The following is a 72,089-nucleotide window of genomic DNA, read 5'->3' as shown; positions in this document are numbered from 1 at the left end:
TGAACCCGGGTCTCTGGCGCTGCGAGGCAGCAGTGCCACCGTGCCGTGCTATTCCACCATCCAGCAGGTACTTTTTATTCTGAGAGTTATTGAAATCGGAGATGATTTTTCAGCAAAAGAAAGCATGTTAGAAGATGATTCCAGCATATTTGAAAGGCCACGTGCAGACACACAAGGAGCGAATTTAACAGGGACAGGGATTCTGAGCTGTCTGAATGGGGAGGCAAAATGGACGCTCTCACAAATTGTTCAGCGTTCATCGGAAAGAAATTGCTAAATAACTGCAACTGAACATGTTAAGTGTAAGAAGATCTAATGGTGTTGAAAGGTGTAGCAGCTGGTTCTCCGTGAACTACTACAGATTGTTAATGTGCTGAGCTGTTTGTTTTAGCTTTGCATTAAATGGATGCCGGTTAGCTCAGTCCGCTGGATAACTGGTTTATGGTATAGAGTGAGAATGACAACGTGTGATTAATTGTCGCACTGTCTCAGGTTACCAAAAGGATCATCATTTCCTCCGCTCACGGGATCTGTAATACAATGTGAGTCTAGTGAGTATGAATGGACCTGTCGATGTCAAGCATCATTATCATTGCCATCTGTTGCCTTGAACATTGGGTCACAACGACCAGGAACGGGACTGATTCCTTTTAATACTCCTCTGGCAGCAAGCCCATAGTGTCCCCCTCTGTTCTGCACAGCATCAAAACTATTTGTCATGACTTTACCAGATTCGGTGACAACATTCAATCTCCCCAAAGAAATAAATCTAATTCCTTTCGAACGGTTTAATGAGCTGTGTGAGTTTGCAGTAAACAGGATTATATGAAACGTGTTTAAGAGCCTTTTCAAGAATGTAATCTAGTGCAGTGATAGAGATTTGAAAAAGGTCATCAAGTTAAAATATCATCTCTGTTTCTCGATCCACAGATGGATAATTATTTGGGGAATATGTGCAGTTTTACGGTTAACAATTGAAATCTTTCCCAAATCAGAAACTGGAGTTTTAGTATAGATGTGGCTTTATTCGACATTATTCTTCAACGATGCTTCAGTCTGATGCTCCAATAATTCCTGATCAACGTCAGTAAAAGCAGCATTAGATAACGATTGGAATTACAACTGAGGCATTACACGCTGTTAAGTACCAAGCGCTGACCAGTTGCTCCACTGGAGCCGCCGGCAGCAAGCCCATAGCGTGCCCTAATCGTCCCTCTGGGACCTTCCACCCGCCTGTTCTACTTTTGCTGTGGTTCTGAAATTAAAGCTAAGGCAGAGGAGGAGTAACTGATATGGACCTGTGACTTCTCGAGCATCAGGTTCAGGAGATGGGACATAGATAAACGTTGTGCAAAATAGTCTTGATTGAAAACTGGGTTTTTGTGGGTCGCTGCGTTGTTTACAGACAATGTTATATTATCGCTGTCACAGGACTTCTCATTCGGTCGGCTTCAATTTGGCACAGAATTCGATTCAACGACACTTAACTATCTTCCTTCTGCATGTTCCTACAGACAGCAAGAAATATACTGCACTCATCATCAATATTCAACATGGTTAAATCCAAGGACATGTTGCACAGTTTTCATGAATACTGAAGATATCAGAATGTTATGCAAGAGTAAATTGAATTTCAGTTTAAATTATAAAATGATAAAAATCCTGAGTAAGATCCAGAATGCCCGAGATTCATGATTATTACTGTGGCCAGAACTCTTGCCCAGGAAAGGGGAAATCTGTCCCTGAATCCCCAATATCCACACGGCCGTTTGCTCCATGTGCCCAGTTGGAAACCTGTGTGAAGGAGCATGCAGTCTGATGAGCGCCTGGGAGAAACCCTCCACTGTCTGATCTAAAGCTGCAACAGGAGCTGTGTATTCCAGCTGTGAGAGCGGTGGGATAAAGGGGAGGACCTTGGTATTCCGTGGTGTAGATTCACAGGGTCCTCATCGTGTTATTGTTTAAAACCCTCTGTCAGAAACAGCACAGAGAGGAATAGAAGGGGGTCATTTCACCCGTAAGCGCTACTCCCCCATTTGATATCATCATGGCTGACCGAACACGTCAATGTCTTTTCCCAGCCCATCCACATAAACCTGTTGCCCAAAGGCGAAAAGACACTGAAAAAAACGAAACACTCTGTGCAACCGTGGGAGGGAAATGTGTTTAGAGACAGTGGGCTTCAGCAGTTGGTTTTGTGAATGAGCAGCGTATTCTGGACTGATCATATTTCAAATGATGCGATTCCCTCAAAACTCACCACAAAGAATGTGAGGAATCTTCTCTGGTCAGTAGCGGGGATGAGAACTCCAGACGATGGAAACTGACGACGAATCAGCAGAACAATCATTGATTCAGCTGAAATCTGAACGAATCTTCGATTCTGCTGGGATTCAAACCCACAAACATTGAATCACAATCTTAACAATGCAGTAGAAGTCCAACACGACTTTCATTGTGCCACAGAGGTGAGATAGCCTACATTTTACTGCACCCAACGTTACGGTGTTCAAGTCTTTCATCAAACATCTATTTATCCTCGTCCCACTTTCCAGTACCTGGTCCTTCTCCGTTCATGCTCCAACTCCTCAAGTGTTCAGCTAAATACTCCTGAAGTGTTCTGAGGACTCTTAGATTTACCACACGTTCACACAGTGAGTTCCAGACAAACAACACTCTCAGGAAGCAAACGTTCTTCCTAAATCTTCTCTGAACATCCTCTCTCTAGCGTCTCATCTATATCCCTGGTTATTAACCATTCCTATTAGAATTTTATTCCTGTCACACGTATCTATTCCCTTTCTGTGCACGTTAATCAATTCCTCTCTCAGATTTCTCCGGTCTCAGATTAAGAGCCCCAATGGGGCTCATCTATCTTTGCAGTGACGAGAGTGTACGGCTTTTAAAAAGCACAGCCGGCCAGGCAGCATCCGAGGAGCAGGAGAATCGATGTTTCGGGCATAAGCCATTCGTCCGGAATGAGACTTTTGTGTGGGGTTTGAGGGAGGGGAATGGGATTGGTGGTCAGGTAGCTGAGAAAGCGATAAGTGGATGAAGGTGAGGGAGAAAGTGGTAGTTCAGAGGGGGATTGATGCCTGGGTCCAGAGAGCAGTGCCGAGTTGGAGTCTTGGGACTGGGATAATGTGGGGGGACGTGAAATGAGGAAGCTATTGAAATACACATTTAGCCCGTGTGGTTGTAGGGTCCTAAGGTGGAATATGAGACGTTCTTCCTGCAGGCATCGGCTGGTAATGGAATGGCAGTGGCTTGTGCCCGAGGCATCGATTCTCCTGCTCCTCTGATGCTGTCTGACGTGCTGTGCTCTTCCAGTACTACACTTTCGACTCTGAGCTCCAGCACCTGCAGCCCTCACTATCGCTTATCTTCGCAGGGGGAATGGTCGAGCTCAGACACCACCTTGGTAAATCTCCTCTGACCACGTTCCCGTGCAATCACACGTTTCCTGAAGGCTGGCGATCAGAACAGAACAAATTATCCAAAGAAAAGCAGAAATAGCTGAACAAAACCAGCAGGTCTAGTGGATCAAGGAGAGATTTTCGAGCCAAATGATCCGCCTTTGGAACGAATGGTATGTGTGGGTGGAGCAGGGCCTGAAATGATTGAACTCAATGTTGGGTACTGAAGATTGACTGGTCTCTCAGTAGGAAATGACGTGCTGCTCTTCCAACTCGCGCTGTGCTATGCGGGAGCTCTGCAGCAGACCAAACTGACATGGAGGCATGGGAATACAGTGGGATGTTGCAGTGACAGGAACCTGGAAGCTCAGGGTCTTCGTTTGCTTGCCGACAGAATGTATGTGTACTTATGTTTGTCACCCGCTTTGTTTTTCTCTCCACAGTCTCGATGAGACCACATTCTGAGCAGGAAATGCAGTTTGCTAAATTGAGTGATGGGCAGATAAATCAGTGGAACCTTACACAGCAATGAGAGACATCGTAAACGAGCAGCATTACACCTTCTGGGATTTCGTGTAATGGTGCCAAATGGGGAAGAGCTAGGGGTCAAGGAGGATTGGACGGTGGTGTACAGAGAGCAATTGTCCTGCATAGTGCCGGTATTCAGTGGTGTGGGCCAGTGGGGAAAGGGCAGTAGAATGCATATCTTCCTGAGCTAACTGCTATAAGTAAACACCTCACTCCGGAGCAAAATTATCAAATGATTTTCATTTCAACAACAGCACCAGGTGCAGCTTGAGAAGTTACGTGTTTGTACTGTCACTGTCACCCTGTCTCCCCGGGAGCAGTAGTGCTCCCCCACGCTGATTCAGACAGCACAGTTCTTCCTGTGACATGTCCCTTCGAGAATGGAAGGACAGATATCAATAATCCATACTTGGAACGGAGTATCTGTATTGCTCAATAACAATTGCTTAACTATCCTAACTCCTTTTCAAATCACTTGACCCACATCCCAGTATGTCTTGGCATCATAAATTCACATTTGAATACTTCGGAAAGTTATGTGGATTTCTGCCTCTCCGACCCTTGCATACACTGTGTTCCCCATTTCAACCACCCACTGTTTGAAAACGTTTTTCCACGCATTCACTCTAATCTTTCCGCCTCTGACCTTAAATCGATGGCCTCCCGTGATTGAAATCTCCATCAAAGCGAAACATGTATTTCAGTCTACGCTATTCATATCCCTCAGTACTTTGTACATCTTAATCATGCCCCTCTAAATCTCCTCTTCTCTAAGAAAAACAACTCCAGTTTGTCCAATCTCTCTTCTTCAGCCAGACAATATCCTGGCAAATCTCCCCTGCATAACTACACACAGTAGTCTCGCTAGAGCCCAATGAACAAGTAAAATAAATGATGTGAAAGTCGACAGAAACTGGTGTTTTTTGAATAAAGTTTATTTTCCTCAATGCTTCCCTGTGCCCTTTTCCTGAGCCGAATGTTTGAATAATCGCTGGTCCATGTCAGTAAAAGCTGCGCCATGAGGATTGAGCTCACAACTGCGGTATCGAAATGGATCAAATAGTTTCAACGTCCCGATGGTAAGACTTGGGCATGGTCACCCTGTAACAGTGAGCACAGCAACACAGACTGAAGGAGGTGAATGTGAAAGTGATTGTAAGGGAAATGGGACGAGGAACTTAAAGGAGGTATGTGATTGCGGGAGGTAGGGAATTCTCCGAGAATGGTGAGTCTGGATCCTGATATATGACTCGCAGAGATGTGCGAGAGAGAGAGAGGGGTTTGATGGAAAAAAGACATAATCTCAGAGAATGCCTTCATGTAAAATCAACTGATTCCTTTCTGTGTTTCTTCAGCATTAATCACAAGGAATAAAATGCAGTGACTCGGATTCGAACGATCTTACTGCGGCCACAATGCAGAATGTTTTAACATTCAAACCACCACTGTGTCATGCAAAGACCCGCGTTTAAAAACAGCAATAATTACAGTGACAGAGGATGCGTTAGGAAAAGAAGCAGATACACAGCAGGTATATTACTTGAACGACTGCAGACATGTGGGAATTCAGAATTAGCTGAATCTTTAAATTCGATATCACCAGACGCTGTGGTGGTTTCATCGAATACTGCATGTTGAAGACTGAGTTTGATAGATTTCTAGAAAAAAAAGGTTCAGGGGATGGTGCGGGATATTGGTGCAATGTATGTTTCAATAACAATGTGTTATTAATTATGTGTTAATAACAGTTTCTTCACCAACTTCCACACACAAGGAAGTACACATTGCTGCAGTCAGGCACATCACTCCAGTTCCTGGAACCAGAATCAGACAAACTTTGTGGCACAGCCGCGAATACCAAAGTTGAAGTCGCGGTGGAGAAAGTGAGGATTGCAGATGCTGGAGATCAGAGCTTAAAAATGTGTTGCTTGAAAAGCGCAGCAGGTCAGGCAGCATCCAAGCAGCAGGAGAAACGACGTTTCGGGCATAAGCCCTTCTTCAGGAATGAGAAGGATGTGCCAAGCAGGCTAAGATAAAAGGTAGGGAGGAGGGACTTGGGGGAGAGGCGTTTGGGAATGCGATAGGTGGAAGGAGGTTAAGGTGAGGGTGATAGGCCTGAGTGTGTGTGGGGGCGGAAATGTCAGGAAGAAGATTGCAGGTCAAGAAGGTGGTGCTGAGTCTGAGGGTTGGGACTGAGAAAAGGTGGGGGGAGGGAAAATGAGGAATCTGGAGGAATCTGCATTCATCCCTTGTGGTTGGACGGTTCGTAGGCGGAAGGTGAGGCGCTCTTTTTCCAAGCATTCTGTTGCCATGGTCTGGCGATGGAGGCGGCCAAGGATCTGCATGTCCTTGGCGGAGTGGGAGGGGGAGTTAAAGTGTTCAGCCAGGGGGCGGTTGGGTTGGTTGGTGCGGGTCCCAGAGGTGTTCTCTGAACCGTTCTGCACGTAGGTGGCCTGTCTCCCCAATGTATAGGAGTCCACATCGGGTGCAGCGGATGCAGTAAATGATGTGTGTGGAGGTGCAGGTGAATTTCTGATGGATATAGAAGGATCCCTTCGGGCCTGAGGGAAATGAGGGGGAGGTGTAGGCGCAAGTTTTGCATTTCTTGCGGTTGCAGGGGAAGGTGCCGGGAGTGGAGGTTTGGTTGGTGGGGAGTGTGGAGCTGAAGAGGGAGTCGCGGAGGGAGTGGTCTTTTCGGAACGCTGATAGTGGTGGGGGGGAATATACCCTTGGTGGTGGTGTTTGGAGGTGGCAGAAATAACAAAGGATGATACGATGTATCTGGAGGTTGGTGGGGTGGTAGGTGAGGACCAGTGGGGTTCTGTCCTGGTGGCGATTGGAGGGGCGGGGTTCAAGTGTAGAGGAACGGGAAGCGGAGGAGATGCGGTGGAGAGCATCGTCAACCACGTCTGAGGGAAAATTGCAGTCTTTGAAGAAGGAGGCCATCTGGGTTGTTCTGTATTGGAATTGGTCCTCCTTGGAGCAGATGCGGCAAAGGCGAAGGAATTGGGAATATGAGATGGCGTTTTTACATGGGGCAGGGTGGGAGGAGATGTAATCTAGGTAGCTGTGGGAGTCAGTCGATTTATAGTAAACGTCCGTGTTGAGTCGGTCGTCCGAGATAGAAGTGGAGAGGTCTAGGAAGGGAAGGGAGGAGTCTGAGACGGTCCAGGTAAATTTGAGGTCGGGTGGAAGGTGTTAGTAAAGTGGATGAACTGTTCAACCTCCTTGTGGGAGCACGAGGCAGCGCTGATACAATCATCGATGTAGAGGAGGAAAAGGTGGGTGGTGGTGCCAGTGTAGCTGCGGAAGATGGACTGTTCCACTTATCCAACGAAGAGGCAGGCATAGCTGGGGCCCATGCGGGTGCCCATGGCTCCTGCTTTGGTTTCGAGGAAGTGGGAGGATTGGAAAGAGAAGTTGTTCACAGTGAGGACCAGTTCAGTCAGTCGAAGGAGGGTGTCAGTGGAAGGGTACTGGTTGGTTCGACGGGAAAGGAAGAAGCGGAGGGCTTTGAGGCCTTCGTGATGGGGGATGGGTGTGCATAGGGACTGGAAGTGGCGGTGGACATGAGCACGTGAAGCTATTCTGTGGCACTAGTGACATGATTGGTAAAGGCCCGGTCATAGACTCATAGAGTTATAGAGACGTACAGCATGGAAACAGACTCTTCAGTCCAACCCGTCCATGCCGACCAGATATCCCAACCCAATCTAGTTCCACCTGCCAGTACTCGGCCCATATCCCTCCAAACCACTCCTATTCATGTACCCATCCAAATGCCTTTGCAATGTTACAATTGTACTAGCCTCCACCACTTCCTCTGGCAGCTCATTCCATACATGCACCACCTTCTGTATGAAAACGTAGCCCCTAGGTCTCTTTTATATCTTTCCATTTTCAACCTAAACCTATGTCCTCTAGTTCTGGACTCTCCGACCCAAGGGAAAAGATTTTGTCTGTATATCCAAGCGCGTGAAATGCTGAGACTGTGAGTGCTTCTGTTCAAAGGCGGGGTGGAAGGAATATTGATCTCAATTTATAACATTATTAAGATTGAGCAGCAGCATTAACCCACACTGAGAATTATCTCAGAGGAAGCGCGCTGGAGCCTTAAGTGAGAGGTCGACGTATTGAAGGCATTCTAGGAGATTTTCCTTAACAAAGCGATATTTAGTTGCTTTGACAGTAAGAACTGCTTTTGCTCACATCGTCTCCACATCAGTCTCTCGCTCCAGTAAACACTCCAATCCAGCGTACATTGCTTCCATTCCACACAGAAACGCGACCTATTCTCTCTCCTTCTGGGATAATCTGAATTGACAATGTCATTCTTTGAATGGAGAAATGCAGCAGGGAGTTGTTAGTGCAGCGGCGATCTATTGGGCTAGTAATCTTTGGAGACTGAAACGTGACAGCTGCTGTTAGTTAAATTCGATCAATAAAATCTGAAAAACAAACTCAATCTCAGGAACAGAGACAATAATTTTATGTTACTGAAAACTCATTCATTCATGTCCCTTCGAAAGGGGAATCTGCCGACCGTAACGAGTCCTGTCAACATGTGACTCCAGACCCACAACCATGTGGTTCCCCCATGAATGCCCTCTGACTCAGTTCAAGGTGAATTGAGATTGAACAACAAATGGTCTTCAGACCAATTCCATGGGAGAATAAGGAATAATAAAAATACATGAACAACGGAGAAAATGGGAATCGTGTCTGTGTGGACTCGAATTCAACTGTTTATCCATCTAAATAGACAAAAGGATACCCGCAGTGCCAAGAAGTCAGGGCCATAGGGTGACTGTAAGAAGGGATTCAATTCCCTGCTGAGGTGTAAACTCACTTGCTCAGTCACAATGCGCACAGGTCATTCACCACTCCCATATGTGAGAAGTGATCACTCAGGAGACCAACTGACAGAGTCACCAGCAAGTTAACAAATGACAGCAGGAGTTCGATTCTGCCGTTATTGAATCTGTTAATCTTAACCAGCAATGAACCATGTTTGGATGCCTGTTTCCAGTGGAATTCCATTGTTTTCTGATGTAGACCAATGATTTAGACTTAGTTGTAGAAGCCATGATTTACAAGTTTGTTGATGATTCAACAATTGGTCGTGTAGTTGACTATGGTGAAGAATGCCAGGGACTGCAGGGATGCATCAATCAGGTGGAAAGGAAAAATGCTGAATGGAATTGAATCCAGACCAAAGAGTATTAATGGATTTTGGGAGAAGAAACAATAACAGTGAGTATTCTGTGTGGTGTAGACGTACACAGAGATCTTGGAGTGGACATTCACGATCGCTGAAGATCAATGGACAGGGGGGTCAGTTGGACGGAAGTGCGTAGTGTCGATCCTGGAGATCAGAATCAAGATTAGAGTGGTTCTGAAGAAGCACAGCAGGTCAGGCAGCATCCGAGTTGCAAAAAGAAATCATGTTTCGGGCAAAAGCCCTTCATCAGGACTATAATTGGGAGCCTCGAGGGTGGAGAGATAAACGGGACAGCTGGGTCTGGGAAGAATTTAGCTGACAGTGCTGCAGGTGGATGGAGGTGGGGTTAAAGATGATAGATCGGAGGTGAGGGTGGAGCAGATAGGTAGGAAGGAAGGTAGACAGGTGGGACATGTCAATAGGATGGTGCCAAGCTAGAAGGCTAGAACTCAGCGTAGGCGGGTGTGGGGAGATGCGTAATCTGGTGAATACCACATTGATGCCCTGGGGTTGAAGGTTACGATGTGGAAGGTGAGGCGTCGAATGATGAGGGAATGGCGGTGGAGGAGGCCCAGGACCTGCATGTTTTCGGGAGAGTGGGTGGGGGTGTAGTTGATGTGTTTCATCATGGGGCATTGGGGTTGAATGTTGCGAGTGTCCTGGAAATGTTCTCTGAAGCGCTCTGCGAGAAGGTGTCCAATGGCCCCAATGTAGAGGAGACTGCATTGGGAGGAAAGGATGAAATAAATGACGTGTGTGGAATTGCAGATGCACATTTGATGAATGTGGATGGCTCCATTGGAGCCTTGGAGGGGGAAGATGTGGATGCAGGTTTAGCAATTCCTGCGGTGGCGGGGAAGGTGCCAGGAGGGGAGGGTGGGTCATTGGAGGGCGAGGACTTGACAAGGTAGTCGTGGAGGAAACAGTCTTTGTGAAAAGTGGATAGTGGTGGGAAGGGAAATATATCCCTCGAGGTCAGTGTTGGTGACATTTGTTTACAACCCCACTGACTCCCACAGCTATCTGGATCCCACCCTACTTCTTGCGCAAGTGTTATCCTGTATTCCCAATTCCTCCACCTCAATCGCATCTGCTCCCAAAGGACCAGTTCCACGACAGAACACAGCAGATGTCCTTCTTATTTAAAGACCGGAACTTCCCCTCCTTTGTGGTTGAAGATGCCCTCCAACGCATCTCATCCATGTCCCGTCCCTCCGCCCACAAAGCCCACACCTCTAACCGCAACAAGGTTCTCATCTTCTATCCCACCAACCTCCACATAAATCACATCATCCGCTGACAGTTTCGCCACCTCAAAACGGACCGCACCACTATCCACTTTGTGCCAAGACCATTCGCTCCGTGACTGCCTAGTCAAGTCCACACCCTTCAATGACGAACCCTTTCCTCCTGGCACCGTCCCCTGTCATTGCAGGAACTGCAAAACCTGCGCCCACATGTACCCCCTCACCTCCGTCCAAGGCTCCAAAGGAGGCTTCCACATCCATAAAATGTTCACCTGCACTTCCACACATGTCATTTATTGTATCCGTTGCTCCCAATGTGGCCTCCTCTAAACAGGGGAGACTGGATATCTTCTCGCAGAGCACTTCAGAAAATATCTCCAAGAATCAACCCCAGTGCGCCTTGACCAAACATTTCAACTCCCCCTCCCACACTCCTGAGGAAATGCAGGTCCTGGGCCTCCGCCATCGCCTCTGCCTCACCACCCGAGGCCTGGAGGAAGAAAGCCTCATTTTCCGCCTTGCGACCCTTCAACGCCAAGGTATCAATTTAGACTTCAACAGTTTCCTCATTTCCCCTCCCTCTAACTTTCCCCAGTTGCAACTTCTAGCTCAACGCCGTCCTCCTGACCTGTCCCACCTATGCATTCTCATTCCCACCTATCCACTCCACCTTATTCTCTGACATATCACGTTCACCCCCCACCTCCATCCACTTACTGCGCTCTCAGCTACCTTCTCCCAAGCCCCAACCCCTCCCATTTATCTCTCCATCCCATATGCTCGCAGTCTCATTTCAGATAAAGGGCTTTTGCCCGAAACGTTCATTTTTCTGCTCCTCAGATGCTGCTGGACATGCTGTGCTTCTTCAACATCACTCTAGTCTTGAGGGGAATCAATTGATTGAGAGGGTATTCGGATATTTTCTATTATTGAACACAGGCTGTGGATGATAGTAAAACTTTAGCAACCAATAGTTTAGGGAACAGCTAAAGGACTCAGCACAAGTCTGGTCACCGCATAAAGCCATATTTTTTTTATATAAATTGTAAGATAAAAGATGAATGCCTGAAATATGCAATGTTGCCCATCAAGACCGTTTCACCAGTCAATGAGTTTATCACTGATTCCTTTCCAAATTAGGGTGCTATGTGCCTTCGAGGGGAACTTGCAAATGGTGACGTTTCGTTGCATCTTCCAACATTATCCTTATAGTCAGTGCAGCTGTCAACAGACGGCTGTGGCTTGCTTCTGTAGTGTAGTGGTCATCACATTCGCCTCATAAACAAAAAGTCCCCAGATCGGAACTGGGCCGAAACTGCTATGTTCGTCGACTGCAGCCTTTGACGTGGACAAGAACGGAGCTTTCTTGCTTGCTTTCCCATCTGCAAACCTGCCTTCGAATTTGCTTGAACAAATATGCTCTCATGATGAAATGTAATGCAACTCCATTTAATTATTGTGCAAAGTATTGTAAAGTTTTTCTCCAACCTGGTTCTGATCATATGCCATTCTGTTTGAGAGTGTAGTTATCGCGTTCTGATCCTTCCATAAAAAGCAGTACCGCATTTGTATTCTTTGCGCAGGCGGCTCGGTTCAAAGACAGGGAAGAAGCAGGTGCGCTGGTGTCACAGCGCACCACGGACTCCTGAACTCGTCTGTCTGTCAAATCTACCCCAAATTCGTCTCTGAAAGGTCTCATTTGGAAGCTGTCTGTCGTTATTCAACGTGCGAGAATTGGCACCAGAGGTCCTGAATCATGTTTTGCAGCAGTTCGCACGTTAGTGCTCATTCAATCAGCAACAGCAATGAAAGAAATTACACTCTCAGAGGAACCTCTGGACCTGTGCCTTCATAGCGTCGCTAGTATTAAGGGCGCCCCGAGATCTAAGCCACGTTGGAACTGAAACGGAGGAATCGACAGAGAGGCCACAGAATGACATCACGTCCATTTGGTTTTCTTTAAATCACTGACGAGCAGGAAAATGTAAACAGGGAGGGCAAGTGGGGAAGTGAGGCAGTTGCAGTCTGGTGAAACTCCTTCTTTGTGATTCACTCAGCAACCAGAGACGTGTGAAGGTGACTCAGGCGTGAGAGCTCTTCACATCGAGAACAAAAAGCACTCAAGGGCAGTTAGCACCTCTTCCGGAGTGGGGGTGGGGTGAGGTAATTACCTTTTGACTTCTGTTACTATGTTCACAAACTGGCTTTTAGATTGAGGTGAACAGAAACTGCATTTCTAAAAAGCACCATGGAATTTAGCAAAATTTATTGAGTCACTTCTCGTCGATTCCCACACAGGTTTCCAATTCAGTTGGTATCCATGTGGCTCATGTCCAGACGTGAACATCTCTGCAGCAAATTGCACGCTTAAGGTAAAAGGCAAGGAAAGTGGCACCTCGAACTGGCTCTGCGGTCAGAGCATCCTCACAATGTGATCTGTCGTTCTCGAATTGTAATGCTACCTCCGGTTTTAGGGTGGAGAACATTCTTTGGGACTCTTATTCTGCAAATCAGACACAGTGACTGAAACTATGCTGCACGGTATGATGTGGAACACGGCCTGTTCAGCTTTGTGCGTTTTCCCTGTAGTCCGGCGTGTTTCATATTCGGTGTAAACGTGAAAGTTGTCCTGTTTCGAGCAATGGGTGAAATCATTTTGCAAAGCCAGAATCGAAATTGCAGAAATGTCAAGCAGCTCATGGTTATTTGACCAAATCATAACCGATCATATGTTCTCACGCACTCACAGATACATTTGTAACTGAAAAGAGTCTCAGAAGATAGACTCAGTTTACCATTGATCGTTGTCTGGATTGATGGGCTATTATTATCTGCTGCGAAATTGATATTGTAGGCGGGCACACCCCAGCAGCTGTGCGAGTCGGAGAGGGATCATGGAAGCCTTTTCACGTGACTTTGCATCTGTTGTTATGCAGGAGCACAATTGGAAGTGCAAGAAAAAGAGCACCGCGGTAGCCTGGTTGTGTGGCTGAATGGACTAAGGCGCTGGCTGAAGGCTCCAACCCTTGACCGAAGCGTGTGTTCGAATCCACTGCCATCTCGGCTGATCAACTCCAACGCTGCCGCATTTTCAAATGCTGTTTCGGTCCCCGCAGCATTTTTGCTTAAAACAGAAGAAAACGGCTCTGCTGGTGCTTGATGTTCCAGGCAAGTTGAGTTTTCACTAGAACCGAATGGAGACTGTTATTTCATCGCTGTTGTGAAACAAAGTCCTACGGTGACTCGACTCGTCGTTATTTGGTTTTCTGGCCAATGAGAAAATCGTTCCAATGAATTGCGATGTCATATGTTATTGAATTTCTCCCATTTCCTTCATCTCCGTCCTGGAGACATCGGAAGGGAAAGGTAATCTAATCGAGACTGTGATTGGTGAAATTCACTTTTTATGGACAATTCTTATTATGTTCTTTCTTTCTCTCTTTTCAGCATTGTTTGGGAAGTGGTGGTGCACTAAGGCTCCAGTATGTTTGAACGAGTAGTTTGGAATTGTTAGTTGTGAGATGACTTTATGTCTCATGCCCCCGGACTTTCTCACATTTGGTATTCATGCTCGCTCTGTCAGTAAATGCATTTTTTTGCCAGTTTTGTTTGTCTTCCGTGTTAAATGCTTTCTGTTTTGCAGAAAGGTAACTTCCAGCTGCAAAAATCCTCAACTGAGAATCTGGGAAAATTTCCCTGAGTATGGTCAGTCGGAGCAAAGGGAAGGATGTCGTTCGTTTCTGCAGTGTTTCACAATACTGCCTTTCCCGTGAGCAGTCGAACAGACTAAATGATTGTGCCACAGACTGCGACGGCAACCTCCGCTACAAAAAATTCCTTTAAAGCCGGTGAAAGCAACACAACATTATTGGGGTACACCGCGTGGAAACAGATACTCACAGATACTCTCGTCCATGCTCACCACAAAGCCAAAATTAAACAAGTCCCATTAAACAACGAGCTAATGGAAACAGAAAGGTGAAAGGTCGAATGGCTTCAACTTTCAGTGCTGGATGCCACTGAGCCAGTGGAGAGCGGGCTGCGGCTTGTTTCTGTAGTGTAGTGGTCGTCACGTTCGCCTTGTACGCGAAAGGTCCCCAGTTCGAAAGTGGGCAGAAACCGCTTGGTTCTTCAACTGCAGGCTTTCACATGGACAAGAACGGAGCTTTCTTGCTTGCATTCCCATCCGCAAACCTGCCTTCGAATTTGTTTGAACAAATCTGCTCTCGTAGTTAAATGTAATGCAATTCCATTTAATTACTGTGCAAAGCATTGTAAAGTTTTTCTCCTACCTGGTTTTGATCATATGCCATTCTGTTTGAGAGTGTAGTTCCCGCTTCTGGTCCTTCCACGAAAAGCAGTACCGCATTTGCATTCCTTGCGCAGGCGGCTCGGTTCAAAGACAGGGAAGAAGCTGATGCGCTGGTGTCACAGCGCACCACGGATTACTGAACTAATCTGTCTGTCAAATGTACACCAAAGTCGTCTCTGAAAGATCTCATTTGGAATGGAAGCTGTCTGTCGTTATTCAACGTGCGTGAGTTGGCACCAGATGTCCTGAATCATGTTTTGGAGCAGTTCGCACGTTAGTGGCTCATTCTGGCGTGTTTCATGTTCCGTGCAAACGTGAAATCATTTAGCAAAGCAAGAATCGAAATTGCAGTAATATCAAGCAGTTCATGTTAATTTGAACAAATCATAACCGATCATATGTTCTCACGCACTCACAGATACATTTGTAGCTGAAAAGAGTCTCAGAAGATAGACTCAGTTTACCATTGATTTTTGTCTGGATTATCTGCTGCAAAATTGATATTGTAGACGGGCACATCCCAGCAGCTGTGCGAGTCGGAGAGGGGTCATTGAAGCCTTTTCACGTGACTTTGCATCTGTTGTTATGCAGGAGCACAATTGGAAGTGCAAGAAAATGGGCGGACAGGCCGGCAGTTTGTGTGGCCGAGCGGTCTTTGGCGCTAGATTTGGGTTCCAGTCTCTGTAGAAGCGTGGTCTCTGTAGAAACGTGGTCTCGAATCCCACCGCTGCCATCTCTGCTGATCATCTCCAATGGCTCTGCTTGCTAGAATGCTGTTTCGATGCCTGCTGCCTTTCTGTTTACAATCCAGCGCCTTGGACCGCTCGGCCACACTACCAGCGGGCAGCGCTCCCAATTTTCTTGCACTTCCAATTGTGCTCCTGCATAACAACAGATGCAAAGTCACGTGAAAAGGGTTCCATGATCCCTCTCCATTCGCACAGCTGCTGGGATGTGCCCATCCACAATATCAATTTCGCAGCAGATATTGATAGCCCATCAATCCAGACAAAAATCAATGGTAAACTGAGTCTATCTTCTCAGACTCTTTTCAGCTGCAAATTTATCTGTGAGTGAGTGAGAACATATGATCGCTTATGATTTGGTCAAATTACCATGAGCTGCTTGACATTTCTGCAATTTCGATTCTTGCTTTGCTAAATGATTTCACCCAATACTCGAAACAGGATAACTTTCACGTTTACACGGAACTGCCTTTCAGATTCACGTGAACAGAAACTGCATTTCTAAAAAGCACCATGGAATTTAGCAAGATTTATTGTGTCGCTGCTCGTCAATTCCCACACAGGTTTCCAATTCAGTTGGTATCCATATGGCTCATGTCCAGGTGTGAACATCTCTGTAGCAAATTGCACGGTTAAGGCAAAAGGCAAGGAAAGTGGCACCTCGAACTGGCCTGGAGGTCAGAGCATCCTCACAACGTGAGCTGTCGTTCTCGGATTGTAATGCTACCTCCGGTTTTAGGGTGGAGAACATTCTTTGGTACTGTTAATCTGCAAAACAGACGCTGTGACTGAAACTATGCTGCACGGTATGATGTGGAACACGGCCTGTTCAGCTTTGTGCATTTTCCCTGTCGTCCGGTATGTTTCTTGATCCGTGTAAACGTGAAACTTGTTCTCTTTCGAGCAATGGGCGAAATTATTTACCAAAGCAAGAATGGAAATTCCAGTAATGTCATGCAGCTTATGGTTAGTTTATCAAGTCATGACGGAACAGCATTCTAACACTCGCATAATCATTTGCAGCTGGAAATATTGTCAGAAGATATATTTCAGCTTTCCATTGAGTTTCGTGAGGTTTGATGAGCTATCATTATCTGCTGCGAAATTGATTTTATAGTCTGACATATCCCAGTTGCTATGTGAGGAAAACATGGTTCGCGGAATTCTTTCCCTGTGATTTTTCTTCTGTTGTTTTGCAGGACCACAATTTAAAATGTATGAAAGTGGCTACGCTCGCGCGTGCAATAGTAGCCGAGCGATCTACAGCGCTGGATCCAGCTTCCAGTCTCTAACGAGGCATCGTTTCCAATCCCACCACTGCCATTTCTGCGAGAAAACAACAAAGCTGCAGCGTGTTTAAGTGCCGTGTTCAAATAAAAAAAAAGACCTGGTAGGTTTGCTTCTTGAAGAATTAATGACGGTGTGAGAGAATGCAGACTCTCCCAAAAGGGTTCGCCTCCAACATGTAAAATCGCAAGCCGCTCTACTGCCGCTGTATTTTTTTCAAGTAAGTTGAGGTTTCACTGAAACCGAAGAGAGACTGTTACTACATCGCTGTTGTGAAACAAAGTCCTACCGTGACTCTACCCGCCGTTATTTGGTGTTCTGACTAATGGGAAAATGATTCCAATGAATTACGATGTCCTTAAATTTCTCCCCTTTTCTTCATTTCTGTCCTGGAGACAGCGAAAGGGAAATGCAATCTAATCGAGACTGGGATTGGTGAAATTCACTTTTTATGGCCCATTCTTTTTGTGTTCTTTCTTTCTCTCTTTTCAGCACTTTCTGGGATGTGGCGGTGCACTAAGGCTCCAGGATGTTTGAAAGAGTAGTTTGGAATTGCCCTGTTGTTAGTTGTGAGATTAGTATATGGCTCATGCGCCTGGTTGTGCCCGCCAGAACCTACCCTCACCCTTCCTGACCCTCTCCGCTCCCGGATATCAACTACCCCTTTATTCTTCACCCATTGTAGGTGGGTGGCCGTTTCGTCTGTCAATTTCACTCTCCATCTTCTGCCGCCTGCGAACGAGCATCAACATATCCTCCACTCAAGGACTCATATCTGGAGCTCATCTCCCCACTGGCAGATACTTTACCAGACCGCACGGTGTTGCAGCAGACGTGCAACTCAGCGCAAAGCAGGCTGCACTGGCTTGCAAAGACCTAACAGCAGTCCCGCACAATTCCTTTATAATTAAGAACACGCGGCACCCGAAAGATCTCACAACCATGATAGGGCATGTCACATACCCAACAATACATTTCACACTATTTAGGCAAGACAGACCCCTTCGTCGGGCATGCACCGATTGGGCAGGGCGTGTTTTGTGTGCGCTGTGGGCAAAATAATGGAACCATGCCAGCTGTTGTCCGCCCATTCAAATACAGTTACACTCAGACAGGGAGTAATCCTGCCATCAATACTATAATACCCATATCACCCGCAGCAGTATTGGGAATCAAACCAGTTAATGAATCGCCTCTGCAACAGGGAATCCTCGTGCCCACACTTCATGCAACGCTCCTTTCTTAACTATCCCGAAGCGTGGAAAATCATGAAAATGGTGCTTTGTGCAAGATCGTAGGGCTGTCAGTGCCACGGTTGTTCCCTGCTTCCCAGTAGTCCCGGACACAAATGCTATCCTGGTCAGTATCCTCGCCTCCCCCACCTGATATTCTTGTAATCGACCTTTGCTCAGCCTCATTCGCCATTAAGTTGGTCCCTGAAACTTTATGTTTTTACATATGGCGGCTGCCAAAATACATGGACCGGCTTTCCCCAAGGATATTCGGCGAGCCCCAAATTTATCCACCCTTCACGTACCATGCCACAGCACGTGTCTCCCAGTATGCGGATGGCTTGCTGTTGGCTGCCACCTCCGCTACTCCATGCAAGCAGTTTACGGCAACCTTTCTCTGCAGTCTGGCACAGGATGGGCAAAGGGTATCTATCAAGAACAGGGTGTCCTCAGAGCGCTGTCCAAGGAGCAATTGGGTGTCATCATCCAGCTTCCCCTAACTGCCACGAAAAGGCTGCTGCAAGTGTTTCTGGGGCTGGTAAACTCCTGCAGCCCGTTGATTCCTGTACATTGTGCTATTGATGCACGTCTGTGGGAGGCAGCTTCCCCTAAACAGCCAGCCAGAGTGAAGTGAACATCCGAAATGCAACGGGCATTCACTGAACTGAAGCAACAAATAATTTCCACCCCTGCTCTGACAGTCCCCGATTACTCACAGTGCTTCTATCTTTATGTAACCAAGCTAGACGGATTCGCGCCTTGCATTTTAACACAGCTTCACGGGGATCTCCATCGCCCTGTTGCATTTTATAATGTTTAGTTATCGCCTGTTATGAGCGGAATGCTGGCATGTTTGTGTGTCGTGGCAGCAGCCACACTAACAGTGGATAAGGCCACCCTCAGTGTGCTAGATCACTCGTGTACTGTTTTGGTCCCACTGTCGCTCTCCCTGCTGCTTCATTCAGCAGCAATCCAACATTTTACTGCAACTCTGAGAACTGGTCATGAAGTCACTTTGTGATCTCGGCAAATCTTTCCCTGCACCGCGCCCTAGCTTTGAACCCCGCCACCCTAATTCCGCACACCTAACATGATTCTGCAGACAACCACAACTGCTTGGACCTGGTTCAGCATTCCTGACAAAGGGCTTCTGCCAGAAACATTGATTTTCCTGCTTCTCGCATGCTGTCTGACCTGCTGTGCATTTCCAGCACCATTCTCATCTAGACTCTCATCTCCATCATCTGCAGTCTTAACTTTCTCAGTCCTGACCGGTCTGAGAAAACCCTGACCAGATTCTTTTCCACAGCGGCTCTTCCTTCCGGCCATCAGACCTATACACATTAGCAGGCCAAGCCATCTGCACCCCCTTAACCACTCTCGAATCAGCTGCTTTACCAGATGGGGTGTCCACACAGGCGGCAGAGCTCTTTGCTCTCATTAGAGCCTGCAACCTGGTACAGGGTTGCACAGGCAATATCTACACAGACTCCAGATGTGCCTTTGTAGTCGTCCAGGAGTTTGGCGTAATATGGAAACAGAGGAAGTTCATCAGCTCAGCAGTGAAACCACTCCAACGTGCAGCACTCATTGCCAACGAGAAGCAGTCCTGCTACCTGCCGCTGTCGCAATTATAAAATGTGACGCCCACAACTCTGCCACCGATCCCGTTACCCAAGCAAATACCTCAGCTGATGCAGCCACCCGGGAATCTACACTTTCATTGGCTACTTATGCCTTACAGACACCACATGGTGGCGAAACCTCAAGAGTCTCCTGACCCTCTCGATGCAGTCCGAGCAGCATAGCAAGCCGCCGCACCAGATGAGAGAGCCGCATGGGCCCGCATTGGTGCCTACAATCACCGTCCTTGCAGGTTCTTACCCACCCCTGCATCATCTACCTGAAAGCTCATCTGAACTTATTGGCACTGGCAGCACACGGAATCGGACACAGAAGCAAGATGCTGTCAGCCATTCCTGCTATGCAGCGGGATTCACTACAGCTGCCCAAGCCCTGCTGTCACAGTGCCTCATCTGTCCACCAAAAAATGCAGGGAAGTCGATGGCCAAACATGACTAAATAAAAGTTCCTGAGTGTCATTTCACCCACCTTCTAATTGACCTTGCCCACATGCCTCAGAGGGAGAAATACAAGTATATCCTAGTTAATGTCGACATGTTTTCAAAATGGGTCAAGTCATTACCCATCAAAAAAAAAATGCCCCCAGAGCAGTGATAAAGTGTATCCTACACGACGTTATTATAAGAGGTCAGGGCACATAGGGCACATGTCAGGGCACATAGAACCACACGGGGAATGGGGCCCATTTCAACGCGAAGGTCATTACTGCTAATTGGCACGCCCTCGGGATACCCTGAAGATACTACATTATGTACCATCCTCCAGTCATCAGGAATGGAGGAGTCAATAAATGGCAGCCTCAAAACCACCCTCCCTAAAATCATCAGGACACAGGACTGGCTTGGCCAGATGGTCGACCACTGGTGTTTTGCACAGTAAGAGAATAGGGAAACCAAACGACGGATTTTACACCATTTGAAGTACGAATGGAACGATCCATTCCCACAGCCGGACCCCCAAAACTAGCCAATAACAAAGCGCTGCTCTGAACACAGGAAACTCTCTTGGATTAGTTCAAGCCCTTAGCAGACGGATCACTTTAAACCATGATTTGCAAAAGCTGTAGTGTACTGAGCACTTGGGTGTTTCTTTTCTTCCTACTGATGGAAACTGAATAAAGATTTGTGCATCTTATGTTCTTCACTGTGTCTCAAACCTACACACACGCAAAAGGGTGCTGTGAAAAAATAAACACTACTGTAGTTCGGCAATAATGTAAACAAAAAAAACCAAAAATAATGCTGCGGTGTCCACACCACGGCTGGAACCACTTCACCCGTTTAAACTGGGCACTATGTAATGAGACAGTCCCTGCCGAAAGATTCTCTCTCCCCAAGATGGAAAGGACCACTCTTGGTCTGTCTCACGACCACGACAGCTGTCACGCTCTCAGGGAGACCAGAATGCGACCCAGTGAAAGAGGGTCCGCCTCCACAGAAGGACAACCAAGCAGAACAGGATACAGCTCCAGACACCACAGAGGGATCCAGCTGCTCAACGCAGCCATCGGCATCATCAGTCTTGGTCTGACTTGCACATCACCACTGATCGGTAACAGGACACACAGAACAGGGCACTTAATCCACCGTGAGCCGTGGGTGAACGTTTTCCTTGACATAACCAAACGGGTATGCCCAGAGGGTAAACCAGACCAGCTGCTGGGTTCCCTGAACATTCCTATGGAGGCATTCCCCACGGCGCAGTCCCTTTTACCACCGCAGAGATGGCAGAATTGTGGCTAAAACTGGACAGGTCCCTGGGGTCACAACGATCAGTTTGCTAATCAGACCGCCCATTCGTGTGGCTAATGGTGAGACTACTGGAAATCCGCAGGATACCATCTCGACAAATTCACGGGATGGTTCTACACAGCCCAGAACCTCTCACATGAACACCCAACCTTGACCATCACTGACACCACCGCATGGGGTTCACACAGAGGAACGATCTGCCTGACGAGAAGCCAGCCATCCGCATGGGTGGCTGGCTGGATCTGGTGCACTAAATCACTGCTCTTGACCTCTGCAGTACTCTGGTCTGTAGCAGAGTGCAGCGTCCTAGATATACTAGGCCACAATATGTCTGCCCACAATTCCATTTTCAATAATATTTGGACAGGATCCCAAACCCACCAGCTAAGAACATACGATGACGCTTATTTTGTCTCGGCCACAAGGCATAGCTTGGCTGGCGTTGTCATGGGCTGGCACGTGGTATGTGGTACCACTCCTTTACCACTCCCAGTCGTCTCCTTTCCAGAAGCTTATTCCCCACAGAAAATGCGCCCTCACTGCCCCAGAGGAGATACCCTCTCCCCCTTTTTGTTACAACTTACGAAACCCTGCACCTCGACATAGAAGCACATCATTTGGCCACCACTCTAGAGGAGATAACATGCCACAGTTGAAGAGCTTGCCCAGCTGAATGCAGAAGCTTTCGCCATTCGCACTGTGGCCCTACAAAACAGAATGGCCATGGACTACTGGCTGGACAAAAAAAGGGCACTTAGCGCCTTCATTCGCAAAGACTGCTGTACCTACATCCCTGAACCCAACGAATATATAACGGACCTATCACACCAATTTTCACAGGCTGCTTTTGCCCCACTGGGACCTGTGGACCTGTGCAACCTCCTGCCATGGCTCACGGGGCACTGAACTGCTAGAGGAACTGATATCCCCTATTGCGGTTGTGGGTATCATTATCCTGGCCATGGGCCTCCGTATGTGCTGCTGCCGGTTTTGTACAGCACTTTTACTCCTGCTCTCCTCACAAACCAGCTTGTACAAGTTCGCTGGAGTGAGATCCCTTACCCTGACACAAACTACACTCGGTCAGATTCAGACACTGAAACTACCTCTCTGACACCGATAGCCTTCCCTGTCTGGGCTACATTGCACCTTTCAACATGCTCTTCAGCAAAGGGCGAACTGTGATAGAAAATCTGGTACGCTTCCCACTCACAGCATAACCACATAAAAATAACACAGAAGCATGTTGGCGAAACACAGAAATCATGCCTGCCAACACACACAGAACACACCCACAATGCCTAAGTCGTGGCCAAACAGGCGAATATAGAATCCAGATATTCTAAGCTACTCCCAGACCAGATAATAACTTCTCAAACAGCGTTCCCAGTAAGCTCCTCGCCTCGGTCATCACTTCAGTCCTAATACCCTAAGCGCAGTCTCATTTCCCATATAAACTGATGGCGCATAAACAAAGAGGCAGACTGAGAGACCCCGGAAGACTTTTTTCCCAGGAAGAACACAATGGCCAGAACTGAATGACAAAAGAAGGAACATGTACACATACTCGTGCAGAGAGGAAGTACCGTTAAGAATCCTCGAAAAGACATTTTAATCATTCAAGGAAATGACTGGAATCTCCAATGACAATTACAAATGAATTGTTACTGCCAGACACTTGTTTAAATTCCATTTAGTTTATTCTTGTTTTAATCGCTTTACAATTTTCGCCACTATGCTGTTACAGCTTTAAAATTATCCTCTTTGTTTTGTACCCCTATGAAATCTGCCTGCACTCTCTGCTTGGGAGAGAACATTCTTGCCATCTGTGCAGAGAATCAGTTCTGGGTCAGCCTGGTATATGTCTTTACCGGGAGGTCAATTTGTTTAATCAAACTGCTTGCCAGCTTTGTACCTGATCGCTGATCCATTTGGCTGAATTTCTCTGACACCTCGTGATCGTGAATTATTTATGTTTTTACCCTGTTATCAGTCTCCCGTGGGGGATCTCGCTGAAACCCACATACACGACATCATTTTCACTCCCCTCATTTGAACATCTGATCACTTCCTCAAATCATGTAATCAGATCTGTTATGCATCACCTCCTTTGACAAAACCATGCTGACTCCTTGCTCAAACCTTGCCTACACAAGTCACAATTAATTCTCTCCTTCAGAGGCTTCTCCAAACGTTTCTCGACCACTCCTGTGAGACTCACTTGGCTGTATTTCCCTGGTTTGTTTCTACCTGCCTTGTAAAAAAGTAGAACCCCATTAGTAGTCCTGCAGTCCTCGACCAACTCACCTGTGGCCAAAGAGGAATGTTAACGTTGGTCAGAACCCCTTAAATTGTTCCTTTGTCTCACAAAGTTACGTGAGGTACAACTCCACTCTGAGCTGGGGATTTGTCCACGTTTAAGACTCTCAAAACCTCCAGTGTAGTCTCAGTTCCGATATGAAACTGATCAAGAACCTCGAAGTGCATCTTCCTGCATTCTATATAGAAGTCTTCCACAAAGGGACTGCTCGCCAGCTGAATGTGTAAAGTGATTGATCCATATATCTTTACAACTGTACACTACTGCACTCTCACACTGGACGGGCCGCATTCACCTATTTTAACGGGAAGATGCTGTTTTCAGCCATTGCGCCTACTAAACCTTTAGCTTTGATACCCAAAGGCACAGTGTTACAGTGAGGAAGCGTTTCAGTGTTTTCTATCCGAAAAAAGACCGCCACTTGATGACACGTCCTGCGTGGACTCCAATCCGTTCACATCTGACATGAGGGATTTTTTTCTCTCTGCTGTTCATCACATCCAGGATAGGATTGCGGTAGAAATGATTGCTGTCTTCATTGACCTAAGAAGTTGATGCCGATGGCTCACCTTGTAATGGGAACTATCCACAAGAGAACTTTTCAAGAGGAACACAGTTCTGTCATCTGAGCAGGGGATCATTGCACAAGCAGAGTAACAGGCTTCTACCAGGTCATGCGCAGTCATTCTTCTTCGAATATTCACAGCATCCGACTCCAAATAGAGCAAAACCAGATGGTGCGAGAAAAACCCAGCAGGTCTAGCAGCATCTCAAAAAAGAAATCAGAGTTAACATTTCGAGTCCAGTGACCAACCTCAGAATGACGATAGCTTGGAAAATGTTGGTTTATCTGCAGAGGATATAATGGGGTTTGGGCGAGGGTAAGGAATAAACGAAAGGGATGGATAGAGTTCAAATAGAGAGAAGAACAGTTGGACAAAGGAGTGGAAGATGATCTGGCTGGCAGGGTGAATAGCTGTTAATGGAAACTGTTAGTGGCGAACCATATGTAGTGTATTATGGCAGGCTATGTGACAACAGGACCTTTGTGTGTTTGATAGAGAGGTAGGATTGGGAGAGTTCAGGCCCTAAAAAAATGAAAATGATATGGGGTTTGGAAGGCTGCAGACACCCCAAATACAAACTGAGGTGGTATCCTTCCAGCATGCCCTGAGTTTCGATGGAACTCTTCTTGAAGACAGAACTTGAGTGGTCTGCAATGTGTTCAACGAATCCAAACTTCGTTTCCCAAGATAGTGGAAACTACATTGCATTAGATTGGATTGCGTGAAGTGCAGTTCATGTGTTGCTTCACCTGGAAGGTATGTTTGGGCCATTGGAAACAGAGGAGAGAAGACGCCAATAGACAGGTGAGTAGAGACAAGAAGCAAACGGAACTACTTTTAGAGAAATCATGAGGACAAGAAACCTAACAAAAGGCACTTCACCTGAATGCTGGTCGCATTTGTAACATGGTTGAAGACTTAATGGCACAAATCAACACAAATGAAAATGATTTAATAGCCGTTAGAGAGAAACGGCGAAGGACTGGACACAATTGGGAGTTAAATATCCAGGAGTAAGAGAGTATTTGGAAGTTTAGAGAGCAGTGTAAAGAAGTTGGTGTCTCTCTGTTATTCAAGGCCGACATCAGGGCAGTGTGGAGAGACAATATGTGTTCTATTGGGAATGAGTTTGAATTACTTTGCATGGAAAGTAGAAATTCTAAGAAGAAAAAGTCACTGATAAGTGCAGTCTGTAAGCCAGCAAATAATAACATCACACTGGTGAAGGTAATAAACAAACCAATAAGCAATGCCTGTAAAAATGGGTCAGCTATTATCATTAGGGATTTTAATTTACATGTAGCTTGGTCGAACCAGCTCAGTCACAGTATCTTTGAGGAGGAGGTAGATGAATGTACCCACGATGGTTTGCTTGAACAGTATGCAATGGAACCGACGAGGGAGAAAGCAATCCTTGATCTGGTCCAGTGTAATGGAACAGGAATAATTAATGATCTCATAGTTAGGGATCCTCTTGGAACGAGTGATCACAGTATGGCAGAACTTAGAATTCAGATGGGGAGTGTGAAGATAAAATCCTGTGAATGTACAGGGGGCACAACAATAGAACGAGAGCACACCTGTCTAATGTAGACTGGAAACAAAGGTCATTTGGTGGGACAGATATCGAGCAGCGGAAGACTTCCAAAAAAGATTTTTTTGTAGAAGTGCTCAGCAAAAGTATTTTCCAGTGAAAAGGAAAGGCTGCAAGAAAAGGGGTAATCTGCCTTGCGTGACTTTGGAAATAAGGGAGGCTACCAAAGTCAAAGCGAAAGCATACCATGTAGCCGAGAACAGCTTGAAACTGGATGATTGGGGAAACTTTAAAGATAAACATGACGAAGTACAGAATACAAAGACGGATAGTAAAAGTTTCTATAAAAATATAAAACGAAGGAAAAGTGGCTAAAGTAAAGGTTGGTCCTATCGAGGATGAGAAGGGACATTTAGTTACGCGATGTGATGAACTGGCCGAGGCATTGTATTTTGTCTCAGTATTCACGGTGGAGGATACTTATAACATGCCAGTAAGTTATAAAGAGACAAGTGTAGGTGAGGACCTGGAAACAAACATTATTATGGAAGAAGTAGTGTTAGGCAAGCTAATGGCGCTGAGGATCGACAAAACTCCCGGCCTTGAGGGAATGCACCTCAGGGTATTAAACAAGATTGCGGGAGAAACAGCAAGTACTCTAGTGGCAATTTTCAAATTCACTAGACTGCGTGGCCGTCTGTGCAAGTTGGAAAACAGCTAGTGTGACACCACTGCTGATAAAGGGAGATGGATAAAAGATTGGGAATTATTGATCAGTTAGCTTAATTTTTGCAGTGGGGAAGATGCTCGAGTCTATTATCAAGGAAGAAATAACAGGGCATCGAGGTAGAAATTGGAAAGACGCAACGTAGGATCATGAAGGTTCAAGCAGAGATGTTATGTTACAGCTCTACAAGGTGCTGGCGAGGCTATCCTTAGTGTACTGTGTGCACTTTTGGTTCCCTTCCTTGAGAATGAATGCACTGGCATTTGGGTGGGGAGGAGGGGTGCAGAGGAGGTTCGCTAAGTTGATTCCAGAGTTAAGGGAGTTGGCCTATAAAGAGAGACTGCGTAGATTAGGATTAGTTTCTTTGGAATTTCGAAAAATGAGGGGGCAATCTTACTGAAACATAAAACTTTGAACGGAATAGATGAGATAGAATTAGAAAGGATGCTTCCACATTCGGGTGAAACTCGAACAAGAGAGCATAGCCTCAGGATTAGAGGGAGCAAACTTAGACTGAGTTAAGAAGGACCTTCTTCACCCAGACGGATGTTAATATATGGAATACCTTGCCCAGCGAAGAAGTTGACGCTCGTTCAATAAAAGTTTTTAAAGCTATGAGCGATAGTTCTTTTGAATAATAAAGGTAATAAGGGATAGAGTGAGAGGGCGAGTAAGCGGATTTGAGTCTTTAGAAAGATCAGCAATTATATAATTGAAGGGCGGAGCAGGCTTGAAGGGCCTGACAGCCTAATCCTGCTCGGATTTTTACGTTCTGTGCATTTATGTTTCTGAAAAGCAGAGATGCAGGGGGAAGACTCCATGGGGCGACTTGGTTCAAGTGTTGGGAGTGAAGACAGATTGCAAAACGGTTTACTGTAGGGAATGGTCACTTTGGATGGCGGACAGGGACAGGAGAGGGATGTATGTCTGATGATGGCATCTCGCTAGTGATGGTGGAAATTTAAAAAAAAATCGATGATCACTTGAAGCACCACTGCGAATACATTTGCCGACTTTTATCGTAGCGTAATTGAGAGCATTCTGTCTGGATATATCACTACCTGGTATGGCACCTGTACCATTCAAGATTGGAGACGGTTACAGCGAGTGGTGAACTCGGCCCGGACAAATACAAAGGACAACCTATTATATGTTTGCATATTATTTATGCATCTATGCAACTTAACTCTGTGATATGATTGCATTGATCGCAAGACAAGCGTTTTCACTGTGCCTCAGTGCACGTGACAATGAATTCAATTCAATTCAATTGTGGAATGTCGACGACATGGATTTTTGGAGCAGCTTGTGATGCAGCCAAGTAGGGAACTGGCAATACTTGATTTAGCGTTGTGCAATGAGGCAGACGAGACAAGGGAGCTGAGGATGAAGGAACCCTTAGGAGGCGGTGATGATAATATGATTGAATTTACCCTGCAATTACCCTGAGAGGGAGAATATAAATCAGAGGTAACGGTATTAAAGTTGAATAAAGGCAAGTACAGAGGCATGAGGGAGGAGCTGGATGAAATTGGTGAGGAGCGGAGCCTAGCAAGAAAGCAGGAAAGTGGAAATGCAATGGCAGGAGTGTGTGACCATAATTCAGCAGACACATCAGAGACACATCCTGTGGAAAATGAGGCATAGTGCAGGGAGGATGAGGCAACCATGGCGGACTGAGGAAGTCATCGATAGCATAAAGGTAAAAGAGAAAATATATAATGTGGCGAAGGGCAGCGGGTAATCAGAAGATTGGGAAAATCACAAAGACCCACATAGGGCAACAACAAAACAAATGAGGAGGGAGAAGATTAAATATAAGATAACTACTAATATAAAGGAAGGCTGCAATTGTTTCTTTATTCATATAAACGCAAAAGAGAGGTAGAAGTTGACAATGGGCCATTGGAAAATGACAGTTGACAGAAAGTAGTGGGGAACAAGGAAATTGTTGAGGAACTGAAAAAATATTTTGTTCCAGTCTTCACAGTGGAAGACATGAGTTATACCCAAATATACAAGAGAATGGGGGGAACAGATGTGAGTCTAGTGGCCATCACTGTGAAGGTGCAAAATACACTGAAAGGCCTGAAGGTCGATACATCATCTGGATCAGATAGAGTACCCTCCAGAGTTCTAATTTAGACAACTGAAGATATAGTGGATACGTTAGTGGAGAGCTTTCAGGAATCGCTAGAATTAGAAAGGGTGCTATAGGACTGAAAAATCACAAACACCCCATTTTAAAAAGAAACAACACAAAAGCTGGCAAATTACAGACCAATCAGCCGAATCTTGGCTGTGGATAAGGTCCTGGAATCCATTCCGTTGGATGAAATTTCTGAATACTTGGAAGTGTATGTTAAAATAAGGCAAAGTCAGCAATGTTTCATCATGGAGAGGCCATACCTGACACATCTGCAAAAATTCCTCTTTGAGGAAGTAACGAGGAAGGTAGACCAAGGAGAGCCATTGGATGTTATGTGTCTGGACTTCATGAAGGCCTTTGATATTTGCCGCACAGGAGGCTACTGAATATGGTAAGGGCCCATGGTTTCAGAGGAAAGCTGCGCTCGCAGGACAGAAAGCAGTGATTGGGAGCAAAATGATCCTTCTCAGGATGACAGCTGGTGACAAGTGGCGTTCCTTCAGGCTGTGTTGGGACCACAACTTCTCATTTTCTCCATTAGCGATCTAAGTAAAGTACCTGAGGGCACTGTGTGTCAATTTGCAGACAATGCAATGGCAGAAGGACAGGTAGCATTGAGGAGGCGGGGATGCTGCAGAAGGATATGGACATGTAGGGAGCTTCGGAAAAAAAAGGCAGATGGAGCATAATGTGGGAAAGTGTGAGATGTTGCACTTTGGTAAGAAGAATAAAGACACGGACTGTTGTCTAAATGGGGCGAAGGTGCACATGTCTGTAGTGCAAGGATACTTGAGTATTTTAGCCCAGGATTCTCTTAAGATGAACTTGCAGATTGAAGCTGTAGTTTGAAAGACGGCTGCAATGCTGACATTTATTTTTGGAATATCTGAATATAAAAGCAGGGATGCACTTCCACGGCTCGATAACAGTCTGGTCAGACCACATCTGGATTACTGTGTGTACGTTTGGTCCTCAAATTTCAGGAAGGATGCACTGGTGCTGGGGTGTGTTCAGAGCTGATTCACCATTATGGTGACAGAAATGAAAAGCTTGTCACATGAGGAACGTTCGAGGACTCTGGGTCAATACTCGATGAAGTTTAGAAGAATAAGAGGAAATCTAATTGGTACTTACAGAATCGTGAATCGCATGGACAGAGTGGATGCTGGGAAGGTGTTTCCATTTTTAGTAGAGACTAGAACCCAAAGGCACAGCTTTGGAGAAAAGGGAAGACATTTGGGAGCAGTAATAAGAGACACTTATTCAGCCAAAGAGTGGTGAATGTATGGAATTCGTTGCCAGATAAGGCTGTCGAAGCCAGGGCTGTGATTATATGTAAGACTGAGGTATGTAGCAGCGTGGTTGTTAAGGAGATCAAGGTTTATGGGGCGAAAGCTGGAGAATTGGGTTTAGAAAGTTTCTGCCATGATTTAATGGCAGAGCAGACACACTGCGCTGAATGTTTTAAGTTCTGCTCTATTGTCTAATGGACTTATGCATCGAAGGACCTCCATCTGCAAGTTCTCCTCCAAGGAACGTGCCAGCCTGACTTGGAGCCTTGTCAGCGAAGATCTGATTGATTGCTGATCCAGACATGATGCGCCAAATGGTCTATTTCCGCCCTCCATCTTCTATTTTATCATTCTTCATAAAATAGATGAATGCAATGACCAGACTTCTGGCCAGTCCTCTGACTCATCTCTGAACAGGCAGTTGCTAAAGTTCCAGCGTCATTTCCCTGCTCTTATATTCCCACCTGAGATCAAGAACGGAAAGTATCTCCACCCCTCGAGACCACTTGATCCATTGTCCAATCACCTTCAAAAATTGGAGAATGCCTACTTCCAATTTCTCTTTTATTACTATAAACCACTCAGTATTCACTCTTGTATCATTGTTTCTCCCCAAAGTCATTATCACCCACTTCACTGGATTGAATTCCTTTCAGCACTTTTTCTTGCCAATTGTTTCCAATCTCCCTGCAGTCTATGGCTTTCTTCCTCATAGTTAACTACATGACTAATTGTTACATGATTTGCACACTGCTAAATGATCACCACGATAAATAGTTAAAAATCGTTGACCAATATGAGAAAACAATGGAACTCATAGCAGCCATGTTTCATAAGCTCACAGAGGACACCAGAATTGGAGACTGTAAAGAAGGGGATCTAAGATTCCAGAAGGATCGTAATCCAATGCGTCTTTGGGCTGAAAAATGTCACATGGAGTTCAATCTGGATAAATGGAAGGTATTGCATTTTGCTACATGAAATAAGAGTAGGGCTCATACAAATAGTGATAGGGCGTTGTGGAAAACGGAGACCAGGGATGCAGTTAAATATTTCTTTTTAGTTTGCTTCACATATAGACAGAATGGTTAAAAAAAATTGTCATCCTGCCTTCGTTGCTCAGTCCTTTGAGCATGGGAGTTGGTACGTAATGTTGAAGCTGAATAGGATATTGGGTGAGGTCTCTTCTGGAGTACTGCGTCCAGTTCTTGTCGCCAACTAATAGCAAGGAAATTGTTAAGGTGGAATAGGTTGAGAAGAGGTATACCAGCGTATGGCTAGGGGGCAAGGTTTGTGTTAAAACGAAAGGCTGGATAGGCTGAGAATATTTTCACTCGAGCACTGGAGTTTGAAAGGCGACCTGATAGAAATTTATAAATTTTTGAGAGTTCGGATAGAGTTAACTAACTGTCTTTTCTCCAAGGAGGGGAACGTCAAAACGAGAGGGCAAATGTTTTCGTTGAAAAGAGAGAGATTTAAAATAAGACATGAGAGGCTTGTTTTTAACAGAGGAGGGGTTATGTGTGCAATTCACTTCCTGAGGCAGTGATGAATGAAAGTACATTTACAATGTTTACAGGATATTTAGATAAATGAATAGGAAAGTTTCAGTGGGATTTAAAAATAGCTAATCATTCATACCTAGTCCATTATTTATTGCCCAGAGGGCAGTTCAGAATCAACCACGATATTATGGATCTGGAGTCATATGCCAGCCAGACCAGATAAGTATGGTAGTTTCTTTCTCTATCAGGCATTAGTGAATCAGATCTACAACAACTGATTCAACATCATCATTAGACTTTTCTACTCTAGGTATTTACAGAAATAAAATTCCAGCATCTGCCATGCCAGGATTTGAACAGAATTATATCTGGACATTTATATTAACAATGCAGTTATAATAATACAAGGGCATTATTTACTCTTAACAATTACAGGAACCGTCAGATGCAACTCGTTTAGTTTGGCATTATGTTCAGTATGAGCTGGTAGGAGTGAAAGGCCTGTTTTCATGTTACGTGAGTCGATGACTTTGATGGTATTAAACTGGCAGCTGGTTGGGATTAACTGCAGCATTGACAGTTTAATTGATCTCCTTCTGGGATATGTAATCTTGTTGGTTACTCTGGAGTTTCTTTTTTGCTCATTGAGCCCTCCCCACACACGGGACTGTTGAACAGTCTGTCCCCAGTTTGACTGAGTAAATGAGTTTAAGCAGATATTTGAATCCCGCATTGCCCTGGTTTCTCTGTGATATCGGTGTCCTTGTACCTACCCAGGGTGAACGATTGTTTCAAATCATGTCCACGCAGCGCAAGTCTCGCTGTCTATGTTGTGAATGTGTTTTTATTCTTCCCGATATGCCCACAGGGTGTGGATGTCGCTGGTCAGGACAACATTTGTTGTTCATCCTGATTCGCTACTGTCTTGCTGCACGAGAGACATGGATTTGATCACAGTCTTGTGTAACTGTATGCAGTTTGCACATTCTCTCTTTGCTTGTGTGAGTTTCCTCCCACAGACTGAAGGTGTGCAGGTTACTGGGATCAGCCATGGGAAAAGAAGGGGAATGGAGTAGGTATGGAGTGTGGGTCTGATAGGATGTGCTTCTGAGGGATGGTGTCGACTTCAAGGGCCGAATGGCCTGCGTCCCCACACGGTCGGCATTCTCGGATTGAGGGTCAGCGACGTCGTTCTGGCCCTGGAGTCACAAGTCGGCAGGATTGGGTAAAAATGATAGCATGCCCTGCGTATGGGACATGCATGAATGGGATTGCAGGAAATTAAAATCATGTTCTCTGCTCCTGAGGTCAGCTTTTCAGTCCAGGTATTATTCGACGAATTTTAACATTACCAGTTCCGTGTCTGAGTCCCCAAGGATGACTCGTTTATTATATAAACACAACACCACCTTCTCCAGGTTGCAGTATTTACTGGGAACAAGAAGCAGATTCTGAGGGGATGAGAGCAAATGCAGCTGCTCCTGCCAATGTCAAAAACATGGATCCAAACATGAAAATGAAATTTCGAACCTTGCCACCCCAAAGTTAAAGTCTTAACCATCTTTAGATGCGCCAATCGGCTACCTCAGCAACATATACTGCTTATGGCTATAATATTATAAATGGGGGCAAGTATTCCCTTCCGCCCCGTTTTTGACCAGGAGCAATCCCAACCTCGGAAATATACGCGCTGCTCTTCCGTCATTCCATGATCTTCATGGCTACTTCACACAGTTTCCCTGATTCCGGGTCTGGAACTGGAATTAACTGTGATTGCGTGCAGCAGTTACTATTGCCTTGTGTGGGCAAAGTGATGAAGTGGCCGATGTTAAATGCTACTGAAGCATAAATTTGAACAATTTCCTGCACTGCCCCATGAGTTTCGAGAGTTTCATTAATCCCATCCTCCAATACTCTCATTAATGGAATCTCCACAGACTCTGGGGACGTTAAACTTAAAGATTCAGCCCATTCTGAGTTCCCACATACCTGTCGTTATGTCCTGATATTGTGTTTTATTTCTGACATCTCCTCTGCTAAAATACTAGCTGCAGTTGGCAAGCGTGGTCTGTAGAGTGCTGCAACCGTTTAGTATTTCGTCAACTGCGTTGTGTTTGCTATGACTTCGGATCGATTCTACATCATGACAGTCAGATCTCTCAAAGTTTTAATTTTGGTGAAACACGGTAAGAAATTACTCGTTTTTACATGATAATATTCTCCGAGGTGATGATTTGTTTTCAATCGAATTTCGTTCTCTGATATTTCTGCGTTTCATGTATCCGCATTTAACCCCAAAAGTTCTTGAAGATGTCTCTCCCTCCCACTCTCCCTAACTCTCTTTTCCCGACCTCGTCCCATTTGACTGAGGCATTGCACAATCTAACATATACTTTCACGTTGATACCATCTACTCACTGTTGCTGTACAACCATGCCCCAATCTCTTCATTGGCAGGTTTAAATCATTCGATCCGTTTGGATATAGTCGCTGTGTGATCAATTCACCTTTAGCGGTTTTTACTGACATGGACCAGAGATTATTGGAACTTGAGACTCAAAAAATGGTCACTGACAATAATTGGGAAAAAAAGAGACTCTATTGGAACAGATCAGCTGTGACGGCTTTCTGCGATAGCCTGCTGGTATTATCGCTTGATTGTCAATACAAAAGGCCAGGTAGCATTCCAAGGCGATGGGTTCGATTACCACCACACCACGACAATGGTAAAATATGAATGCAAGAAAAACTTCCCATTAAGGATATGCCAAATCCGTTGCCTGAAAGACCCATATGTTTCACTGACGACCTTCAGGGAAGGAAACTGCCGTCCCTGTCTCCTTTGGCTTCCACGTGTCCCCGGACCACAAGCCGATAAATGCTGCAGAGCCACACCGTATGCTGGTGCGACAACGTAAAAACGGTTCATTCGGTTCTACCCAGAGTATTGCCTGCAGTTCATATAAGTCCATGGATGTGATCGCACTGGGAAAGGTGCAGGAGTGATTCACTCGGATAGTGTCTGGTCTGAACCGTTTCAGTCATGAAGAAAGACAGGACACACTGGGATTGTTTGTCACCGTGCAGAGGAGTTTGCGAGAAGGCATGGTTAAGTTGTACAAAATCATGAGGGGTATGTATTAGGTAGACTGAAAGCAGCGTTTCCCATCGACGGAGATATCGATCATAGGGGGGCAGAAATTTAATGAGAAAGACAGAAAGGTTTAAGTAGATGTGTGGAAAAGCATTATAGGCCGGCAGGTGTTGGAATTTGCAACACTGTGTCTGTAAGGGTCAGGGAGGCAGGAACCCTTATAACCTGAAGAAATATTCAGATGTGAATGTGTTCTGCCAATACCTATAAAGCTATGGGCTAAGCGATTCGGATCGTTAAGCAGTTGTTTTTGACAAATGGAGCCACAATGGGCTGAAGTGTCTCCTTTGAAACTGTTGTCCTCGGTAATATAATGGTTAGTGTCGCCGTATGATATGCGGGAGTTGGGAGCTCAATTCCTCGCTGGGGCAGTGTAAATGCTTTAAAACTGCCGCTCGTTTCCAAGTGCGGGTTATTAGTGTCTGGCCTTGCATTCTCCATGGTAAATGTCACAGGAAGGACAGTGCTGTCTGAATCAGCGTGGGGAAGGACTGCAGCTCCCGGCGAGACAGAGTGTCAGTGAAAGTACAAACACGTGAGTTCTGCAACCTGCACATTGTGTCTGTATTGGAATCTAATCCATTTAATAGAAAGAAGAAGGAAGCTGAAGAAGAAACAGGGTTCACCAATTCAAATCTGAGTGCATAAACATTTTCCACAGGATCTTGAGGAAAACTGATAATCGGCTCTGAGAAAGAGTTTCATTCTCAGAACTGTTAGTTCACAGAGGTGTTTTGTACCACTTAAGCCCTGAAGAAATTGAATGACAATTTAACTGAAGACTTGAAATTTTACAACACACCAGGCGATGAGTCACGTGCTGGAAACTGTGTTTACAAACAAGATGTTTGATGATTGATAATGATGCAATAGGCTGAAGGGCCTCTCGCCATGCTTTTAAAAACTCAATGACTGTCATTTTTCAACTGAACCAATAAGGCAAAAACAAATTCACCAAGAAAATTTGCAAGCATTGAATATGTCTTCCTTGTTGTGAAAGTGTTGAAATTCAGCTCTCTCACTGCTATTTCCCAATGTTGATTTCCAGTCAGGGAAAAATATTTGTTGTTCATTATGAAAATCGTAAATTGAACATGAATTCCTGACATTACAAAACATCAAAGATACTAGCTTTCGGACCGCTGCTCATTCATTAGGTGGTTGTGGAGCACACAGTTGTAAGACACAGAATTTATAGCACAAGTTTACAGTGTGATGTAACTGAAATTATACATTGAAAAATACCTTAATTGTTTGCTAAGTCTCCCATCTATTAGAATGACTGTGTTAGCTTCACTTCTTTCATAAGTAAAGCGCAAAACTTTTTATTTTGAAGTTACATTCTCAGATGAACTTTAAGAATTGGTGTTAGGCCCCGTGCGCTGCTGTCTGTTCCAAAAATGTTTAGACTGATGCTAATTGTATAAAATGAGTTAATAGAGACTTACATGGATTCATGCAGTTTTTGAGCAAAGTACAATGTAACTCTGCAAGTACAAATTCACCCCACAAACGTGTATATGCGTGTGTGTGTGGGTCTCTGTTTGTAGATAGGGTAATGGGATCACCTGTACTGTGACATGAGCCCAAGGTCCCGGCTCTAGCCATCACCATGGGTATCGAACTTAGCTGTCAACCTCTGCTCGGGCACTTTCAGCTGCTACCTGTTCCGAAGTCCGCCTTGGATGATGGTCACCCAAAAGTCTGAGGTCGAATGTACAACATAGAACATAGAACAATACAGCACAGAACAGGCCCTTCGGCCCACGATGTTGTGCCGAACATTTGTCCTAGCTTAAACCCCTATCTATATACCTATCCAATTGCCAAGTAAAGGCCACCAATGATTCTGACTCTGCCACTCCCATAGGCAACGCATTCCATGCCCCCACCACTTTCTGGGTAAAGAACCCCCCTATACCTTCCACCCTTCACTTTAAATTTATGTCCCCTTGTAACACTCTGTTGTATCCGGGGGAAACGTCTCTGACTGTCTACTCTATCTATTCCTCTGATCATCTTATAAACCTCTATCAAGTCACCCCTCATCCTTCACCTTTCCAATGAGAAAAGGCCTATCACTCTCAACCTATCCTCGTACGACCTATTCTCCATTCCAGGCAACATCCTGGTAAATCTCCTCTGCAACCTCTCCAAAGCTTCCACATCTTTCCTAAAGTGAGGCCACCAGAACTGCACACAATACTCCAAATGTGGCCTTACCAAGGTTCTGTACAGCTGCAACATCACCTCACGACTCTTGAATTCAATCCCTCTGCTAATGAACGCTAATACACCATAGGCCTTCTTACAAGCTCTATCCACCTGAGTGGCAACTTTCAAAGAGCTATGAACATAGACCCCAAGATCCCTCTGCTCCTCCACCTTACTAAGAACCCTACTGTTAACCCTATATTCCGCATTCTTATTTGTCCTTCCAAAATGGACAACCTCACACTTGACAGGGTTGAACTCCGTCTGCCACTCCTCAGCCCAACTCTGCATCATATCTCTGTCCCTTTGCAGCTGACAACAGCCCTCCTCACTATCCACAACTCCACCAATCTTCGTATCGTCTGCAAATTTACTGACCCACCCTTCGACTCCCTCATCCAAGTCATTAATAAAAATTACAAACAGCAGAGGACCCAGAACTGATCCCTGCGGAACTCCACTTGTAATTGGGCTCCAGATTGAATATTTACCATCCACCACAACTCTCTGACTTCGACCGGTTAGCCAGTTCTCTATCCAACTGATCAAATATCCCACTATCCCATGACTCCTGACTTTCCACATAAGCCTACCATGGGGAACCTTATCAAATGCCTTACTAAAATCCATGTACACTACATCCACTGCTCTACCCTCATCCACATGCTTGGTCACCTCCTCAAAGAATTCAATAAGACTTGTAAGGCAAGACGTACCCTCACAAATCCGTGCTGGCTGTCCCTAATCAAGCAGTGTCTTTCCAGATACTCATAAATCCTATCCCTCTGTACCCTTTCCATTACTTTGCCTACAACAGAAGTAAGACTAACTGGCGTGCAATTCCCGGGGTTATGCCTATTCATTTTTTTGAACAGAAGCACAACATTTGCCACTCTCCTGTCCCCTGGTACCACCCCCGTTGACAGTGAAGACGAAAAGATCATTGCCAATGGTTCTGCAATTTCCTCTCTTTCTTCCCACATAATCCTAGGATATATCCTGTCAGGCCCAGGGGACTTGTATATACTCAGGTTTTTCAAAATGCCCAAAACATCTTCCTTCCTAACAAGTATCTCCTCTAGCTTACCAGTCCATTTCATACTCTCCTCTTCAACAATACTGTCCCTCTCATTTGTAAATACTGAAGAAAAGTACTTATTCAAGACCTCTCCTAAATCTTCCGACTCAGTACACAGTCTCCCAATAATGTCCTTGATCGGACCTACCCTCGTTCTCGTCATTCTCATGTTTATCACATACGCATAAAAGGCCTTAGGGTTAACCTTGATCCTACCCGCCAAAGATTTTTCATGCCCTCTCTTAGCTCTCCTAATCCCTTTATTCAGCTCCCTCCTGGCTATCCTGTATCCCTCCAACGCTCTGTCTGAAACTTGTTTCCTCAACCTTATGTAAGCCTCCTTCTTCCTCTTTACTAGATATTCAACCTCCCTCGTTAACCAAGGTTCCCTCACACGACCATCTCCTTCCTGCCTGACAGGCACATACATATCAAGGACACGTCGTATCCTTGAAAAAGTTCCACATTTCAATGACATCCTTCCCTGACATCCTATGCTCCCAACTTATGCTCTTCAGATCCTGTCTTGCAGCATTGTATTTACCCTTCCCCCCAATTGTAAAACCGACCCTGTTGCATGCACCTATCACCCTCCATAACCAAGGTGAAAGTCACAGAATTGTGTTCATCATCACCAAAATGGTCACCCGCTAACAAGCCCATTACTTGTCCTGGTTCGTTACCGAGGACCAAATCCAATATGGCCTCCCCTCTGGTCGGACAATCTACATACTGAGTTAGAAAAGCTTCCTGAACACACTGCACAATCACTTCCCCGTCCAATCTACTTGATCTAAAGAGCTTCCAATCAATATTTGGGAAGTTGAAATCACCCATGACGAATATCCTGTGGCTTCTGCACCTTTCCAAAATTTGTTTACCAATCTGTTTCTCCACATCTCTGCTGCTATGAATGTCCTGGACCATTGAAGTGTTCCCCAACAGGTAAGGGGCACACCGGTATGTTAATTGATGTGCAGTCGCCATACATCCGTTCTGTAGCATCTGCTCGGTTTCACCAAAGTACCATGCCTCAAAGCATCCTTGCCTGCAGCGTGTTTTTATTTTTAGTTTAGCGTCAGTCTAAACATTATGGCACAGACACAGCACACAGGGACTAACACCTTCAACAAATTATCTAGGTTGACACTAATTGTTAAAGTTCACCTGAGAGTGTAACTATGAAAAGAAAATTTTGCGATTTACATAAGAAAGAAATGAACCTAACGTAGTCATTCTAACAGATGGAAGACTTAACAAACAATCAAGTTATTTTTCAATGTATAATTTCAGTTACATCACACTGTAACCATTTGTTATAAATTCTGTATCTTACAACTGTGTACTCCACAAACACCTGATGAAGGAGCAGCTCTCCAAAAGCTAATGCTTCCGATTAAACCTGTTGGATTATGACCTGGTGTTGTGCGATTTTTAACTTCATATTAGAATGCGGATCTCACAATTAAAACAGAGATGAGGAAGCATTTATTCTCTCAGACAGTTCTGCATCTGTATTATTTCTTGTCGCAGAAGGCTGTTGAGGAAGGGTCATTAGGTGTACCCAGGTTGAGATTGGCAGATCTTCAAGCAGCAAAGACATCAAGTGTTACGGTTCGGCAAGACAGGAAAAAAACGGGCGTGAGCAATGATCCGTTTTGCAGCAAGAACGAGGTGAAAAAGTACAAACTACAGAGTGATGGGGAAAGAATGGGTCAGGAACACTGGGATGGGAGAGGCTTAATGCTTTCTTTCTTTGCTGTAACTGGACACTGGTGTTGAAGTCTGAAATGGGACAATATCAGCCAAGTGGGTGAAATCTTACTTTCTGCTTGTTTTCTCCAGAGGCCTGCGTCACTCTTGGGGAAATGTGTCTGCGTGCTTAAGACTGTGGGTAAAAATGGGATTCACTGCTGCTTCATTCAGCCACACGGGTATTAGAACGAAACGTCTGTTAATGACATGTGTTTAAAGACTCTTGCAATCATTTCATGTTTATGCTGCATTAATCTGCGGTTATTGATCCACAGTTTAGATTCAGTCCCTGCAGTTAACTTGCTGACTTCTCCAGTTTTTTCATAGTTCAATGTGATGCATCAAGTGTGTGTATAACGAGAGGGAGCTTGTTTCCCACATCTTTTGTTTATATGTGTCTTATGGCCAGCCTTCACCAATGGTTAGAGCAAGGGGAAAGGATGAGACCGATGTGTAAGTCTGTCCGTGCCCATGCACGGCACCCACATCGGTAATTCTCTACTGTGCATTTACAGCCAGTTATTGGGGGCTCCTACACCCAGCCCCTGCCACTTTTGAAAGATCTCCATTGTTTCGTGCTGTCTCTCTGTGCTCTTTTCACCAAGGTGAATCACTTCTACCCAACCTGCTACAGATTTCATCTGACAAAACACTTATTAAGAATCCCACTGCATAAACATGCACCTCGCATCTCACGTTATTTGGTTTTCCTGGATCTCTTTCAGACAATAAAAGTTCACGGTAATTGACTTGGAAAAGAAAATGGAGTTCCTTTTAACTATTCCAACTCAATCTACATTTCAATGCAGTTTAGGCAACAAAATCAAATTATTCTTTGAAACTTTATAATAGCGTCGATGCATATAAACACACTATTGGAGTTCCAATTTCAATAAGACAGATGTGATCATCCAAAAACAGCAACATTGAAAATAGTCAGTAACAGCGACGAGAATGGGATTCGAACCCACGCGTGCAGAGCACAATGGATTAGCAGTCCATCGCCTTAACCTCTCGGCCACCTCGTCAGCTGTGCGCGCGTTTGTCTGATCTTATGAATAAGTGAATTGCGTAAATTATGCACACCATAGCTATTTCTCCTTGGTATTGGTGAAATGATAAATAGCACAGTATGGTTCCAAGAGTATCGTCTGACCTCTGGGTGTGGGGCAAGCGCACTCCCACTGTGACACTCTGCTCACAGTGATCAGAGCAAAAATGAAGAAATGACTATGCAACAAGATCTGTTGAATTCTGTGAAGATTTGAAGTCAATGGAGTGGAGAGCCGGTGACAGCAGGAGATGTAAAGTTGTGTGTGAGGAATCGTTTTACAAACTGGAGGAGAGTGCATACTGCTCAGTGTCATTATTGGGAACATCTTTCTTCTGCTCAGATATTTTTGACACGCCCTTGTGTACAGGACAGACAATTTCAAAATCCTAAATAAGGCTAAACTGACAACTAAATTCAACAATGCAAAAACCTTGATGTGTATCATTTTCCTGGGCTGTACGACACCAAGTCACTGTATGATCACAGCAACACAGTGAGCAAATGTCAGAAGGAAAATGAGTGCAGTTCCAGAGCGCATGCTGGGAGCAGCAGTTGACACACGGGGAAGTGCATTTCCCATAACATGAACTCTTCCCAAATAGCAGACTGTGGTGGAAGAATTCAGAGTGGTTTACACTTTGGAATTTGATGCCAGAGACACAATGGAGATCTATCATTGAGTCTGTTCAAGATGACGATTTTAACATTTCTACCGATGAAAAACAAAATAAAAGGCTCATGGGTCAGGGAATGCAAATGTTGAATTTGTACATTTCAACAAACTACCCATCTTTGCAATGAGTAGCTCACCACATTCCTCAAACGGGGTCAGAACCACTGGTGAAGAAGATCGCATCATGCCAGTCAACAGCTATGGAATCAGAGAAGCTCGGTTCCTTACCGTTAAGGTACAGCCAGGAATGTGGAGGTAAGCATTAATGTGTCGCTTCAATGCTGCAGGTGACGAGTGCAAGGTATCCCTGTGCCAGTATCGTGGGCTGTGCTCTGCCGAAGTCTTAAGTTTGAGCATCACATGGAGCAGCTTCGATTTGTCGTCGTGTTCAGAGGTACGGATGGAAGGTGATATTGAGCAAAGTCAAGTTTATGGAAAAGTACCAGTTTTTGTGGATTGAGAAACGACCTTTTCTGGATAATGACACCTTGATCAACAAACATACTACAAATATTTAAAACTTGAAGAGACAAGTGTGGGGAGAGAGCCGAAGGTGATTTATTAGTAGATGGATGACGTTTCCCATGTGCACTGCGATAAATTCCGAGAAAACCGATGTTGATCTGGTTTCATGTTATGCGGTTTGTTGCAAACTCGCAATGGTCATTGTAATAATCAAAAAAAAAAATAGACTGATCGCATAGGACCGTCAATTTTAGTCTGAGCATCTTTCAGCTGAATTGGTGTGCTGCAGAAAAGTACAGAGGGTTAAAAATACAAAAAAGACAGGGTCTACTTGGTGGTGGAGATAAGAAAGTGTGATATACACCCAATATCATATGAATGTGATCAAATGTTTAAAATAGGTGTTGCGTCTTCAAGTGACGATTCAATTGCTACCCATTAGGATGCAACTTCTGCCTGCAGTTATTTTATGATATCAGCCCCATTTAGAATGCTTCACCGTGAATAATACGCTACACCTTTCAAATCCATGAACTTTTTATACTCAGTCTTATTCAGCTGAACGTGTTCATGAAATGGCCTTTGTGTCTGAAAACAATTAACTTCGAAATTAAACCACACCCACACGTTTTCTTTCTTTCACTGTTAAATTCCTTCCTTGTCCGTTTGTTCGTGCGTCTTTTAAAACACTACTAAATCAGAAATGTACGTTTTATTTCTGGAAAGTCATTCAGGATTTCAGTAACTTTATTGAGTGGAAGAAACTCTCATCCAATCTTTTCTTAATCATTCACTAATAGTTTTGAAGCTCTAACTAAAGTTGTTGCTTGACTCGAAAGAGGGAATTTCCCCGATTTAGTCACTTCAAACCACACATTATGTGAAAATCTCTTTTGTTTGCTTTTAAACTTGAGTGTTTCTCGTCCAGCATTTCCACAACTCGTGAATAAACTCCTTCATTCTGTCTATCATGCCGATGAAACCATTTCTATTCTTTCTGATGTCTTTATGTCTCGGGAAACCCCATCTCTGGGCTTCCTAATATCTTGATATTCAGTAAGCAGTGTCTGTGCCTTTTCTAACCTCTTCACATGTCTTTGATGGAGAATGAGGACAAGGATTACACACAAAGCTCCCACTGAGGGTGACCGAAAGATTTCACAGTTACGTGATGAACTCTTTGCTTTTTAAATATAATTTCTCAAAATCTCCATGACCCGAGTGAGTCTCAGCTATTTCTGAATGGTAACTGAAGTTCAAATACATCACAGTCGAGCTCTCGTCATCCCAGTGCAGACTGATTCTGGACAGTAAATATCATTACGAAATGCCACAGTGGATCTGAAATCAACACTTTCTACATAGTAATTATCGTAGCTATTGTTACGTATGTCCGTGTTCTTGCCCACTTTGTTAATCAATTCATGTGTCCCTGTATTGAGTTTTACTGAATTATTAATTTGTGAGAGGAGACATTCCCTTCACCTCTTAATCGAAACTCCATGGAGCATTGAATAATTGTACTTATATGCTTCCAGAGGATAGTCCTGCCATTACTGCGATGTATCAGTAAACTTTCTCCACGTATTCTCGACGGCAAGGATTTCCTTCGACAGTTTAGGAGATCATTACAGCACTGAAGCCCATGTATGCGTTCATTCAAACTAAAGCAGTTGCAGCAAGGGTTTCAGATTAAGATTTTGCAATCTGCTTGCATTGCTTGTCCTAATTCCAAATTGTGGTATGTTTGTGAATGATAGCATTTTCGGAATCTTGAGCAATGACATTTAAATTTTGCCAGAACACTATCATTCACTGTTCTCCCTTTCCCTTATGGTTCTCCATTTAATATCCTGTATTTGTTCAGTTTATCTTACTGTTTCAACAATTCAAACAATCTCGCTCCTGATTACCAATCTGAGAGAATACCATAATTTTGTTAATTTATATACTGTGCAGCTGTAGGGCACGGTGACCAAGTGGAAAGGCATTGGTCACGTGAACCAAGTAGCAGTAGCGGGCTGGTGCAATCTGGCCATTCGATCGTAGTCATATTCAAAACATTTAACATAATCTTGAGCCAAATCATATTCGTAGAAAATAAGAAAACAAAGCGAAGGTACCGCCGATGTTGAAAATCAAACAAAAACAGTGGTCGCTGGAAAAGTTCAGAAAGTCTGCCAGAATCTGTGGTGGGATGGACCCAGTGGATCTGAAACGTTAACTGTGATTCATCTGCACAAATGCTGCCAGCTTTGCTGAGGTTTTACTGCAATTTCTGTTTATTTTTGAGATTGGCAGATGTTGCAGCACGTTATGAGAACGGTGCTTTCTGGAGGCAAACAGACAGCACGGACCTGGTAATGTGAAATGAAACCACAATAATGAATGAATCGAAAGTGTGAAGCTGGAAAAGCACAGCAGGTCAGGCAGCATCCGAGGAGCAGGAGAATGGACGTTTCAGGCGTAAGCCCTTCATCAGGAATGAGGCTTGTGAGTCAGCGTGAGGTACACTGTTGAAGCCAGGCGCCAACTCGCAGACAACTCTTCCTACTTCTCCGATCACAGCCTCACCTCCCATCATCTCCCAGACAATCACAATCTCATCACGTCTGGGGAATCATCCATCCACAGTCTCCAACCTCATTTTACATGAACCCCACACTCCGCATTTCTACCTCGGTTCTTAATTCTTCTGTCTCAGACTGCGCCTGTCCGACCCGACTCATCTCTTCCTATCTCAAAACCTTCCTATCTCCCCAGTCCAGGAAATCCCCACCTACGTTCGTGACACCACCTATGCACTTCATGCCTCCAACACGTTTGTTTCGCTGGCCCACAATGCGTCATCTTAACCTTGGACGTCCAGTCCCTGTACACATCCATCTGCCATGACGAATGTCTCCATGCCCTCTGTTTCTTCGTCTCACCCCATCCCAACTAGTACCCTTCCACCGACACCCTGCTCCACCTGGCTGAACTAGTCCTCAACCTCAGCAACTTCTCCTTCCAATCCTCCCATTTTCTCCAAACCAAAGGGGTCGTCATGGGCACCCGCATTTGACCTAGCTATGCCTGCTTCTTTGTCAGATACGTGGAATTGCCCGTCTTTCGCAGTTACACTGGCACCTCTTTCCACCTGTTCCTCCACTACTTTGATGAATGCATTGGCGCCACTGCATGATCCCACGAGGAGTTTGAACAGTTCGTCCAACGTTACCAACACTTTTCAGCCCGACCTCAAATTCATCTGGTTCATCTTGGCAAATTCCCTCCCCTCCCCGGGCTCGTCTATCAACATCTCAAGGGAATGACTAATTACAGATATATACAGCAAGCCCACCAACTCCCACAGCTACCAATACTACACCTCCTCCCAACACACTTTGTGTAAAAACGCCATCCCTTATTCCCAATTCCTCCGCCTTCACCACATCTTTTCCCAGGATGACCAATTCCACATCAGAAAGTCCCAGTTGGTTTCCTTCTTCCATAATCGCAAATTCCCTTCCCACGTGATTGACGATGCCCTCCACTGTATCTCCTCCACTTCACACACCACCGTCCTTGAACCCGACCCCTCCCGCAACAAGGACAGAACCCCATGGTCCTCAACTTTTACCCCACGAACCTCCGTATAAAACACATCATACTCCACCACTTCTGCCATCTCCAAACAGACCCCACCATCAGATATACATTTCCCTCCCAACCGCTATTATGATTCTGAAAAGGCCATTCCCTCTCAGAATCCCCCAACGGGTCTAAAACCCCCAATAAGCCCACACTCCACTACTGGCCTCTTTCGATGCCACCGCAGGAAGGGTAAAACCAGCATCCACACCACTCCACTCATCTCCGTACAAGGCCCCAAGAGATCCTTCCACGTCCGTTAGAAATTCACCTATACCGCTTTCAATGTCATCTACTGCATCCGTTGCACTCAGTGTGGTTTCCTCCACGTCAGGGGGAGAGGACACCTTCTTGCAGATCATTTCAGAGAATATCTCTGGGACACCCGGACCCACCAACTTCACCATCCCGTGACGGAGCACTTCAACTCCCCTTCCCACTCCATCAAAGACGTACAGGTCCTGGGCCTCCTTCACCGCCAAACCATAACCAGCCGATACCTGGAGGAGGAACGCCGTACATTCCACCTTGGGACTCTGTCACCTCACGGGATAAGTCTGGATTTGAACAGTGTCTCTTTCTCTTCCTCCAAGTCCTAAGCCTCAAACTTGGCACCGCCAACTGGGTCTATTCTATCACTGCTCCTTCTAACCTATCAACTTCTCCCGCACCTTCATCCAACTATCGCTTTCCCAGCTAACTCCCCCCAACCCCAAACCCCTAACATTTATCTCTCAGTCCCGTATCACATGCCTTATTGCTGGTGAAGGGCTTATGCTTGAAACGTGGACACTCTTGCTCTTCGGAAGCTGACTGACCTGCTGTGCTTTTCCAGCACCACACTCCCGACTCTGATCTCCAGCATCTGCAGTCCTAACTTTCTCCTAGGAATAATCAATGACGTCGGAGTGAAGATTCCACTGGATTGCAGTGATCACAGTGTGACTGAGTTTTGCGTTTATTTTGGGTGAGGGCAGGCTGGATCTGAGACGAGCGCTTAACACCTAAACAACGGGAATGGTATCAGATAACGAAGTTAGGGCAGGCTGAAGTGAAGTGGAAAATTCTGTCAGATCAGTACAACAGCATCATATCACCCAGACTGTTAAAGACATGCAGAAGGAGCAAATCAATTTCAGTGCAGGCACAATGACAGGTAAAGTGGAAAGGAGAAAATACAACACACTGAGATGGAGTGGAATTAGTTATGAGAAAGGGTTCAATATTTAAGCTATTTTACACACAGACTGCCTACACATTGGAAAAAAGGAATTTCCAGCAGTGTAACATCGATATTTGCCTGCGACATTACAATTCCGAGAGACACTGACATATTATCTTCTGTAGCAGCGTGGCCAAGTGAAAGTATGATCGGCCCATCAATCAGAATTTAGTACTTCAAAGCTCTCCTCTGCACTGTACAACCTAGTTGCTGCTCCTGTAGTCAGATCTCAATCGCTTCACAGTGTATCTTTTTTCTGCTTCCTGCCTCACGTAAACGCTTGAAACCTGTTCCAAAATCCAGTGTTTCCGCTTTAACCAATATTTTGTAATTCCCGAGCTGACACAGGTGCCAGTGACCAATTAGACTTTTCGAGCGCTCTCACTCTGGTGTGATCTGAATGATAAAGTGCACTGTATCTGATCCGCAGGACACACTGCAGAATTTCCCCACACGGGATGGTGCTGTTTGTCCCATCCCCGCGGACTGAGCTGCCTCCATTGTTAGAGCTGTCTCCATTGGTAGAATATCACACACTAACAGTGAATATCTTTTGATGTCATCCTCGAAGGTGCATGCTACAAAAAGCTGAAGACTGCGGGAAACCGCTGTGGTCAGTGCTAACACAGAGGCCAGCGGGAGCCTGGTGGGCTCATAAACCAGAAATCAATGGATAAAAAGATTCTCTTTTTAGAAGAATCCGATTCAGACCATCGTCTTAACACCTCCTGGGGAGAAAATGGATGTGGGAGAGTGGACAATCTCAACTGGTTCCAGCATTTACAATCTTGGTCCGTGTGACAACAAAAGCAGAAACCTGGATTTTTTTATCTTGCTTTTGAAAAACAGGTGAGTAAATTTTGATGATATTTCTTCCTGGTGTTCATGAAATGATCAAGAGCAGAGTACGGTTCCCTGAGTATTGTCTGACTTCTGGGATATGGACTGTGATATTCTGCTCACATGATCTGAACACAGACACAGAAATGAGTCAGTGACAAGATCTGCTGAATCAGATTCCATGAAGAACAGAAGCCGCTGTAATGAAAAGAGCCATAAGAGCGGGAATGTAGCAAATTGTTTCTAGAGGTCAATATCTGTACAAGTAGACTGACGCAGCGTTGGGTGTTGTTGTACTGCATCCTTACTATAATGGTGCAAAAGCACAGAACTTTTGTATCGATTGGCTCATCTGAAGCATGCTTGAGCCTTCAGCGAGAGGTCGATCAATTGAAAGCATTCTCTGAAATTTTCCTTAACAATGCGCTGTTTTGTTACTTTGACAGTAAGAGCTGTTTTTGAACACATCGTCTCCACATCAGCCTCTTGCTCCCAGTAAACACTCCAGACCAGCGTACATCACTTTCATTCCGACACAGCCACATGTCTTATTCTAATTCCCTCTGTGATAATTAGAATTGACAATATAATTCTCTGAGATGCAGCAATGTAGAATGAAGTTGACAGAGTAGTGAACAAATTAGAACAAAGAACAGAGAAAATTTACAGCCAATTGGACGTCGAAGCCTGAGCTGATCCAAATCCATTGTCTAAACCTTTCACCCAATTCCAAAGCATCTGTATCCCTCTGCACTCTTCCGACACATGCACCTGTCCAGGCACACCGGAAATGAATCTACCGTGCCTGCGTTTAATACCTCTGCTGGCAACACGTTCCAGGCACCTAACACCCTCGGTGTAAAATACTTCCAATGACTATATCTCTTAAACCTTTCAACTTTCACCTTGAACACGTGACCTCTCATTATTGAATCCCTCATCTTGGGAAAAAGCTTATCTCTATCCACCCTGGCTATACCCTTCATGATTTTGTAGACGTCAATCAGGTCCCCCTCAATCTCGTTTTTTCTAATGAAAACAAACGGAACCTACTCAACCTCTCTTCAGAGCTATCATCTTCCATACGTGGCAACATCGTCATAATCCTTCTCTGCACACTCTCCTAAACGTCCACATCGTTTTGGTAATTTGGCAACCAGAACTGTACACAGCATTCTAAATGCGGTTGAACCAAAATCTTGTACATTTTAGCATGACCTTCCAGCTCTTATAATCAATGCCTGGTCCGATGAAAGCAAGCATGCCATATGCCTTCTTGTCCACTCGATCCACCTGTGCAGCCACCTTCAGGGTACAAAGAACCTGAATTCCCACATCTCTCTGCTCAGCAATTTTACCCAAGGCTCTTCCGTTTACCGTATACTTGGCTCGAGAATTAGACTTCCCAAAATGCATCAACTCACATTTGCCTGGATACAACTCCATCTGCCAATTCTCCGCTCAACTCTCCTGTCTATCTATATTCTCCTTCATTCTTTGACAGTCCCCTATGCTTTCTGCTAATCCACCAATCTTCGTGTCATCTGCAATTGTAATGGCGATATTTCGGCTTTCAACCCTTGGAGACTGGAGCATGGCAGCTGCAGGCAATTAGATTCGATGAATAAAATCTGGAATATAAACCCGCTCAGAGGAAGAATGACAAAAAGTTTTACTTTGCTGAAAACCCATTCATTCATCTCCCTTCAAAAGGGAAATCTGTCGTCCTTAACGAGACCTGCCAACATATAACTACAGACCAACAATAGTACGGTTCACCCATAAATTCCCTCTGACTCATGTTCAAGGAGATTTAAGGATGAACAACAAATGTTGTTCAGGCTATGATGGCCACACGCCGTGGGAGAATAAGGAAGGATAAAAAAGATGCATGGATGACGGGGAAAAATGGGAATCGTCTCAGCGTGGTCTCAAATTCAGCTGATTATCCAAACTAAATAGAGAGAATGATACCCACGCCTCCATGAAGTCAGGTCCATGGGGGCGGGGTCTGTAGGAAGGGATTCAATTACCCGCTGAAATGTAAACTCACTTTCTCAGTCGCAATGTGGGCAGGTCATTCACCACTCCCCTATGTGAGAAGGAATCAGTCAGGAGACCAACCTGCAGAGTCACCATCAGGTTTACAAATGATAGCAAGGGTCCGATTCTGCTGTTATTGCAGGTGTTCATCCTATCCAGCAATGAACCATGCTTGGATGCCTGATTCCAGAGGAGTACCATTGTTTCCTGATGTAAATCAATAATTCAAACTTAATTGTAGGAGTCATGTTTAGATGTTTACAGACTATGCAACAATTGGTCGTGTAGGTGACTGTGATGAATGATATCAGGGATCGCAGGGATGTATCAATCAGGTGGAAAGGAAAAACGGCGAATGGAATTGAATCCAAACCAATAAGTGGTAATGTATTGGGACAGTTGAAACAATAGCAGTGAGGATTCTGAGTGGTGTACAGGAACAAAGAGATTTTGGAGTAGATATTCACAGATCTCTGAAGATTGTTGGACAGGGAGATCAGTTGTACGAGAGGCTCTTTGTTGACCACAGTCTGAGAATGATATTCCATTCTTTAGCAAACGCCAGTTTCGGAAACAACTGAAGGAATGAGCACAAGTCTGGTCAATGCGATAATCAATATTTTTCAAAATTGTAAAATAAAATGTGGAGGGCTCGAGTGTAACTCTTTGTCCATCAAGACCGCTTCACCACTCAATGAATTTACCACTGCTTCCTCTCCAAGTCATGCTGGTATGTGCCTTGGAGGGTAATTCATAAATGGTGACGTTTCAGTGCATCTTCAACCTTGTCGTTATAGTCGGTACAGTCTTTGAGCGAGGTAAAAACAATGACTGCGGATGTTGGAAACTAGATTCTGGATTAGTGGTGCTGGAAGATCACAGCAGTTCAGGCAGCATCCAAGGAGCTTCGAAATCGACGTTTCGGGCAAAAGCCCGTCTTTGAGCTTTGAAGGTTCTGTCAACAAAGCCTGGGTGACTTACTTCAGTGAATATTCTATTTGGCGCACTCTGCTGCAATTGTGCCTCAGCAGTTAAGCGAATAACTATTCAGGCGTTGAACAATGTACAGTTAAATGACTGTATTGTCGTGGAGGGTGTCCAGTTCCTTCAGTGGTATTTCAGCGGCTCCCACCTCGGCAAATGGAGAGAGTTCTGTTAAACATCTAGTTTGTGCGTTGCGGACGATGTAGGCTTCACAGAGACAAGGGTTGAGTTAATAATCAAACAAAGTCGACCGACGGACATGTTTTTGTCGTCAATTTCTTTTATGCGCGATCAGGTTCCATTTCTCCTAAATATTAGCTGTCAGGACGACTACACGGAGTAATTCAGTTACAATGAAGCCATTGAATGTCAATCGAATATGTTTAGATTCTCATTTGTCACACTTGTCATTGCTGTATTTGGTCCTTTTGTGGATCAATCCGATTCCAATCCCTTTCTGATTTCAAGGTCCAATTCCCATCTGCGCCTGAATTTTCAACCCATTTCATTACCGAAATTTCTCCACCTGCCTTAATAATATGTAAGGACGCTGCAGGGGACAGCAGAGACTTACGAGGATGTTGCCAACTCTGTATAAAATGGACCTTCGTGCAATAATTGGTTAGGCTGGGATTATTCTCCTCGAAACAAAGGAGGTGGAGGGGTGTTCTATAATCATATAACACCAATTATACACGTTCAATATTGGTGGAATCTTGACAGGGTAGATACGGACAGGTGGTTTGCCCCATGCTGTGAGGAGCGCACCAGAGGACATAATCTCAGAATTAGATATTGCCCATTTAATTCAGAAATGAGGAGTCATCTCTTTGCTCAGGGGCCAAATAATCTGTGCCATCTGTGTCGTTGGGTGTTTTCAAACTGTGCCAGATAGTTAATCAGAAAGATGATGAAAATTTGTCGAGGTAAGTGAGCAGAAAGGAGTTAAAGATTATCTGATTAACCATGAGTTCGTTGAATGGTGGGGCAGACTCCAAGGGCTGAATGGCAAACTTCCACTTGTTTACCATTTGTCTAACGTCTTATTTTATTCATAAATTCAGAATTGTGGGTGGATGGGATGAAGTGATAGAAAAGGTTTACTAAACAGATCAGACAGATCAGGAAAAAGGTTCATAAACTCAGGAAGTCGAAATTACTGTGACTTGGGGATAACAAATGACACTGGGCACACCACAGGTGGCTGTGTACAGAAGTTGTGAATGCTGAAGAAAGTTGGTAGACCTTGTACTGGTGGCAAGTCAGTGATCACGCTGGATGATGGATCATTGTATGATTCACACACAGCAGAAATTTGTGAAAGAATGAAAGGTTCGTTTCATTGGAGAGGTTTCCTGCGGTTCCAATTCCGAGTGACTGGTTGAAATACTGATCAGATCATTGTGTGAAGTGTTAGGTTAAGATACTCATGAACAACCCCACTGGATAAACTTGTGCTCCCGATCTCTTGTTATTTGTTTTTCTTTCTTTCGATGCAAATTCATAGAAAGACAAGATGGAATGTAGGACGGAAAGAAAAATGCGTTCCTTCTCATTCCACCAAGTTAATCGTCAATTGAATAGAATGACTGCTCTCACTTTTCATTTCGACTTTAATGTGGTGTCGATTATTTTTGAGTCTGCCGTGCAGTGAAGGGCAAGAACAAGATTCTCGATCCACTGTATACCAGACGTGTGAGGTGCCAATAAAAACTGCTGGAGCGGTTTGTGAAGTTAGCAAACAGAGTGTGACTCGAAATCGTGAATGAGGAGCACAGCAGTATAATAACCCAACACCATAATCGTTCAGTCTTCGCAGCACATTTTGTAGAGGAGTGATATGTCACCTCATCAGGTTACATGTGGTGAAAGTAAAGGCTGAGAAATGTGGGCGGCACGGTGGCTAGCACTGCTGCCTCACAGCGCCAGAGACCCAGATTCAATTCCCGCCTCAGGCGACTGACTGTGTGGAGTTTGCACGTTCGCCCCGTGTCTGCGTGGGTTTCCTCCGGGTGCTCCGGTTTCCTCCCACAGTCCAAAAATGTGCAAGTCAGGTGAATTGGCCATGCTAAATTGCCCGTAGTGTTAGGTAAAGGGCAATTTGACCCTGGTAACTCAGCCTCATCAACCCAAATTCAATGTCTCGAAACGCTACTCTGTGCATTACAATCTGATTCGTGCTGCGGGAAATGTTTCTGCACTCATATTTGAATGTTTTTACGCTGTTTCTCCTTCACTTTCCTGCTTCCAATTAACACTTCAATTCGAAACAAGTCTGCCGAAAGTTTTTCATTCCAACACAGTAACAAGGTGCAGTTTTCAGAAGTCAGGTGTTTGTGCTTTCACTGACACTCTGCCTCCCTGAGAGCTGCTGTTATTCCCCACTTGATTCAGGCAGCACTGTCCTTCCCGTGACATGCCCCATCGAGAATGGAAGGACAAGTATCAATACCCGAACTTGGGAATGGAGCGACAGTTTAAAAATATTTACACAGTCCCCAGTGGAGAATTGAGCCCTGTGACAGGCGGGGACACAAACCATTATACTTCCGAGAACAAGAGTGTCAAAGGAGGCCCTTCAACCAATTGTGGCGACACTTGTCAAAAACAACTGCCTAATGAACTGAATCCCATTTCACAATGTTTATCCCCAGCCTTATATGTCTTGGCATCACAAGTTCAAATCTGAATGTTTGTTCAGGTTCTAAGGGTTTTTGCCGCTCTGAAAAATGCAGACAGTGTATTCCAAATTCCAACCACCTCCTGGCTGATAAAGCAGTTTCGACCATCTTCTCAAACCATTCTGCCTTTCTCCTTAAATCGCTGGCCCCTGCTAATCGATCGCTCTATCAATGGGAAACTCGTTCAGTCAACCCTGTCCATACCCGAACTCAATCATGTCTCCTCTACATCTCATTTGCACTGCGACAAACACTCCACTCTGTCCTCTCTATCTTCACAACTGAAACTCTTCATCCCAAACAATATCCCGGTAAATATCTCCTGCAATTTTCTCAGTGTGATCACATCCCTGCTATAATGTGACTTGCAAAACTGCACACAACACTCTTGCTTGAGCCTAAAGAACATTTGTTTTAAAATTTCTATATTATTATGAGGGCGATTCTGGCTAAGCAGAATTTATTACCCATTCTGAATTGCCCAGAGGGCAATTGAGACTCAACCATATTGTTATGAGTCTGAAGTCACATGCAGGCCTGACCAAGTAAAGACAGCAGGTTCCTTCCTGAAATGACATCAGTGAACCAGATTTTTTTTTCAACAATTGTCAATGGATATATAGTAATCATTAGATTCTTCATCGCAGATATTTGCTGAATCCAAATTTTACAATATGGCATGGTGGGGCTCAAGCCCGAGTACTCAGACTATTACCTCGGTGTCTCGATTATGAGTCCTGTGAAATTACCACAAGAGCAACACAGAAAGCCATAAAAGCTGATCTTTTCCAGTAAAATCTATTTTCCCCAAATCTGTCCTGGGTCTTTTCCATGAGCCTGACTGTCCAATTGTCTCTGTCCTCTGTCAGTAAAAGCTGCTACATGCGGATTGATTTCACAACCGCGGTATTCAAATGGATTGACTTGTTTGGAGGTCCCGATGGTGGGATTGGGGCCCGTTCACCCAGCAAAAGTGACCGCAGCACAGACAGAACAGTATGAATGTGAAAGAGAGTGATAGATTGTGCATTGCCTCAGAGAAATGGGAGGAGGGACGGAAAGGAGGTTTAACGATCGTGGGAAGGAGAGAAATCTCCAACAACGGGTGTGTTTGAATCCTGATATATGAAACGCAGAGATGTGAGAGAGCGGAATTTGAAGGTAAAACAATTAATTTCTTACCATGTGTCAAATAAAGGACAACCGAGAGAAAACTTAGTGCCGTGATTTGGTTTCAAATCGAGATTGCTGTGGTCACAATGCAAAATACCGACAACCACGATCACAGCAACAACAGAACAGGATGCTTGCAAGCAGCAATAAGTATACTAGCAGAGGAAATGATCGGAAAAACAGCAAATGTACAATATCAGTACTCAGCGAACAGTGACAGGCATGTGGGAACTGAGAATGAGTTGAATCTTTAAATTCGATGTCTTCAGAGGCTGTGGAGATACTTGAATGAGAATGTTGAAAACTGAGATTGATAGATTTCGCCAAACATCAAAGACTCTGGGGACAGTACAGGATATTTTAGCAGTGGCATTTTAGCTCAACATCGGCGACTTCACAAGCTTCCTCAAGGCAATAACCAGTGTTGCAGATTATCCCAGTTCACAGCCTCGGAATCAGGGAAACTGTGGCACAGCCTCCCAGATCCAACCGGAAATGGGGATGGGATGAGAGCGCGATGAAACTCTCTGGTTCCAGTGATGCAATAGGTGACAGTGGGGTCCTTCTATGATGGTATAGAGGCGCATGAAAATTCCTAGGTTGAGTATGGTCCTGATCAAGGGAATAGTTGTCCCCGTTTATACTACCATAGCGATTTCCGGTGCATCTTTTGAAGACAGCTGAGTGGCACAAGTGGAGCGTGATGAGCCCTTAACTTTGCAGTGGTGGGTTTAAAAGATGATTTTGCTATTTGGATCTGTGTTTCCGATACTGGCGGTGGCAGCTACATTTGCTCGCATCTGCTCAGTATCAGTTTCTTCTACACAGTCAAGGCTTCAACCTGGAGAAGTTGGTGTTGGGGGTGATATTTTAAACTAGTCATCCTTGGCGACTGGAACACGGAAAAGGTGATGTTTACATTCGACGAATAAAACCTGAAATGCAAGACTGACCTCAGGAACAGAGATCATGATTTAAATTTCCTGCAATCTCATTCATTCATGTCCCTTATGCAGGGGATTCAACCATCTTCACCCAGTCCGGCCTACGAGAGACTCCAGGACCAGAAAAAAAACATGAGCTGACCCTTAATTCAGGAATCCCCAACGTGTGGGGAAGCAGGCTTGTCGACCCTTCCAGTCCAGACGGTACATCGGAAGCGCATCCCACCAGACCCCAGGGTATTCCCTGTCCCATAAGCCTGCATTTCCCATTGTAGTTCCCTGTAACAGGCACACCTTTGGTCAGAGGGAGAAATAAAAACGCAAACACACAGAGAATGTGCAGACTGCCCACAGACAGACACCCGAGGCTGGGATCGCACCCAGGTTTGTGGTGCAGCCAGACAGCAACGAACGAGGGGCGAAAAATAAGCGTTGTCCTGACCAGTGATACTCACACCCTGTGGGTGAATAAGGAAGAATGAAAACACATTAACAACATGGAAAACGGGATTTGTACCTGTGTGGACACAATGTGAAAGGATCGTTCACCCTGTGTAGAAAAAAGGACACTGATACCGCAGAGAAAGCAGGGCAATGTGGGAGCTGCTGGAAGGGATTCAATTAACCACAGAAATGGAAACTCATTTAATCAGTAACACTGGGGAGAGGCCGTTCACCAGTCCCGTGTGTGGGAAGGGATGACTGATCAAAACAATTTCGAGACTCCAGCAGGATTACATATCCCATCAGGTGTTCGATTATGCTGTCAATGCTGCTGTTAATCCCAACCAGATATTTGCTCCATAGCGTCAATCATAGAGTCATACAGCATGAAGGCATACAGGCCCGTCAGTGCAACCAATCCATGCTGAACATACTGCCAAACTAATCTACTCCCATCTGCCTCCTCCTGTACCCGTTGGGTGGTTATAATGCCCTTGTAGTTTTATTACTGTGTTGATAATCAAAAAAAACAGGTAATATTTTGAGAACAAAGAGTTAAGGTCCTGGCATGACAGATGGTGGAGTTTGAATTCAATAAGCACCTGGAATTGAAGAATCTCGTGATGACCTAAATCAGTTGTGTGGAAAATCCCATCTGATTCACTCATGCCAGTTCGGGAAGCAAATTGTCATATGCAGCTGCTCTTTCCCACAGGTGACTCCAGATGTATAATACCGCGGTTGACTCTTAAATGTTCCATGGGAAATAACTGATGTACTAGGCATGAATAAATTTATTTTAAAAATCCCACTTTCCCATTCATATTTGGAATCAATTGTCCATTAAATGTTGCAAACATACGCTCATCCATCACTTCCTCAGCAAGTTAATTGCACACGTAAAACACCTTCCTTAAAAAAAACCTCCCATGACTTTAAAAAATAAACTCTGTCTTTTCATCTTAAACATATGCCTTCTCACCTTGAAATCCCCATCCTGAGAAAAGGCAGCTATCGTTAACTCTAACTTGCCTCTCAATAATTCATAAACTTCTGTCAGGTTGTTGTGGTTCTGTTCGCCGAGCTGGAAATTTTTGTTGCAAACGTTTCGTCCCCTGTCTAGGTGACATCCTCAGTGTTTGGGAGCCTCCTGTGAAGCGCTTATGTGGTGTTTCCTCCGGCATTTATAGTGGCCTGTCCCTGCCGCTTCCGGTTGTCAGTTTCAGCTGTCCGCTGTAGTGGCCTGTAAATTGGGTCCAGGTCGATGTGTTTGTTGATGGAGTTTGTGGATGAGTGCCATGCTTCTAGGAATTCCCTGGCTGTTCTTTGTTTGGCTTGCCCTATAATGGTAGTGTTGTCCCAGTCGAAATCATGTTGCTTGTCGTCTGCGTGTGTGGCTACTAAGGATAGCTGGTCGTGTCGTTTCGTGGCTCGTTGATGTTCATGGATGCGGATCGTTAGCTGTCTTCCTGTTTGTCCTATACAGTGTTTTGTGCAGTCCTTGCATGGGATTTTGTACACTACATTAGTTTTGCTCATGCTGGGTATCAGGTCCTTCGTTCTGGTGAGTTGTTGTCTGAGGGTGGCTGTTGGTTTGTGTGCTGTTATAAGTCCTAGTGGTCGCAGTAGTCTGGCTGTCAGTTCTGAAATGCTCCTGATGAATGGTAGTGTGGCTCGTCCTTTGGGTTGCGGTATGTCCTCGTTCCGTTGTCATTCTCTAAGGCATCTGTTGATGAAGTTGCGCGGGTATCCGTTTTTGGCGAATACCTTGTACATGTGTTCCTCTTCCTCTTTTTGCAGTTCTGGTGTGCTGCAGTGTGCCGGACTGACAACCGGAAGCGGCAGGGACAGGCGACGAGAAATGCCGGAGGAAACACCACAGAAGCGCTTCACAGGGGGCTCCCAAGCACTGAGGATGTCACCAAGACAGGGGATGAAACGTCTGCAACAAAAATTTCCAGCTCGGCGAACAGGACCACAACAACGAGCATCCGAGCTACAAATCTTCTCCCAAATTCTGTCAGGTCGCCGTTCAAACCCCTAACCTAGAGTGAAAACAGTCTCAACTAGGAGACAGTGAGAACTGCAGATGAGAGATCAGAATCCAGAGTGTTGTGCTGGGATGCACAACAGGTCATGCAGCATTTGAGGAGCGAGAGAATCGACATTTCGGGGAAGAGCCTGATGAAGAACACTTGCGCAAAAAAAAATTCTCCTGCTCCTGGGATGCTGCCTTAGCTGTTGTGGTTTTCCAGCACCCCGATCTCGAAGCTGAAAATAGTCTCAGCTTATCCAGCCTTTCATTATAACTCAAACCTTCCACACACAGCAACATGCGTGCATACTTTTTTGAAACTGTTCCAGCTGAATAATATCATTCCTACAACTGGGCGACCGGAACTGGACATAATACTGCAGAAGAGGCCTCATCAATGTCCTGCAAAGCTTCAACATAACGTCCCGACTCCTATACACGAAGGACTGAACAATGAAGGGAAGTATGTTAAATGCCTTTGAACCACCTTATCTGTAGGTGATGAAAACTACAAGGAATTATGCACCTGCACCCCGAGCTTCCGTGTTCTTCAACACTACGCAACTTGTTGTTGTACCAAAATGCAACACATTTATCCAGACTGAACTCCATGTTACATTTTTCAGTCCAACGACTCATTGGATGAAGATCCTTTTGAAACTTCGATAATCTTCCTTACTGTCTACAATTCTGGCGTCGCCTGCAAACCTACGAATCATTCCTGCAGTGAGTTCCACTGTTTTCTCATATAGATCAATGATTCATATTTACTTGTAGTGGCCGTGATTTAGCGGTGTGCAGATCATACAACAGTTAGTCATGCAATTAACAATGAGGAAGAAAGCCGCAGACTGCAGGGAGATATTCAACAATTGGAAATAAAAATGGTGAAAGCAATTCATTCCAGGCAAGTTGGTGATAGTGAAGCAAGTTCAAACTTCAAACCAGCCGCCCTCGCTCCAGTTGTGGCACTCAGCTCTCTCAGCAAGATGCACTGTCGATTGCTATAAACGGGAAAAAAATTTCCCTTCTGTCCCGCCTTTGACCATGAGCACTCCCAACCTCGGAATTACTTGCGCCTCTAAACCGTCATAGAAATACCGTGCATTCACCGGTTGTGTCACTGGAGTTTTCGAGTATCTCTGCGACCTCATTCCCATCCCGACTTCCAGTTGGATCTTCGCGACTGCGCCACTCAATTCCTCTGATTCTGGGGCTGGAAATTGGGACTATGTGGCAGCGTTGGTTACTGCCTTGTGTGGGGAAACTGGTGAAATAGCCGATGTTAAACTGCATTACTATTGAAGCATACATTTCAACAACACCTGCACTGTCCCCGGAGTTTTTGATGTTTTCGAGAAATCTATTTATCTCAGCCAACAGCATAGAAATAATGGAATCACCACAGCCACTGGGGGAACCGATATTAAACGGTCAGCCCATTCTGAGTTCCCACATTTCTGCCACTGTTCGCTCATCACTGATATTGTGCATTTGGTGCGCTGCCTAACATTTCCTATGATACAGTACTTACTGCATGGTGCTCGTGTGCGCGTCTGTGGGACGCCGTGATCGTATAGTGGTTAGTACTCTGCGTTGTGGCCGCAGTAACCTCGGTTCGAATCCGAGTCACGGCACTAATTGCTCTATCTGCCCCAGTTTTTGAAAAACACGAAGGAATCAGTTGTTTTCACATGGTAATTTTCTCCAAAGGTGATTATCTTTTCCCTTCAAATTCTGCTCGCTCACATCTCTGTGTTTCATATGTCCGAATTCAAATCCACCCGTTCTCAGAGATTTCTCTCCCCCCTTCGATCACTAACCGAACTTTCCGTCCCACACCCCCATTTCATTAATTTAGAGATGTCAGTGTTCGACTATGGTGTACAAAGTTAAAAATCACACAACACCAGGTTACAGTCTAACAGGTTTAACTGGGCACTAGTTTTGGGAGCGCTGCTCTTTCATCGTGTAGTTGTGGAGTCATTTCCTATTTCATTAAGGCACTGCAGAATCAAACACTGACTCGCACATTGATACTCTTCACTCTGTGCTGCTGCAGTCACTGTTGCTGGGTGAACGTGCCCCAACCCCACCATAGGGACCTGCAGACCAGTTGCTTCATTTGCTTACCACTGTTGTGAGGCCAATCCTCAGGTAGCAGCTTTTACTGATATGGACTTGCGATTATTGGGAGTCAAGCTCAGGAAAATGACACAAGACAATATCGAGGAAAAGTGACTTCATTGAGAAAGATTAGTTTCATGGGTTTTCTGCAATGGCTGAGCACTATTACCACTAGACTGTTAATTCAGAAAATAAGCAAACGAACCAGGGACCCGGGTTTGACTCCAACCATGCCAGGTGTTAGAATTGAGATTCAATAAATATCTGGAATTACGAATCTAATAACACCTACGAATCCATGGTCAATTGTTGAAAAAACAAAACCATCGGGTTCACTGACGTCCTTTGAGGAAGGAACCTGCCATTCTTACCTGGTCGGGCCTCAATGTGACTCCAGACTCACTGCAATACAGTTGAGTGTCAACTGCCCACTGTGCAATTAGGGATCACAATCAATACTGCCGAGCCAGCGACGCCCTCATACTGTAACAGAATAGAAAAAAAAGTTAATTCGGCTCCAGCTAGATTACTGTGTGCAGTTCTGCAATTCACAGTATAGCAATGATGTGATCGCACTGGGAACGTTGCAGGAGAGATTCAATGGGATATTGTCTGGGCTGAAGAGTTTCAGTTATGTCGAGAGATTGGACAGACTGGGGTTGTTTGTCGCTGAGCAGAAGAGATTGGAGAAGATATGACTGAGATGTACAAAATAATGAGGGATTTGGATAATATAGACTGAAAAAAACGTTTGTTATTGATGGAGGGATCGAACACTGGGGCCAAGAGATTTCGGGAAAAGGCAGAAGGTTTTGGGTAGATGTGCGGAAAGAGTCAGAGAGGTGGAGACCCTACCGACCTGAAAAAATTGAGATGTTAATTTGTGATGCCAAAACATATAAGACTATAGGCTAAACAATGAAAAACTTGATTCAGGTCGTTAAGCAGTTGTGTTGGACAAGTGCAGCCACAACAGGCTAAAGGGCTTCCTTCGATGTTTTTGTCCTCCACAGTATCGTGGTTCGTGTCCCCTCCTGTCACAGGGCTCAATTCTCCGCTGGGGGCACCGTGAAAGTTTTAAACCTGTAGCTCTGTTCCCCAGTGAAGGTTATTAATGCCTGGCCTTCCATTCTCGATTGGATATGTCACAGGAAGGACAGTGCTGTCTAAATCAGCTGGGGAAGGACTGCAGCCCCTGGGGCAGAGAGCGTCAGTGAAAGTGCAAGCACGTAATTTCTGTAAACTGCACATTGTGTTTGTGTTGCAATGAAAACCATTATATAGAGTTGTTCCTGACTGATATGTTTACTTAAAGCAGGAATCTGAGTAAGACAAAAGAGTAAACTCACTCAGATCCGAGTGCAGAAACATTTCCGGCAGCACTAATCAGGATGTACAGCGTAGAACCGCGTTTGAATGCATTGAATTCGGGTTGACGGGGGCCGCTTGCTTTCACTAGGCGGACTTACCAGTGTGTAAAGCCATTACACATGATACAGATAGTGTTCAATGTGATGGTACATTTGCTCAGTGGGTCGCACTGCTGTTAAGTCTATAGGTTAGGTGGATTGGCAATGCTACATTGCGCCGATGTGTCCAGGGGGAGTGAATTCAGTAAGTTAAGTGAATTAGCCATGGGTAACGCAGTGATAAGGTCAGCAGTCACACGATGCCAGGTTTTATTGCAGCAGGTTTATTTAAAATTACAAGCCAGAGGCCTGCAGTGATAGAGAGGGGAGCTAGGTCTGGTTGAGATGCTGTTCAGAGTGTCCCGACAGACTCGATTGGCTGAATTGGACTTTCTGCCTTGTAGAGAATCTGTGATTCTATCAGAGAGGACACTGCCAGCTTTTACTGGGGAGCTAAGGCATTAGAGATGATGCTGACGGCGTTTAGTGGGGATGACATTTTAGTTATTTGTGTTTTGGAAAACTTGAAACTGAACCAAGGAAAACCGAATGCAAGTTTTCCAGGGTATGTGAGGTTTGGAGAGAGTAAATAGGTGGTAAATTCACTATTTCAAGTTCGTATATTTCTGAACGTCAGGCTTTCAAAACCATCGATGTAGGACAAAGAAATGATGGGAGCAGAATTTCTGTCACTCAGAGAATCCGTTTCCAAAATATTTGGAAAGGCACATTTAGAGACACACAAGCAGTGAGTTTTTCCAGGAGAGAGACAACCTGTGGCTCGGTAAAAGTGTAAAAGTGGGATGTGGGGGTGGAAGGTGCGAGGAAACAATGTCTAATTTGGACGACTTCAGATATAAAGAAATATCGCAAACGTATGCAGCTGAATAAGATTCAGCAAAAAAAAACCTCAGAGTTTTGAAAGATTTCTATTAATATTTCACATGCAGCATTACAAATGGAACTGAGCAGATTTTGTATATTATCAAGGAAAGAAATTCCATAATGAATAGGAAGTGACCCGTTTCTTAGAGATCGATTTCGTGCTTTAATCCCATGGTTTAAAGGTGGGACGACAATCGCCATGATGTTGGGTTCATTTGATACCCACTGAAATCTGCCAACGTAACTGAGCATCAAAACTGGCATCTTGTTTTGTAATTTCGCCTTCTGTTTTCTCATCAATATTTTCTTTAAGCTGGAATGAATTCGGAGCAAAATTCAATACAACATTAAACATTTCAATCATGTAAATGCAATTCACTTCCGATCATTCCAATGAACAAAGTGAAGTTGCAGCAAAATTAATAATATGAAACGAACAACACCGCATTTCCGGGAATTTTACCCACTTCAGGTTCATCCATTTGAGAAAGTCCATCGATCTAAAACATCACCTTCACTTCTCTCTCCGTAGATACTTCTTCACGTGAGAGAGAAACTGTCTGAAGAAATTATGCGTCAAGACTAAATGTATGAATGTGACGGGAATTACATGTTTGCTGGTTCATTCTGAGACAGTACCGACTCGGAATAAATCAAGGACAGGGTATTCCTTCCAAGGACGAGGTCAATTCCTTGGATTTTGCTGATATTATTATTCCGCTGAAAGAAGAAACATAATGGTGTGAATTCGATTCTGCTCAGGGAATTTCTTCTCCCCGAGGTGCACCATATGTAATCTTGATGTGGTTATATGTGAGCCCCTTTTCCATGGACTTAAGTGGCCCAGAGTTTAACGCGTCAGGTTGCTCTTTCATTGTGCATGTGTGGATTTGAATCCTACTCTGGCTGTTACTTCTGTCAAACGCAGCTGTGGTTTCCCTTTGTACATCGCATTATTAGGATACACTGGATGGAGAATCTTGCTCTTGTCCTTCATTGCATTGGAGATTTGTGATAAATTGATACCTCATCAAAGTCGAAATAAAGCAATTTGATTCTGTTGTAAGTTAAATTGGGATAATGAAAAGGAGTGCAAACGTTTCTTTCCTCCTTTCATTCCATCTTGACTTTCTATAAATTTACTTCGAATGAAAGTGAAACAAATATGGAGAGATTGGGTGCAATAGTTTATCCAGTGGGATTGTGAATTTTAATGTAACATTCCACACAACTTTCTGATCAGTATTTCAAACAGTCAATTGGAATTGGAACCACAGAAAACTTTTCCAATGAAACAAAACGTTCATTCTTTCACAACCTTTTGCTGTGTGAATCATACCGCGATCCATCATCCAGCATGACGCCAATTTGGCAACAATATTAGATCCACCAATTTTCTTTAGCAAACACAACTTCTGCACATACCCATCTGCGGTGTGCCCAGTGCCATTTGTTGTCTCCAGGCCACAGCACATTTCTTGTTCATGAGGTTATGAGCCTAGTTCCTAATCTGTCTGATCAGTTTGGAAACATTTTCTATCACTTCATCCCATCCCCTCAAAATTCTAAATTTATCGATAAAGTAAGGAGTTAGACCAAATGATGTAAGATTGGAAGTAGGCCATTCAGCCCATCGAGTCAACTCCACCATTCAATGAACTCATGGCTGATCTGATAATCCTCAACTCCATTCTTCTGCATTGCCTCGACAAAGCTTCATCGTCTTTCCCGTTAAATATCTGTCTGCCACAGTTTGAAAATACACAGCAACTCAGCCTCAACAACAGTTTTGGTAAGGGGTTCCACGTATTCACTGGCCCCTGAGCAAAGAAATTACTCCCCATTTCTGAATTAATTTGGCAATACCTAATTCTGAGTTTATGTCCTCTGGTGCTCCCCTTATACCAGAGTAAACCACATGCCAGTAACTACCCTGTCAAGTTCCCATGAATATTGAACGTGTATAAATGTTATTACGTGATTATAGAGCTGCACTCAGCGTCCTTTGTTTCAAGGAGAATAATCCCAGCCTAACCAATCATCCCACAAAGCTCCATTTTCTCCTGTGTTGACAACATGTTCATTAATCTCTGCTGTCCCCTGCAGCGTCCTTACATATTATTAAGGCACGTGGAGACATTTATGCAAAGAAACCATTGAAATTTCAAGCACAGACGGGAATTGAAACTTGAAATCAGACAGCGACTGGAATCAGATTGGTCCACACAAGGACGAAATAGAATAATGATAACTCTGACAAATGAGGATCTAATCATATCCCACTGACATTCAATGGCTTTACTGTAACCAAATTATCCAATGTAATAGTCCACAGAGCTAGTATTTAGAAAAATAAACAGATAGAAACTGGCTATATAAACAATTTGCCAACAAAAACATGTCCTTTGGTAGACATTTTTTGATTATAAACTCAGCTTGTGTCTCCGTGAATCTTAAATCGTTTGCAAGGCACAAATGAGACGTGGAACATAACTCTCTCCATTTGCCTCGATAGGTGTAACTTCAGTAACACTTAAGGAACTGGACACGGTCCACGGCAATGCAGTCACTTGATTGTACCCTCGTCAATACCTGCAATATTCATTCTCTTCACCGCTTAGGCACACTTGCAACAGGGTGCACCAACTACAGGATGCACTGGAGTAATTCATGTGGGCATATTTGACAGAACCTTCAAAGCTCAATAGCTGTACTGACCAAAAGGACAAGATTGGAGGTTGCAACGAAACACCACCATTTTCAAGTTCCCCTCCAAGGCCCATAGCACTCTGATCTGGAAAGGAATCAGTGATAAACTCATTGGTGAAACAGTATTGATGGGCAAATTTGCATACTTCTGCTTTCCATGTTTTATCTTACAATTAAAAAAAAATGTTTATGTGGTGACTTGACTTGTGCTCAGTCCTTTAGCTGTTCCCTAAACTGGTAGCTGCTAAAGTGGTCAACAATAGAAAATATCCGAAAACGCTCCCAATCAACTGATTCCCCTCAAGATTAGAGTGGTGTTGGAGAAGCACAGCAGGTCCGGCAGCATCTGATGAGCATGAAAAATGAACATTACAGGCAAAAGCCCTTCATCAGGAATGGGACTGGGAGCATATTGGTTGGAGAGATAAATGGGAGTGGGGCGGGGCTGGGGAGAAGGTAGCTGCGAGTGCAGTAAGTGGATAGAGGTGGAGGGTGAACATGATATTTCAAGGAAGAGGTGTAGTGAAAAGGTGGGAATGAAGATGCACAGGTGTGACAGGTCAGGAGGACGGTGATGAGCTGGAAGTTTGGAATTGGGGTAAGGTAGGGGGAGGGGAAATGAGGAAACTGGTGAAGTCCCAATTGATGCCCTGGGTTTGAAGGGTCCCGAGGCGGAAGATGAGGAGGCCCAATGGAGGAGGCCCAAGATCTCCATGTGCTCGGGAGAGTGGGAGGGGGAGTTGAAATGTTTGGCCATGAGGGCACTGGGATTGATTCTTGTGGGTGTCCTGGCGATATTCTCTGAAGTGCTCTATGAGAAGACATCCGGTCTCCCCAATTTAGAGTAGACCGCATCGGGAGCAACGGACACAAGAAATGACATGTGTGGAAGTGCAGGTGAAACTTTGATGGATGTGTAAACTTCCATTGGAGCCTTGGACAGAGATAAAGGGTAGATGTGGGTGCAGGTTTTGCAATTCCTGCGGTGGCAGAGGAAGGTGCCGGGAGGGAAGAGTTGGACATTGCAGGGCGTGGACTTGACTAGGTTGTCACAGAGCGAATGGTCTTGGTGGAAAGTGGATAGGGCTGGGGAGGAGAACCTATCCCTGGTGATGGGATCCGTTTTGAGTTGGCGAAACTGTCAGCGGATGATGTGATTTATGCAGAAGTTGGTGGGATAGAAGATGAGGACATGGGGGTTCTGTCTTGTTGTGGTTGGAGGTTTGGGGTTCATGGGTGGAGTACGGAACATGGATGAGGTGCGTTGGAGGGCATCTTCAACCACACAGATTGGGAAGTTCCGGTCTTTAAAGAAGGAGGCCATCTGGTATGTTCTGTGGTGGAACTTGTCCTTTGGGAGCAGAGGGTAAAAACAATGATTGCAGATGCTGGAAAGCAGAGTTGAGATTAGAGCGGTGCTGGAAAAGCACAACAGTTCAGGCAGAATCCGAGGAGCCGAAAAATCGAAGTTTCGGGCAAACGCCCTTCATCAGGAATACAGGCAGAGAACCTGAAGGGTGGAGAGATAAATGAGAGTAGGGTGGGGGTGAAGAGAAAGTAGCATAGAGTACAGAACACACCAGATGGTCTCCTTGTTTAGAGACCGCAATTTCCCTTCGCATGTGGTTAAAGATGCCCTCCAATGCATCTTGTCCACATCCTGAACCTCCGCCCTCAGACCCAACTCCTCCAACAATAACAAGGACAGAACCGACATGGTGCTCACCTTCCACCCTACCAACCTTCGCAGAAACCAAATCATCCGCCAACATTTCCACCACCTCCAAACGGACCCCACCACCAGGGATATATTTCCCTCCCTATCCCATTTCACCTTCCACAAAGACCGTTCCCTCCGTGACTATCTGGTCAGGTCCACGCCCCCCAACAACCCATCCTCCCGTCCTGGCACATTCCCCTGCCACCGCAATAATTGCAAAATCTGCGTCCACACCTTCTCCCTGGCCTCCATCCATGGCCCCAAAGGAGCCTTCCACAGGCATCAAAGTTTTACCTGCACAGCCACCAATATAATTATCGTATCCGTTGCTCCCGATGTGGTCTACTCTACAGTAGGGAGACAGGACGCCTCCGAGCAGAGCACTTTATGGAACATCTCTGGGCCACACGCACCAAGCAACCACACTGCCCAGTGGCCCAATATTTCAACTCCCCTTCTAACTGAGCTGAGGGCATGAAGCTCCTCGGCTTCCTACACCGCCACTCCCTCACAACCGATGCCTGGAGGAAGAACACCTCATCTTCTGCCTCAGAACACTGCAACCCCAGGGCATCAATGTAGACTTGACCAGTTTACTCATTTACCGTTCCCCCACCTCACCCCAGCTCCAAACTTCCAGCTCAGCAATGTCCCCATGACTTGTCTTACCTGCCTATCTTCCTTTCCACCGATCCACTCCACCTTCCTCCCTGACCCATTACATTCATCACCTCTCCCACTCACCTATTGTACTCTATGCTACTTTCTCCGCACCCCAAACCTCCTCTCATTTATCTCTCCAGCCTTCAGGCTCTCTGACTGTATTCCTGACGAAGGGCTTTAGCCCAAAACGTCGATTTTACTGCTCCTCGGATGCTTCCTGAAACGCTGTGCTTCTCCTTTGGGAGCAGATGCGATGGAGGTGGAGGAATTGGGAATATAGGATCACATTTGTGCAAGAGACGGGGTGGGAGGAGCTATAATCCAGACAGCTGTGGGAGTCAGTGAGTTTGTAAAAAGTGTCAGCAACACTGAACTTGAAAGATATATTTCCCTCGCCACCCCTATCCACTTTTCACTAAGACTGTTTCCTGCACGACTACCTAGTCAAGTCCACGCCCTCCAATGACCCACCCTCCCCTCCCGGCACCTTCCCTTGCCACCACAGGAATTGCAAAACCTGCACCCACATCTTCCCCATCACATCCTTCCAATAGATCCTTCCACATCCATCAAATGTGAATCTGCACTGCCACACATGTCATTTATTGCATCGGTTGGTCTCCTCTACATTGGGGCCAACAGACACCTTCTCGCAGAGCACTTCAGCGAACATTTCCAACACACCTGCAACATTCAACCTCAACTCCCCATGACCAAACACGTCAACTCCCTCCCTCCCCCCCCCCCCCCCCCCCCACTTTCCCATGGACATGCAGTTCCTGCGCATCCTCCACCGCCATTCCGTCAACACCTGATGCCTCATCTTCCACCTTGGGATGTTCAACCCCAGGGCATCAATGTGGTCTTCACCAGCTTCCTTATGTCTCCACGCCCACCTTATCCGAGTTCCAACCTTCTAGATTGGCACCATCCTATTGACCTGTCCCATCTATCTATCTTACTTCCCACCTATCCGCTCCACCCTCTCCTCCGACCTATCACCTTTAACCCCATCTCTATCCACCTATTGCACTTCAGCTAAATTCTTCCCAGACCCAGTCCTCCCGTTTATCTCTGCACCCTCGAGGCTTGCAGCTTTATTCCTGATGAAGGGCTTTTGACCGAAACGTCATTTTTTTCTGCAACCCGGATGCTGCCTGACCTGCTGTGCTTCTTCAGCACCACTCTAATATTGATTCTGATTCCCAAAATCTGCAGAACGTACTTCCGTCCAAATGATTCCCCTGTCCATTGAACTTTAGCGATCGTGAATTCCCACTCCATGATCTCTTCGTCCGTCTCACCACACAGAATACTCACTGTTATTGTTTCTTCTCCCAAAATTCATTAACTTTCATTGATCTGGATTCAAATCTATTCAGCATTTTACCTTTCTACCTGATTGATACATCCCTGCAGTCTCTGGCATTCTTCACCATAATCAATTATTGCATTATCAGCAAAGTTCTAAACCAGGGCTCCTACAACTAAGTCTAAATCACTGATCTACATCAGAAAACAGTGGAACTCCACTGGAAACACGGATGCGAACAGGTTTCATTGCTGGTTGGGATTAACGGCTGCACTAACAGCAGAATCGAACTTCTGTTGTCATTTGTAAACTTGCTGGTGACTCTGCCAGTTGGTCTTCTGAGGGATCACTTCTCACATATGGGAGTGGTGAATGACTTATGCGCACTGTGACTGAGTAAGTGAGTTTACACCTCAGCGCGCAATTGAATCCCTTCCTGCCGTCACCCGATGGCCCTGACTTCTTGGCGCTGTGGGTATCCTTGTGTCTAATCAGTTGAATTCGAGTCCACACAAACACGATTCCCCCTTCGCCTGTTGTCCATGCATTTTTATTCTTCCTTAATCTCCCACGGAATGTGGCTATCATTGGTCTGAAGAGCATTCATTGTTCATTCTAATTCACCTCGAACTGAGTCAGAGGGCATTCATGGCTGAACCACATTGTTGTGGGTCTGGAGTCACATGTTGACAGGACTGTTGACAGTCGGCAGATTTCCCTTTCGAAGGGACATGAATGAATACGTTTTTAGCAATATAAAGTTGTTGTCTCTGTTCCTGAGATTGGGTTTATTTTCCAGATTTTATTCATCGAATTTAACGAACAGCAGCCACATTCCAGTCTTCAAAGATTACTAGCCCAATAGATCACCGCTGCACTAACAACTCCCTGCTGCATTTCTCCATTCAAAGAATGATATTGTCAATTCAGATTATCCCAGATGGAGCGAGAATAGGACGCGTTTCTGTGTGGAATGGAAGCAATGTACGCTGGATTGGAGTGTTTACTGGAGCAAGAGACTGATGTGGGGACGATGTGAGCAAAAGCAGTTCTTACTGTCAAAGTAACAAAATACTACTTTGTTAAGGAAAATCTCTTAGAACGCTTTTAACACATCGACCTCTCACTTGAAGCTCCAGCACGCTTCCTCTGAGTCAATTGACCAGAAGCACTCCCAGCCTCAGCATTTCACGCTCTTGGATAAGTCGACAAAGTCTTTTCCCTGGGGTCGCGAGTCCAGAATGCGAGGGCATAGATTTAGATTGAGAAGGAAAAGATATAAAAGAGACCTCAGGGGTAACTGTTTCATACACAGGGTAGTGCATGTATGGATTAAGCTGCCATAGGAAGTGGTGGAGGCTGGCACAATTGCAAAATTTCAATGGCATTTGGATGGGTATATGAATAGGAAGGGTTTGAAGGGATATGGGCTGGGTGACAGGTGGGACTAGATTGGGTTGGGATATCTGGTCGGCATGGACCAAATAGTCTGCTTCCATACTGTATATCTCTATGACTCTATGACTCCATGAAGGCGCCTTTACCAATCATGTCACTGGTGCCACAGAATAGCTTCACATGCTCATTTCCACCCCCACTTCCAGTTTGGTATTCGCGGCTGCGCCACGAAGTTTGCCTGATTCCGGTTCTAGGGACGAGGGTTATGTGACTGACTGCAGCAATGGGTGCTTCCTTGTGTGGGGAAGTTGGTGAAGAAACTGTTATTAACACAATGTTAATAACACATTGTTATTGAAACATAAATTACACCAATATCCCGCCATATCCCCTGAACCTTTTGTTTTCGAGAAATCTATCAAACTCAGTCTTCAACACGCAGTCCTCGATGAAACCACCACAGCGTCTGGTGATATCGAATTTAAAGATTCAGCTAATTCTGAATTCCCACATATCTGCTATTGCGCACCTAATATTCCTGTTGTGCATCTGCTACTCTTCCAAACAACTCCTCTGTCACTGTAGTTATTGCTGTTTTTAAATGCGTGTCTCTGCATGACTCAGTGATGGTTTGAATGTTAAAATATTCTGCATTGTGGCCGCAGGAAGCTCGTTCGAATCCGAGCCACTGCATTTTACTCCTTGTGACTCATGCTGAATAAACACAGAAAGGAATTCGTTGATTTTACATGAAAGCATTCTCAGGGATTATGATTTTTCCCATCAAACCCCTCTCTCTCTCACATCTCTGCGAGTCATATATCAGGATTGAGACTCACCCATTCTCGGAGAATTCCCTCCCTCCCGCAATCACTTAACTCCTTTAAGCTCCCCCTCCCATTTCCCTTACAATCACTTTCACATTCACCTCCTTCAGTCTGTGCTGCTGCGCTCACTGTTGCTGGGTGACCATGCCCAAGTTTCACCATCGGGACCTTCAAACCAATTGATCCATTTTGATACCGCGGTTGTGAGATCAATCCTCATGTCGCAGCTTTTACTGACATGGATCAGCGATTATTGAAACATCAGGCTCAGGAAAAGGGCACAGGACAGCATTGAGGAAAAGAAACTTTATTCACAAAAACATCTGTTTCTGTGGACTTTCGCATCATTTATTTTACTTGTTCATTCAGCTCTCGCGAGACTGTTGTGTGTAGTTATGCAATTCGCATTATAGCAGGGATGTGACAGCGCTGGAAACGATGCAGGGGAGATTCGCCAGGATATTGTCTGGGCTGAAGAAGAGAGATTGGACAAGCTGGAGTTGTTTTTCTTAGAGCAGAGGAGATTGGGGTGTCGGCATGATTAAGATGTACAAAGCACTGAGAGATATGAATAGCATAGACTGAAATAAATGTTTTACTTTGATGGAGCTTTCGATCACGGGGGACCACCGATTTAAGGTCAGAGGCGGAAAGATTATAGCAAATGCATGGAAAAACGTTTTCAAACAATGGGTGGTTGAAATCTGGAACACAGTGTATGCAAGACTCGAAGAGGCAAAAATCCACATAACTTTCCAAAGTATTCAGATGTGAATTTGTGATGCCAAGACATACAAGGCTATGGGTCAAGTGACATTAAAAAGGAGTTAGGATAGTTACGCGATTCTTATTGAGCAATACAGATACTCCGTTCTAAGTACAGGTTATTAATAGCTGTCCTTCCATTCTCGAAGGGATATGTCACAGGAAGAACTGTGCTGTCTGAATCAGCGTGGGGGAGTACTACTGCTCCCGGGGAGACAGACTGACAGTGACAGTGTAAGCACGTGACTTCTGTCAGCTGTTGGCATGAAAATCATTAAGTAATTTTGCTCCGTAATTAGGTATTTGCTTATAGCAGGAGGCTCAGGAAGATATGCATTCTACTGCCCTTTCCCCACTAGCCCATACAACTGAATACTGGCACAATGCAGGACAATTTCTCTCTGT

The 72,089-nt window shown here is 44.9% G+C and overlaps 2 non-coding genes across 2 annotated transcripts; one reads left to right on the top strand and one right to left on the bottom strand.

Annotated features, from left to right (window-relative positions):
* Nucleotides 1–40,624: 40,624 nt before the first annotated feature.
* Nucleotides 40,625–40,706, bottom strand: trnas-gcu (transfer RNA serine (anticodon GCU)). Its single transcript has one exon. It is a non-coding gene; the product is annotated as a tRNA-Ser (tRNA).
* An 18,728-nt stretch (nucleotides 40,707–59,434) lies between these two features.
* trnah-gug (transfer RNA histidin (anticodon GUG)) lies at nucleotides 59,435–59,506 on the top strand. The gene has a single exon. It is a non-coding gene; the product is annotated as a tRNA-His (tRNA).
* The last annotated feature ends 12,583 nt before the right edge of the window (nucleotides 59,507–72,089 follow it).

The sequence above is a fragment of the Chiloscyllium plagiosum genome, unplaced genomic scaffold (genome assembly GCF_037043375.1).
Source record: "Chiloscyllium plagiosum isolate Xiang-an unplaced genomic scaffold, Cpla_swu_hap1 HiC_scaffold_33, whole genome shotgun sequence".
Classification (NCBI taxonomy): domain Eukaryota; kingdom Metazoa; phylum Chordata; class Chondrichthyes; order Orectolobiformes; family Hemiscylliidae; genus Chiloscyllium; species Chiloscyllium plagiosum.
This window is presented reverse-complemented; position numbering and strand designations above follow the sequence as displayed.